Source organism: Cervus elaphus, chromosome 5 (genome assembly GCF_910594005.1).
Source record: "Cervus elaphus chromosome 5, mCerEla1.1, whole genome shotgun sequence".
NCBI classification, from domain to species: Eukaryota; Metazoa; Chordata; class Mammalia; order Artiodactyla; family Cervidae; genus Cervus; species Cervus elaphus.
In genome coordinates this window covers 4,508,796-4,564,783 of record NC_057819.1, presented here as the reverse complement: position 1 = coordinate 4,564,783, position 55,988 = coordinate 4,508,796, and the positions used below count along the sequence as shown (strand labels likewise).

General features: G+C 53.5%; 1 protein-coding gene and 1 non-coding gene across 7 annotated transcripts; both read right to left on the bottom strand.

Annotated features, from left to right (window-relative positions):
- Positions 1–4,732: 4,732 nt before the first annotated feature.
- On the bottom strand, positions 4,733–49,757 carry AP1B1 (adaptor related protein complex 1 subunit beta 1). 6 transcript variants are annotated; one of them, XM_043901413.1, is made up of 23 exons: positions 49,600–49,757; positions 35,118–35,180; positions 32,049–32,154; positions 29,324–29,459; positions 28,106–28,351; positions 26,500–26,690; positions 25,654–25,875; positions 23,363–23,483; positions 22,914–23,009; positions 21,845–21,960; positions 21,405–21,570; positions 16,756–16,854; positions 16,092–16,351; positions 15,362–15,563; positions 14,641–14,661; positions 13,973–14,116; positions 10,014–10,159; positions 8,055–8,184; positions 7,682–7,766; positions 7,050–7,136; positions 6,799–6,953; positions 6,274–6,282; positions 4,733–5,586 (listed from the first exon to the last, which is right to left on the bottom strand). In XM_043901413.1, exons 2-23 carry the CDS (start codon positions 35,152–35,154, stop codon positions 5,512–5,514), a joined length of 2,850 nt encoding a protein of 949 aa, XP_043757348.1. In that variant the 5' UTR covers positions 35,155–35,180; positions 49,600–49,757; the 3' UTR covers positions 4,733–5,511. The 6 variants fall into 6 exon arrangements, with proteins under 6 accessions (XP_043757348.1, XP_043757349.1, XP_043757350.1 ...); XM_043901414.1 differs by having other exon boundaries at positions 49,537–49,745; XM_043901415.1 differs by lacking the exon at positions 49,600–49,757 and adding an exon at positions 40,014–40,064.
- LOC122695943 lies at positions 9,490–9,586 on the bottom strand. The gene has a single exon (XR_006341669.1). It is a non-coding gene; the product is annotated as a small nucleolar RNA SNORD125 (small nucleolar RNA).
- Positions 49,758–55,988: the final 6,231 nt, after the last annotated feature.

Here is a 55,988-nt window from a genome sequence, read left to right as displayed (position 1 = left end):
GTGTGCACACAGCTAAGTGTGTAGACAGGGGTTTCCTAGTTCTGTCTGCTCTGAGGGCCTCAGAGTGCAACCCTACAAGCCACAGGCACACCCAGCACCCAGATCTTGGCTTCTGATTCTGTTCTCCAGGCTCCCTGGAGAAATGGCTGGTGCCAGGGTTGGAGCAAGACAAATAGAAGATGAGCCTGGAGCATCTCATAATATCAGAGAGGAAGGAAGTGCTCAAAAGAAACCAAAGGATGGAATTCCCTGGCAGTCTAGTGGTTAGGACTCTGAGCTTCCACTGCAGAGGGCATGAGTTTGATCCCTGGTCAGGGAACTAAGATCCCAGAATCTAAAAAAAGAAAGAAAGAAAGAAATCGAGGGATGGGGGTGTCAAAGGGACACAGAGCCTACTTGAAAGAGCTCCCAATGGCCACAGCTTAAAAAACTTAAGAAAATAAATAATGCACTTTTGGATTAAACCCAAATTATAAAATAAATATCCATGAATCCAAACTGGTATAAATGACTGACTGAATACATAAACCCAGGAGAAGAAACACATTTTCCTACAGAAGAATTCCAAGTATTTTCTGTAGCTGCCCCCTGCCCCCATGCAGTGTAGGCTGTGCTTCGTGACTCGCTTCCCAAAAGAGTGTGGAAAGGGGAGGAAGCGGCTTTGTGGAGGAGCCCGCTGTGAACACCGCCTCGGCCAAGTGACGCAGGCTGACGTGTGGCGCTAAGCCGTGGTGACCGCGCGCCCCTGACATGGTGTGATCAGAAGGGCACCTCCCTGGTCTCTGTCCAGAAAACCTAGAACCCCAGGCTAACCACGGGGAAACGTCAGACAAACCCAAGTTGAGGGACAGTCGACAAAATACGTGACCCGCACTCCTCGGGACGGTTAAAGTCACGACACAGAAAAAGTCTGAGGAGCTCTCGCAGACCCAGGGAGACTGAGGAAACGTGACAACCACATGGAATGTGTGATCCGGGGACAGAACAAGAACATGAGTAGGAAAACTAGAGAAATCTGAATAAAGTCTGGGCTTAGTTTTTAAAGTATATGTTCCATAATTTGTAATTTACAGTATAAATACTCCTATTCTTGTGTTTTATGTATTAACAAATATATATTTACATCATAAACATACATATGGAAAAGATCCCATTCACAAAAGGAACCAAAAAATAGAAAATACTCATGAATCTATGCAAGGATAATGTACATGCAAGAACTTTTTTTTTTTGGCATGCGGTGCAGTTTGCAGGATCTTAGTTCCCCAGCCAGGGATCAGACCTGGGCTCTGGCAGTGAAAGTGGTAAGTCCCCAACCACTGGACCAGCATGGAATTTCCCATGCAAGAACATTTAAATGAAGAAAACTTAAGATGTTATAGAGACGTAAAAGAAAGTATGAACCAATGGAAAGGCATCTACTCCTAAATTCAGATATAAAGATTAATATTATTATTGACATCATTAAAGATGTCAGTTCTCCGTAAGTTAATATAAATAAACATTTGATATCCAAATAAAAATAATACCATCATTAAAAAAAGATTAGTTCTAAAGTTCACATGGGACCCAAAGGGTGAATAAGAAGGTGCTATAAATTATAAAAATATAAAGGAACAATATATCAAAAAAAAAACACAATGGCGAGAGTTCCTTGGTGGCCAAGTGGTTAGGATTCTGGGCTTTCATTGCCATGGCCTGGGTTCAATCCCTGGTTGGGGACGATCCCGCAAGCCATACAGCGTGGCCCCAAAAACCCCAAAACAAACACACACACAGTGGCCAACATATAGACAAATTCTCTGGTATGGAACAGGGCCCAGAAAAGCACTCATATACATGTGGAAATTTAGTGTATGACAGAAATGACATTTCAGATCTGTGTGGAAAAGACGAATTGCTCAGGAAATGGTGCGGCAACAACTAGGTAACCATCTGGGAAAAGAGAAAGTTGGATCCCGACCTCGTTCCTCACATAAAGCCCGGATGGAGCAGGCTTGGAATGCAGACACTAAGACGAGACAGGCACTGGGAAGAAAGCTGCCAGGAGGATGACGCCCCCAACGCGATTTCAGCATGGAAAAGTAAAGACGGCAGCAAAGACAGAAACCAAATGGGGAGAAATAATGGCAAACCAGGAAGAAAAACACCAATAACCGGCACCAATAACCGGATCAAAAAAGGGCAAAAAGATATGAAACAGCTCACAGAGAAGGACATACAGAGGCTCAAAAACACAGGAATGGAGGCCTGTTTAAAAGGCAGTAAGATACCATTTCTCACCCGACACCTAAACACACTGCACTATGCCAAGTGTGTGAGGGTGTGGGGGAACGGCAGCTCCTTCCTGGTTGGTGGGGGTGTGAACTAGAGAGCTTTTAGCAATAGCTAACAAAATGATGCAACACACCTACCTTCAGCCCAGCAATTTCTGTCTGAGGATTGTACTGACATGAAAAGTGAATGCTCTTTGCAGTTATCACTTGCACCAACACCACCAAAGACGCAACTCAGACGACTTCACAGCAAGGACTGGTTCATCACGGTGCCTCCGTGCCATGCAAAACCACACAGCTGCTAGAAAAAGGCGTGAAGCTGCTCTCTATAATGGAACTGACAATGGAGAAGTCCGCAGGATACAAGTGTGCTGTGGGTCGGGTATATGTACTCCATGCTACTCTTCACATACAAAAAAGGGAAAAATCACATTATATGTCCCTGAGTCTCTCTGGAGGGCAACACTAGTCCCTTCAGGGAGGGGCATGAGGAATATTTCACTTGTGTCTGTCTGCCTTTTGCATTTTGAACCATATGAATACCTTTTCAAAACAAGAACTAAAACTTAAGATGTGAAATGTTTATACCCTCTGGTCTAGCCATTCTGGGGCTAGATCCAACAGCTGTGCTTGGGTCTAGGGGCAAGGATGTCTGTAGGAAGAGATTCACTGCGCCTTTGCTTGGACTCGCAGATGGAAGCAGCCAGAGTGTCCATCTGCAGACACCAGCCCCTCTGCACAAGGAATTCCAAGGTGGCTCTGTTTGTACTGATAGGTAAATAGAGCCAAGTGCTGGTAGCGTCCAGGGTGTGCTGCTATTTACTTAGTCAATACCTCCCTGAATTTGCTTTATAAAATCACAGAGTTATTCCTGGAAGAAGACCAAAATGTAGCAATGAACTTTGTCTCTAGGGAGGAAAATAAGAACAGAGGAAGTGTGGAAGGGAGAACTTTATCCTCCATGTGACTGAACTTACCTTGGTCCAGAATCACTCTCCATGAAACAAAACACTTGTGAAGATTAAAAAAAAAAAAAAAAATGTACAATGAGGTCACGTTGGAGGCCTGGGCGGGCTGTCGGGCACTCAGAGAACCTGTCAGCCCCCGGGGTGCTTGCTAGACCCTCCTGAATAACTGGCTGCTCTGTTGAATCCCCCAGCTGGTCACAAAGGCTCAGCACCCTGGAGAGTCTTCTGTGAGATGCCATTCCCCCCTCCCTCGCCCCCGAGGAACAGCGAGACCTGCGAATACAGAGGCCTGAGCACATGTGGGCCAGGGGTGCATGTGAGGGGTGTTGCTGGGGTGACGGAGGGACAGGGAAGTGGGAGAGGTCAAGATCACGGCGAGTTCCCTCCCATAACCGCCTGAGGCCTGAGCACACGAACCTCAGGGGTCCGATGACGGTCCACGGGCCTCTGGCCAGGCCAGCCAGAAGGTCCGGCAGCACTTCCCCTTACCTCAGGGGCTGGGTCCTGGGCCTCGTCTTCGCCCACCCCGGGGACAGCGGTGTGCGCCCAAGCTTGGTGGGAGCTGGGCCTCAGCGGGTCAGGGGTGGGGGATGACAGGGCAGGCTGGGGTGCATCCACGGCCACGTTTGTGTGTGTGGCGCCTTCTGAGCCGTGGACTTTTGGCTAGGGTGAGAACTGGGGTTGTCCAGTCAAGGGTCTTGGCTGGTTCTAGACTCTGGGGTCTCAGGGCATTGTGGTGACACCCAGGGGTCAGAGGTGGGGCAGTGGAGGGCCAGGCACCCCTGCTGATGCCTCGGCAGCTGGGACAGCAGTGTGTCTGGCGCGGGCAGGAAGCTGCTGAGGGCCGAAGGCCCAGCAGCCACACACACTGAGACCCCACTGGGAGCTCTGCCTGGGCAGTCCTACCCGGGGTCCCCACCGACACCCTCGGTAGCCAGGCCACTGCCAGGATGGGGGACACGTGGGGCATCCCTGGTGGTGGCTGGGGCAGCCGCTGCAGCTGGCCTGGACAGGCCTGGTGCTGGGCCTTCCTGCCGACCCTGGGAGACAAGGAAAACCAAAACAGACTCAGCCCTTGAGCATCCAAAGGCGAGATGCTGTGGGCTAGGGTGGGGCTGGAGTCAAGGGTGGCAGAGGCGCTGGGAGACCAGCAGGCGGGTCAAAGGACAGGAGAGGGACAGGGAGAGGGGCTGTCCACAGGGCTGGGGGGCTGACAGCTTGAGCCCTGGGCCCTGGACCCAGGAGACCCAGGAGACCCAGGACCCTGCCCAGAGCAGCCTTGGGGCCTGACACACTGGCCAGGGACACGCTTGATGTCATCATTTTTATTCACTTTCTGTTTCTGAAAATAAGAGTAAACATACAATATATAATTTCTATTTATATATACTAGGCATCCTTACTGCAGGGCTCAAGAAAACCACCCTCGACCACTTGGAGGCGGTTTTTAATTCTGACACTCGGTGGAGGGGAAAGAAGTGTCCGTGATTGCCAAAAGCAGAATCTTTCTTTATTATTAAACAGCAGTAACAGGAAAACCTAATGCTCTGTGAGACACAACTGACCCTGGGAGGCCAGGAGGGGGCAGCTAAGGAGAACCCCAGAGAGGAAGCACCCCGCTCGCCCAGGCGCCCCACCCCTCAGCCCCGTTCACTCCAGGAGCCCCGGGCACACACAGGCAGTGACTGTCCTCGCGGGCAGGGTGTGGGAGGCACCTCTGCCAGGGGTCTGCCGGGCGCCCGGAGCTGCGAGGGGCTTGGGAGCTTCTGCCTGGTCTTCCCTGAGCAGCTCAGCGCCTGGGAGGGGGGCAGGCCCCGGGAGCCCCGGCCCTGACAGAGCAGCTCTCCTGGCACCCAGGGGACCCTCCACGCACACCAGGATGCCTGCCAGGGCCTGTCCTGGGAGGGGCAGTGGGCAGAGCCTCGCCACCGGCCGAGGCAGACAGGGCAGAGGACCCCGGGCTGGGAGCCTGAGGAGGGCGCGGCGGGCGCGCCCTCAGGTGCCGGGAAGAGCGGAGCAGCCCTGGCCTCCCCATGCAGCTCCTGCTGCCACTCTGGCTCCTCTGGTGCCCTCCTCACCTGACCCCAAGCGTCAGCACGATGGAAATAGGGGAGTCCTGGGCACAGGAGCGCCCTGAGGCCCCGAGCGGGCCCTGCAGTCAGGCCTGGGAAGCCGGGGGGTGCCAGGAGCCTCGCTGGCCCCTCGCAGGGGAGGTGCTGCCACCTCGCAGGGGGCCCCGAGGAGGCTGGGGTGGGTGCTGGACGGCCTCAGTTCTTCAGGATGGTCTCGTAGGCCTGGTACACGTGCTGGGACACCTCTGGCGCTCGGCACTTCAGGGACAGCTGTAGGGGGACAAGGGTGGGAGGCAGGGGCCCCTTATTCCCGGGGCTCCTCTCCAGGCCAGGGGGGTGGGGAGGAGCAGATGGCAGAGGGTGGGGCACACGTGGGGCCCGGCGGGGAGGCAGCAGCGGCTGGAGCAGCTGTGCAGTGCCGGCGAGGGGGCGGCCCCGCAGCCAGTCGGGCGGGGACTGAACAGACTGAAGCCCACAGACCTGCTGTCCTGGCCCCCGCAGCCGCCGCAGCGTGAGTCAGAGCCCGAGGTGGCCAGCCCCACCGCGGAGGCTGGGGGTCCCTGAGAACGTCTGGGGGCCAGGAGGGAGGCTGTGGGAGCACTGGGGGTGGGGGATCTTTCTGGTTTCCTGCACAGGGGGCAGCTGTGTCAGATCTGGCTCGGCTCTAACCACGAGGAGAGCTGGCAAGCGCAGTAGCAGAAACAGGCTCGCCGGCCCTCCTGCCGACACTGCTGCTCTGAGGGGGCCCCCGGTGTCCTCCAAGGGCTCCGCGCTCACTGCCTGTGGGGAGTGGCTGCTGAGCACAGGGCGTGGCAGGGGGCAGTCCGGCCCCCAGCCTGCAGCCTGCATGCGTCTGCCCGGTTTGGGGAGTGGGGGGGCGAGGCCAGGCCAGGGGGTGGGGTGGCCAGGCGTGCCTGGGAGGACGGGGGAAGAGGAAGAGAAAAGCAGCCCGCTAACCTCCAGGTCCTGCACCGCCGGACCGGCAGGGAAGGTGGACATGCAGCGACCGGACGCAGGGAGACAGAAATTACCACCACCAGCCGCGGCGCCCACGCCGCTGGGGGCCGGGGAGCAGCGTCGGGGGTCACGCCTGCCCGCTCGAGTGCAGGGAGAAGCAAGCCTGGGCTCTCGGGGGCCGAGCAGTGGTGCGCCTCTGGGAAGCCTCGTCCCTCTCGGGGAACGGGGAGCCCAGGGGCCAGGGCTCCCTGGACCCAGCGGAACCCCAGCCCGGGACCAGGTGGGCCTCACAGGACCCGATTCTAGTCCACTTCACTGTTCGGAGACCCAGTTTGGTGCCTTATCTGGGACACTTGATGGGACTGAGCTGAAGCTTTCTAAGGTCAGAATCCTGGTGCTTCTTCACACCAGGCTCAGCCGGGCTGGATGCCCCACCCCACCCCACGAGGGCCAACCCCAGCCCAGGCGGGCATGGGGGCAGGAAGGGAGAGGCCCCAGGGCTGCAGGTGGGAGCGGGCGCCTCACCATGAAGCTGGGGTTGCCGGGCTGGATGCGCAGCTCGGCCAGCACCCAGATGCCGTTGGTCAGCTTGAGAGACTGGTAGAGCATGTCCTGGCCCTCCACATTCCTCCTGGCCACGGTGAAGATGTTGCTGCTCTGCAGCCGGCTGCTCACGGCCTCTGGGGGTCACAAGGTCAGAAATGGGGGATCTGGCGCTCAAGGCTGGGGTCAGGGCACAGGACAGCATGGACAGGTGCAGGGCTCGGAAGTCCTACCCGCGTTGAGGGGGCAGTCTCTGATCTGGAACTGGGCCTCGTTCTCATTGGGAATGTCCTTCCACGTGGCCAGGAACATCTGCCGGTCTGCAGGGGCACAGGTCGGACCCCGCTCAGCACCCTCATCGGGAAGCAGGGACAGTTAGACCCTGCACCCGAGACCAGGGTGGCTCCGTCACAGCCCCTCCTGCTTCCCTCAGCAAACCCTGAGCTCATGTTCTGAGAGGGTCACCTGTGCTGCTCCCCAAAAACCCCGGGCTCCACACCTCCCCACGCCTGCCCACGTCCGGCCTCTGTCCCTGGCACCTAGCAGCCCACTCATTGGTCCCAGTGACGTCACAGGCTCCTGTGGTGACAGCTGAGAGGGGCCCACACCCTCTGGGCATGAGATGAGCCTTCCCGCAGGTTCTAGCTGGGGATCAGGGGTGGGCATCAGGTGTGACGCGTGGCCCAGGCCCCCTGCCTGGATGACTGTCTAGAGGCTGCAGGTCAGGCTGAGGGCAGAGCTGGCCAGACAAGACCCTCGGGGCCCCGGGAAGGTGTGACCCTCCCCCCAGGCTCTGCAGGGGAGCCAGTGACTCACGGACTCCATCCATCCGTTCTAGGGACCCCTGGGTGCCCTCAGGACTCACCCATCTTCCCGTCCTCCACAAAGAGGATGTGAAGCGGGTACAAGGTGCTGAAGTAGAAGACGTCTATGTTGTTCTTTACGGCCACCTGGGAACAAGGGGGCCCAGGTCGTCCCTGATGCCTGATGCCCATGGAGGCCCCAAGCAGCATCTGCTCCCTGTGAGCACAGCTGAGCAGGTCCCCGCTCACCGCTTCCCTGGAAGCCATGTCTGTCCCCTCACCGCCCGCAGCCTTCCCATCCCCACCAGTCTGTGTCCAAGAACAAGACTCCACAGACACAGCCCTGTGGCAGAGCCAGCCAGGCCCCGAGGGCTTCCCCGCCCTCCCCGGGGCATGTGGGAAGGACCGGGGTGCCTGGTCCCCCTGGGGACGCACCTGCAGATTGTTCAGCGGCTCTGTCTTCATGACCGAGCCCGCCGTGCTGAGAGGCAGGGAGATCTCCACAGTCTGGGTGGGGCTGAGCGGCGCGTGGACCTGGAGTGGGGCGGCGGGGGCCAGGCCAAAGCTGGGGAGAGAGAAGCCCCACAGGGATGGTGGGGAGCAGGCGCTGACACAGGGCAGGTGGGCTCCTGGGGCCCCGGAGCCTGGCAACAGCGGGGCAGAAGGCTCTCCAGCGAGCTGGCTTCACCCCAGGCCAGACCCAGGCCGGAGGGACAAGCTCCCAACCCCCACTCCCAGCCCTCAACGGCCCCACGGACAGGAAGAGAACCTGGGTTAGCCGAAGGCCACCTCTGCTCCCCTTTCTCCTCTGGGTGAGGCGCTGGGCAGGCCCAGGTCAGTGCATCCTGCCCTGCCCTCCAGGAGCCTCCTGTCATACCAGGGGCCTAAAAGCTTCTTCTAACCTGAAAACTCTGTGACTGCCCACGTCTCAGTGACCAACCTCCCACCTCCCCGGAGGGATGTGACCATCCCAGGGGAGACATTGGCTTTACTGTCTGGGCCAGAACTGGCGGATCACATGACAGCCACGGAGCTTCAGGAAAGCCCTGCCTCTTGGTAAAGTGGCATGTGGGCAAATCAGAGGGCACCCAGAACATGAGAGATGCCCGGCCACGGGCTCTGGGAAGGTAAGCCACCACGGTACCGACTGGGACCACGGACTCACTCCCTGTGCCCAGGCGGGGCATCTGAAGCCCTGTCCTCGTAAACACAGTGACAGGCACACAACCTCCCGTCTTCCAGGACACGGAGACTCAGGGAGGGGCGGGCCCAGACCTGGGTGAGCAGCACTGCTGAGACCCAGAGCTTAAGCTGCCTGACCTCAGCCTGTGCTCTGCCCATGGTGGTCTCAGACCCACCCAGGACGCAGCAGGAGATGACGTGGGGATGCCAAGGCCATCATGGTGTCTCAGCACTCCAGGCTCTCCCGGAGCTTGACCTCTGCCAACTGTGACTTTGGGTGAGGCATTCACCCTCTCTGAGCTCAGGTATCATTACCTACTTTGGTGGTTTAGTCACTAAGTCATGTCCGACTTTTGCAACCCCATGGACTGTAGCCTGCCAAGCTCCTCTGTCCATGGGATTCTCCAGGCAAGAATACTGGAGTGGGTTGCCATTTCCTTTTCTACTAAACTGGGCTTAATGGCATCAACCTCACTGGGCCATGAGGGGGCTCAAGAGAGACCAAGACTCCTAAAGTTCTCGACACGAGGCTTGGTACCCAGGGAGTTTTCCACACGCAGTTAAGTTCACTATGAGCGATAATCAGGAGCACTCCTGGGGGCCTGCAGGGTTCCCTGAGGGAAAGGAGCAGTGTCCACCTCCCCAGTCTGACAGACAGCCGGGAAACGCTGGCGCACAGGCTCTCTTGGAGGAAGCAGCCCCTTCAGTCAACTTCTTAGAGGCTCAGTTTGCTCATCACCAGAGCCGCTCAGGAAGAAGGATCATCAGGAGAGGCTGCCTGAGTTCCCCAGAGAGCCCTGGCCTAGCCGGCTGGGTCCAAGGAGACCTTGCCCACCAGACCCCCAGTGCAGGGGACCCTGGGGGCGAGGCGCTGGGAGCAGACGACGCTCCAGAGGCCCTGTCCACTCCCTGTCTGACTTCTTTGCGACAGGTCCTGAGAGGGGAGCCGCTCAGGTCTGGAGATCTTGTCAGTTAAACAACCCCCTGGGCGGTGGGGAGATAAAACTAAAGGGAGGTGCCTTACCGCCCCAACTCCCCGCCACTGACTTCAGACTTTGGTGCCCACAAAGAGAGGTCACAGTGAGGAAAAGCACTGCCTCAGAGAGAGCTGGCCCGAGCTGCAGTTGTGAGGAAGACCCTCCTCCACCAGAAAGCGGGGCTGGGCTGCAGGCCCCAGCACAGGCCCTCGGCAGGCCAGCCTCGGGGGCTCACCTGTTGCGGTTGAACTGGATTGCAAAGTCGGTCATGACCTGCAGGGCCTTGTTGGTCAGCTGCAGGTCCATGGAGATGGAGCCTGCCTGGCGGGTGAAAGTGCCCGAGATCTCCAACCCTTTGGCCTTCATGGCCGGGAGCCAGACCTGCAGGGAAGATGATGGGGAGGGGGCTGCCACATCCCCCACGCCACAGCCCACCTGAGGGTCCGTCCCCTGCCTCCTTCTCTCACACGTGAAGGGGCCTCTCAGATGGACCACACCTGCCTGGACTGCCAGGGGATGACCGTGTGGGCCTCGGGATGAGAGGGACACCGCACAGCCTGCCTGGGGCCCCCGCCGCGGGGTGGCTGCCTGCTGGAGCAGCGCGGCACGTGGAGGCGCTCGGCGTGCCCAGAGCCTGACCCGAGTCTCCGGAGGCCAGAGCAAGAACAGAGCAGGGCTGAGGAAGGTGGAGAGGCCAGCGGGCCCACCAGCCTCCAGAGGAGCCCAGGAGGGAAAGCCCACAGGCACCTGGGGCCTGGCCAGAGCCAGAGGACCCCGGGCCATCATAGCCCGTCCTCCTCGCAGGCAGCAGGGCTGGCCTTTAACTGCACCAACAGGCCTGAGCAGGGACAGGACCCAGGAGGACCTCTCGCCTGGCAGGCTCTCCCTGCCTGTTTGGCTGCCCTTGTCCGTGGCCGCTCAGCTCCAGAGCCACCTCCTCCAGGAAACCCATCCCCATGGTCCCTGTCCGGGCTCTGCGGCAATGACGTTCTTGCATATAAACCGTCTCCGCTGTGCCCGGACAGCGCTTCGAGGGGGAGGACTCTGCTGTTCTGTCTTGCATCCCTGGCTCGGAGCCTGGTGTGAGATTGGTATTCGGGGAACATTTGCTGAGTGAACGGCATGGACCAAAGCCCTGCCCAGGAGGGACACCCACGGATGCCATCCTGTGGACGCGCAGATGCCTCTCTGGCTGCCACTCTTACCAGGACGACTCAGCCCCGCCCGAGGCCAGCCTCTCCAGCGGCCCTCTGTCAGTGAACATGGCCACGGTCACCCAGCCCAGGTCCCATCAAGGCCCCCTCCTCCCCTGACACCACATCCTCCGCTCTCCCCTATCCATAGGCACCACCCGCGGCTAAGCCACCGTCAGAGTCCCCAGGTAAGAGGGCAGCCACCTGGGTAGCTGCCCAAGTCTTTTTTCTTTTTTTAATTAATTTATTTTTTAAATTGAAGGATAATTTTTACAGAATTTTGTTTTCTGTCAAACATCAACATGAATCAGTCATAGATGTATGTATGTCTGCCCAAGTCTTCTCTCCCCAATCTCCAGAGCAGCCAAAGCCATCTTCAGAAAGGCAAATCTCGTCACGGCACCCTGGAACCCCCTCAGTGGTGCGGTGCTTCCACTGCCCATGGCCTCCGTGGCCAGGTGCCCTCCCTGGGTCAGTGTGCAAGGCTCCTCGGGCCTCACACACACACACACACACACACACACACACTCTGTCTCTTCTGCTTGGACGGCACTCCCCACCCCCATCCTACTTGCTAACCTGCTCATCCTTTGCTCCCCTAGACAAATCCGCGGGCAGAACCTCGGGATTCTAGTTGTGAGCTGTGACTGGGAGCATAGCGAGCACTCAGGGTGCTCTCTGCGAGCACCCCAGGGTGACTGCTCTGCCCCACCCTGCCACCGGGCTTCCTTCCCAGGTTCTTCAGAACTGGCACTACCACCGTCCTGACTGTTGGGGTGGGATATCGTGTCTTCTGGTCACTGTTGGCTCATGGAGTCTAGAACTGTCAGCTCCTTCTGGCTACAATATTTGAGGAACTTCAACTTCTTGTACATATGATAGCCTCACCCTCCTTGACCAGGAGGGGCTGGGACTGCAGGCAGGACAAACAATTTGAGGTGGTCACAGTGCTGTGAGAAAAAGGTAACCTACACAGTCACTACTTCTGGAGGGAGAGCACACCCACATCCCTGGGACTAAAGTGGCAGGGGAAAGCCCTGCTCGTGTTGAAAAGGACTCCTCCTCCAGGCAGCCTGCCCTGATTACTCCTATCCTGCTGATCCCTTCACCTCTCCTTCCAGCTGATACACTCACCTGGTCCTCCACTAAGACAAAGCAGTGATAATACACATTAAAACAAATCCACACGCAGAGGGCAAGCTGATTCTGACAACTGTGGCACTGAAGTAGGTACACGGAGGTTCTCAAACACTTTAGGATCACCTAAGGGTCGCGGGCAGGGGCTTTGGTGCCGCAGACCTATATTCAGTTCCAGACTGTTGTCACTTATCAGCTACAGGACCTTAAAGTAATCAGATTTCTCAACCAGAAAACAGGAACACCAGCGCCGCATGGCTGCCAGGAGAACTCTGTGGGCTGCGGGCTGTGCCGTGCGCGTGCACCCCTGCACAGAAGTGGGAGGCCGCTGGTGCTAGGTTTGCTGCCAACTGGGGGCCCCTCAGGCCCAGATCCTGCAAAAAAGCGTGGCTGGTGGCTCTGGCCACCACCACGGTAGTTTGGCAGGCACACCCAGGAAGGCTGGGGCAGGGCAGGTACTGGCTGGCAGCTCCCCTCATCATAAGGGACATGTCCCTGGGCCTCTGAAGCCCTGCTGGGTCCTGCTTGGGGAGGGGACCTTGGAAGAGAGAGGGGCGCTGGCTGAGTGTTGCGAGGCTCAGGCCATGTCCGTCCCCTCTCACAGCTTCCTTGAGGCCAAGGGCCCAGCCCACACCATGCTGTCCCCAGCTCTCCTTCCCTCGCCCGCCCTCACCACTGCCAGCCGGAACCCTTCTCCCCGCCGCCCCCACATCCTGCCAGGCCTCCTTCCAGCCCTACAAAGCCTTCCTGTCCGGCCACCATCAGCAGTCCACAACTCCTCACTGGCTCCTGGCTTCTGCTCTAGCCCTTAAGTTTGGCCTCCACACAGTGGCCAAAGTGACTGCTCTTTAAGCTTGGTTTCTGCTTAAAGCCCACTGTGGCCAGGATGGCGAGCAAAACCTCAGAGCTGGGGCCGTGACCTTGCCAGCCCCTGCCTCCTCAGTGCTAGTCCAGCCAGGAGTCCGGGGTGGGGTGGGACCACCTGGGTGGCGCAGGGGGCATCTGGGGCACCTCCAGGCTGATAATGGGGACCGCTTTAGCTGACTGGGGTCAGGGATGCAGCCGTGGGAATGGCGGGCTTCGCCGTGAGCCACTGTACTGCAGACCCTGAGTATTTTCTATTTTTTGACCCTGAGTATTTTCTGCAGGGTTTCAGCACGCCTGGAAATTCCCAGGAACTTGATGGTGAAAATCAATGGAAGCCTGTTCTTTGTTTCGTCTGGAACTTTACCGGGAGTCAGTCACCACATCAGAAATGGAAAGCAGCTCCGGCCCATCACTCACGGCAGCTGAGCTGTGGTGCCACAGCCACTCTGCTCTGCTGCCAACCCCTGGCAACGCCATCCGATCTGTCGGGGCGGGCGTGCCCAAGCCTTCACCACACTGAAATCAAGCTTTCTGTTCTCTTCCTTTCAAGTCTCCTCATGCGATGACAGCATCTTACCATTTCGGAAATTTTACAAGTAGGTAGATCTCATTCATTAGAAAAGGAGGGGGCGCTATGAAGTGCCTGTCATCAATCTGGGGCACTGGGTCAAGCAGCACTGAGAACCACTGACCAGTCACTAGACGGGGCTTCTGCTGTTCTCTGGAAGGTAAGCACTCCCCCTCAGCTCCCCATTTTCGCCTTGCTAATTCTGACTTGATCCGCAGGACTGAGCTCCAGTGACACCTCCTCTGGGAAGCCCTCCCCAGGCCCCCACACCAGACTCAGCACCTCTTCCCGGTGCTCCTGCTGCTCTCCGCATCGCTTGATCAACTGCTGCTCCGGGCAACCCGGCTGGCCTGAGCCAGCCCCACCCAGCCGGCCACTGAGGGAGCCCACACGCCTGCCTCCCGCTTCCCACGGATCCACGGCACTTACTGCTTTGGGAGCCACATAGGATCCCGACAAGGTGCCCACACCACTGGTCAGGTCAAAGAGGTCACTCAGGCCACTGCCCATGGGTGCTCCTAGGTTGGCTGGTACTGCTGCTGCTGGGGGTGCCACAAAGTTGGGGGCCCCGATCTAGAGGAAAGGGAAAGGGGTCAGAGGCAGGCACGCCAGAGGAAGTACGGCCGCCTGGCCCTTTAGAAGACGGGGGCAGGGCTGCCTTCAGGTCAACTCTAAGTTGCAGAAACAAGACAGAGTGAGGTGGGTGGAGAGGAGAGGCCAAGCCCTCCCGTGCCCTACAAGCCCCAAGGGAAAGAGCTGGGCATGCTTGCAAACTGACAGGCCACGGATAAAAGGGGCACTCGACACAGTGCTGTGAGGGGGCAGTGCTCAGAGACTGGAGCACACCTCAGGATGTCAGACAGGGCTCGTGGGGGCCTCCGGATGACAAGGCAACTTCACTGGAGGGTAATGAGGGTGGGCTGAGGACCTAATGGATGCGGGCACCAGGCAGTCAACACAGAAGCTGCCAGGGTGCTGGACAGAGGCCAGGGTTAGCAGGGAAGGGCCAACGGCTCTGACACCCCCGCCCCGGGACGCCGGGCGGGTGATCAAGGAGCAGCAGGACGAAGGCTTGGTGGTACAGGGTTGAACCATACCCCTTCAGGCTCATCCCCCATCTCCCAGCAGAAGCAGGCAGGGTGAAGAGAACAGGCAGTCACATGCAGAGAGAAAGCCAGGAAAGAAGACACAGAGAGACAAGACAGGGAGGAAAGAGGCAGAAGATTAGTCACGGCTGTTCCACCCGACCCCACGGGGCCTGTGCAAGGCTGCAGCAGCCTAGGAGGGGCCCAGGTCTCTACAACGGGCAGCCCCCCACCCCGCACCCCCAGCCCCACTCGACCACCCTCGTCCTACTGACTGTTCCCTGTGCTGTGGCCTTGGGGACCTGGTTCTCCGGCTGCCTGAAGAATCCCGAGACAGCAGGCCATCCCGCTACTGCCTTCCCGGGGGAGGTGCTGTCCTGCCTTCTCTCAGGCCTGCTGGGCGGCTACCCCTGGTCGGCGCCGCATGTGAGGGAGTGGGCGCAGGGGTGGCTCCCCAGCCTTACAGAGCCAAGGTGCCTGCGGGCCAGACTCAGAGGGTAAGGGAGAACAGCCCCCAGGACTCTTGGGGTTCAGCAGCCCAGCAAGGGGCCAAATCCCGTGTCTGCCACTTAGCAGCTGTGTGCGCTAGGCAGGACATCACCTGACCTCTTTACGCCTCAGCTTCTCACCGATACAGGAGCTACATGATCCCTGGGTGGCGTCTGGCAGAGAAGGTGTTCCTGATCCCTCCCTGAAGACCACCCTTAACCACGTCCAGGGGCCTAGGACATACCAGGCTGTCGAGGCCGCCACCAAGCAGGTCCACGGCGCCCATCTGCACCGTGGAGGTGGCCAGGGGCGGGCCGCTGACCGGAGGCCCGAGGTCCAGGTTGAGGAGGTCGCCCAGCAGGTCGCCCTGCGTAGGGACAACGTCCAGCTGCTCTCCGGGGGGCGCTCCAGCAGGGGCTGTCTCCGGGCTCTCTGTGCTCTCGCTCCTGCTGGGACGTGGGGAGACGCTCAGCAGGGCGGGGAGCAGTGCCGTCTCTAGGAGGCCAGACCCCGTCTCTGGGATCCGCCCCCTCACTGTCCCGGAAGCCTGTCTACACCCCACATCCTCCCCTTCCCACGCCTGATCCATCTTGCTCCGGGCTGAGGGGAGTGCGGGCCGTCTGTATTCCCCAACTCAGTCCACTTTAAGGTCCCCAGAGGACAGGACAGCCAGGCCCGAAAGCCACGGGAGCCTCGGGAGAGGGACCTGAGCACACTGGGGCCCCGGAGGCGGGCAGAGTTGGGTCTGAGCCCAGCCTTATGGCCTGTGCTCTTCGCCAGGCTCTCAAGCGCTCCCTGCCTCTGGTCCCTCTCTTCAGGGAGGACGCCTCTCAGAGCTGTTGTCACCTAGCCCACACCTGGTGTGTAGGGCGCATTCACTAGGGCCGCTAGAATCCTAATTCTGCTCAGACTCAGGCCCGAGCACTGTGCTACTGAACCAGGGAGGCGGGCCGGCGACTGGCCCCCGGACTCACGAGGCGGTGCGGGGCGGCAGGCTCTTGTGCACGACGCCCCGGCCCCCCTCCACGAAGGCGCTGGGCGGCTTGTGGTAGACGGAGGCCAGCGTGCCGATGTAGCAGATGAGCTCGTCCAGCAGCGTGGGCTCGATGAGGTCCGTCTCCTCCGAGATGAGCGGCTTCTCGGCCAGCACCACCTCCTTGGCAGCCACGGGGTCTGTGGAGAGCAGGCGCCAGTAGATGTAGCCGCGGTCCCGCAGGTCCGGGTTGTCTGAGTCCTGGGAGGTGACGAGAAGGGCGTGAAACGCCAAGCACATGGGTGATGGGGAGGGGGAGCCCCACAACAGGGGGTCACAGGGTTGCTAACTTGACTGCCGGAGTGCTGGTAGGAGCCTGCCCCTTTAGGCGCAGAGCAGACGTAGCCCAGCCCCCTGGCTCCCCTCAGGCCAGCCTGCCCCTGCCTCTGCTCCCTGCCCCCTGCACGGCCTGCCCTCCCAGTTCTCAGGGACTTCCCTCTGCTCTGGGTTTACAGGCTGGCTCCGCATCGCCCCCACCCCCGCCCTCCCTATCTGTCTGACTGAGCTCCCTGAGCTGGGGATTAGGGGCGGGACTCCCGGTCTGGCTCCCTGGGTGGAGGGGTGGAGCCAGGGCCGGCCGGGCACCGCAGGGAGGCCGCACCCACCTGCGTGGCCAAGCTGAGGACCTGTTGCACCAGCTCCTGGGTCTCTGTCGGCTTCTTCAGAAAGAGCTTCACGATAGCCGTCAGCAGCTGCAGCTGCACCTGAGGACGGAGAGGAGGCAAGGGGGGAGGGTGAGCTCTGGACCTCAGAGACCGAAAGGGCGTTCAAAGGCCGAAAGCGGCTCTCCTGGGTCTGGGCTGGCCACGCAAACAGGCCAGGCCAGCAGCGGGGTGGCCGGGCCGAGTAGTCTGGACCTTGGCCCGAATGGTCAGGAGGAGCTGGCTGCGGAGCTGTGTGGCGCCCCAGGCCGGCTGGGGACTGCTGCCCAGCGCTAGGGCCCCAGAAACCCATCAGGGCTCTGGGCCCACAACCGTCAGGAGCTCAGCTCATGGGGGCAACACATGTGCCTGGTGGGCTTACCGGAGACCACCCACCAACAAGGAGCGAGTGCCAGGGATGCCGGGCAGACAGGGCAACTGGGCCTGCAGAGCCTTCCTCCCGAGGTGGAACGATGCCCGCCCGGCCCCCAGCAGCCCCACCTCCTGCCCGCCCTGTCTGCACTTGAGCATGCCTCCCATGTCCCCTCCCCACTTCTGCAGCTCCAGCCCCCCTTCACTGGCGCCGCCCTACAGTCCTGGCAACGGTTTCCAGCCACCTGGCCGCCCTGCAGACAGCCCCTGAGGGTGGGGTTCGAGTCTGCCCCTGCTGCATCCCTGTCTATCATTCACTCCAAAGCCTGGCGTGAAATAGGCACTTAAGAGAAACTTGCCAGGAAAAAAAAAACACTCGCTGACTAAAAACACACCTCTGAAAGAACAGTTCTCCGCACGCAGCCCTTCCGTAGCCCCATCTCATTTTGTCAGCCCTGGCACAGGAAGACAACCAGAGGCTCCCCAGATGGTGTCAGGGACGGGACTGCAGCAGAAGGGCGGTGGCGGGACTGGCAGCAGCTTCTGGGCCCGTCCGAAAGATGGCACTTATGAAAACAAGCAGCGGAGCTGCCTGGTGCACAGGGCGGGCTGATGCTGGGAGGCAGGAGCATCCAAAGTCCCTGCGCTCTGGGGACACAGAGGCCAATGGTGGAGGAGCAGGCTGGCTGTCTCCAAGAGGCGGCTGGGGACTGGCTTCCAGACCTGGCTCAAGTCCCTGGCCGGGTAGCCGGGAGAAGGCCGCTCACCCTCAGCTGGTGAGGGAGAGGCGCAGCCTACTTCAGGGGTTCTTGGGAGCCCTGAAGACACAAGCCATGGCGGCTGCGAGCCAGAGCTAGACAGCACTTCCTCTGAATGCTGATTTCATCACTTCCCAGCTGGTGACCCTGGACGAGTCATTTAACTGCTGAGTCTGCTTCCTCCTCTCTAAAACGGATGAAATGCCTCACAGGGTGGAGACAACAAATGGAAAGAACCGTGTCCTCTGCCCGAGGCACAACAGCGGTCATGGCTGCTGTCAACACCACCACAACCACCACACAGGGACTGTTCACCAAGTTCTCCCCAGCCCCGGGCTGCTGGCTGCTGGCACTCATTCACCCCTGTCCGTCTGCTGTGCTGCCTGGAACCAAGGCTGAGTCCCTGCCTAGCTTCCCCTCCCCCCAAAACACACACTGAGGCCCGAGTCAGCCTGCAGCTCAGGGCTTGTTGTTGTTCAGCTGCTAAGTCGTGTCTGACTCTCTGCGACCCCATGGACTGCAGCATACCAGGCTCCTCCATCCTTCACTATCTCCTGGAGTTTGCTCAAATTACTATCCATTGAGTCAGTGATGCTATCTACCCATCTCATCCTCTGTTGTCCCCTTCTTTTGCCCTCAATCTTTCCCAGCATCAGGGTCTTTTCCAATGAGTCGATTCTTTGCATCAGGTAGCCAAAGTACTGGGGCTTCAGCATCAGTCTTTCCAATGAATATTCAGGGCTGATTTCCTTTAGGATTTACTAGTTTGATCTCCTTGCTACCCAAGGGACTCTTCTCCAGCACCACAGTTCAAAAACATCAATTCCTTGGCATTCAGTCTTCTTGATGGTCCAACTCTCACATCGGTATGTGACTACTGGAAAAAACCATAGCTTTGACTATACGAACCTTTGTTGGCAAAGTAGTATCTCTGCTTTTTAATATGCTATCTAGGTTTGTCATAGCTTTTCTTCCAAGGAGCAAGTGTCTTTGAATTTCATGGCTACAGTCACCATCTGCAGTGATTTTGGAGCCCAAGAAAATAAAATCTGTCACTGTTTCCACTTTTCCCCCTTCTATTTGCCATGAAGTGATGGGACTGGATGCCATGATCTTAGTTTTTTGAATGCTGAGTTTCAAGGCAGCTTTTTCACTCTCCTTTTTCACCCTCATCAAGAGGCTCTTTAAAAAAAAAAAAAAAAAAAGAGGTTCTTTAGCTCCTCTTCACTTTCTGCCATTAGGGTGGTATTATCTGCATATCTGAGGTTGTTGGTTATTTCTCCTGGCAGTCTTGATTCCAGCTTGTGATTCATCTAGACTAGCCATTTCACATGATGTACTCTGCATAGAAGTTAAATAAGCAGGGTGGCAGTACACAGCCTTGTCATGCTCCTTTCCCAATTTTGAACCAGTCAGTTGTTCCACATCTAGTTCTACAGGTTTCTCAGGAGACAGCCAAGAGTCTGGTGTTCCCGTCTCTTTAAGAATTTTCCACAGTTTGCTGTGATCCACACAAAGGCTTTAGTGTAGTCAATGAAGTAGAATTAGATGTTTTTCTGGAAGTCCCTTGTTTTCTCCATGATCCAACAGATTTTGACAGTTTGATCTCTGCCCCTCCCCTGCCCACAGCTGGAGAAGCTTACAAGCCAGGACGAGGGGGCTCAAAAAGAATCTAAAGTAAGTTCCCAAATCGCAAAGCACTAAGTATTCTTATAAAAGTTCTTGCCTCCCACGAGGCACAGGAAGCGGGCAGTTTACACACACCGAGTCTGAGGACGCTCTGGGCTGGCCAGGAGACAAGGAGAGGGTCCCCCGCCCCTACGATGGGAGTGTAGACCAGAACCGCCTCTATGCCACGGCAGTCTGGACACAGCAACCTGGACCGGCAACATGCGGGCCCTCCTCCCAGCACCACGCTCCTAAGAACCCGTCCTCCAGCTGCGCCTGCAGACGCGCTTCCCACAGCTCGCTCCCAGCAGAGCTGTTTAAAAGAGCAGAAGGTTGGACACCTACATACCAGTCAGGGACCCTGCTTAAACAGGGTCCTTCTGCATAAAGCTAGGAAGCTGTAAAAAGCTCTCACAACGTCAGGGCTTTCAGACGTATTTTTAAGGGAAAAACACAACCTGCTGATCAGTTTGAATTTGCATGGTTTACTACAAGTAATATTTAAAAATAAGTGAGAAGGAAATATATAAACAGTTGGTCCTCATGATTCACACAGGACATACCTGCAAATCTGTCTGCTTGCTAACATTTACTCATGACCCAGAAACCCATGCTTATGGCACCTTCACAGTCATTCACAGACGTGCAGAGCAGTGAATGTGTGCTTTGCCTGACGTATAAGCTCCTGGCTGAGACCAAGTGAGGTGGTGCTCACTTCTCATGGTAAACGTGCCAGGTTGTTCACAGCTTGGGGCCTTTTGTTGGTGATTTTGCTGTTTACAAGGGGCCCACCCCACCCCATTGTAGAGCTGGAGAGCTCTCTGGGGCTCCTGAGGGCAGGAAGACTGAGATATGCCTTTGGAGAAAATACATGTGTCAGATGAGCTTTGCTCAGGCCTGAGTTACAGCTGCTGGCCACGAGTTCAATGCTAACGAATCAACGGAATGTATTAAGCAAGGTGTCTTTAAACAGAAACACACGTAATGACGTTTATCTTGACCAGCAGATAAACACGCGGTGACTGAAGGTGTGTAGAAACACGACTCTATTTCTCCTGGGAGCAAGGGTTTAGCGTACTAAATCAGAATTTGACTTTATGGAACGTTAAGTATCACAAGTGATGAAAATTGACTATTTTTTGTCTCTGTGGAGGAACTGGCTGGTGTGCTCCTAAACTCGCTCTCTCTGGAAGTAAGCCCACCCACCCTCCCCCCAGAAACCAACAAGTAACATGGTGCTTTCCGGGAGGAGAACTCAAGGCCAGGAGAGTGGCAGGAAACAGAATTTTCACTATATATCCTTTTGTGTCTTTTAGGTTTTGAACTAAGTCAATGTAGTACCTATCCAACCATAAATACAAAATTAAAACAAAATCAGGACTTCCCTGGTGCCAACGCAGGAGACACAGGTTTGATCCCTGCTCCAGGAAGATCCTGCAGGCTCCGGGCAACCAAGCCCACGCACGCAGCTACTGAGCTCGTGCGCCTGGAGCCCGAGCCCACAACGAGAGAAGCCAGCACAGCGGGAGCCCGCGCACCGCAGCTAGAGAGTAGCCCCCGACTACTGCACTAGAGTCCCGCATGCAGTCACGAAGATCCAGCAGAGGCAAAAATAAATTAAAAACAACAACGAAACCGGAAACATCTGCAGCCTTCAGAGTCCTCCACCACAGACTGTCCTCAGAGCCCCCTTAGGCACCACAGTGAGGGACGAAAGGGACCATGCCTGTCACCCGTTCACCTCTCACAGGAACGTCCCCACGGCGCCGGTGGTAGTGGAGGGGCAGGGCCCTGAGGCCCGCAGATGCGCCTCACCTGGGTGCTCTCGTCGTGGAAGCCCTCCAGGAAGCTCTCCAGCAGCTCGTCCGCATTGTCGATCCGCTCGGCGTACTCGCCCACGATCCAGATCATGGCGGCGCGCGCCTCGGGCTCGTCCAGGGAGTCTAGGTTCTCACACAGCGTGGCGATCACGCTCTCGTACCTGGAGACCAGGGCACGGCCTGCGTGTGAGCAGCGAGGGCACCCAGGCTGCCCGTGAGGGGACCAGAGACATGGGCAGCTACTCTACAAGAGCCCGAGAGGCTGGTGGGGAACAGGACATGAGCTTTATCCTTCCGTTTGTTTCCTGTTTAGGCCTGGGGAGCAGAGCAGCAGGGATATAAAGAAGAGCAAGCGCTCCCCGTGCTCCTCTTCCCTCCATCCCCGGCCCCCCAGAACTACAGCGTCCTCACGGGCAGGGAGCAGTGACCACGCACTTGTTGGGGTACTTGCGGAAGATGTCCTTGATGACCACGATGGCTTCCTGCACCACGTAGTTGACCTTGGTCTGGATGAGATCGAGCAGTGTGCTCACGCAGCGCTCGGCAGATTGCTGTGTGGGAAGAGGAGAGCGTGGGCCAGGCCTCGCGGCCACTTCCAGCACAACCTCTGCCCGCCCGCCTCGGTCAAGGGCCCAGTCACACCCTGCCCACGGCAGCAAGTAGGTAACAGGTGAGAGGATGCGTGCAGCATGGTGGCTGGGGGACGGCAGGGGCACTGGGAGGCAGAACGAGGCTGAGGGGAGGCCGACAGAACCTGAGAGCAGGGAGGGCTCTGGAGCTCTCCCAGGCCAAGCCCTGAGGTCAGGGCTTCACTTCTGCTTGTTCCACAGAACGGGCTCCAGTGGCCAAAAGCACTTAGGAAGCCTCTGCTGGGACCAGGCCTCCCCACACCCCCTAACTCCAACACACTCTGTCAGACTGTGGGAGCGACTCCTCACTGCCATCAGAGGTGTCAAAGGGGAAATGTCTTGAGAGGCAGGGCTCAAGGGACCCCCTGGCCTCCAGGGACCCATTTAAGGAGCGTCGGGTCAGTGGCCCAAGAACATTTCCAGAGGCAGAGAATATGAGGGATGAAGGGCCAGGACACAGGGGTCTGAGTGACCCTTGACAATTTGGAAAAAAGGACACACAGACAGTTGAATCGTGAAACTTGCTAAAACATTCAGCAGGCAGAGCCCCCTGCCCCAAAGTCCATGAAGTGAAAGCGAAGTCTACTGGGGCCACTATCAGCTTGGGCTGCCCCACCGCCTGCACTAAGGCTGCAGGAGATCCCATGATGATGACGGGCTGATTTCACCTGCAGCAACTCAGAGGCCCAAGGGAGATTACAGATGAGGAGGAGCCAAATCTGTAGCACGGGGGCCCGTGGGGCTCCAGCCGTGACCCTCAGACCCTGCTGGGTCGTGAGCAGCTGACAGATTCTGTTTGAATCAGGCTGGTCTCCTGCCTTCGGACTCCTTGCCCTTCCTCCTTTCTCCCACCCAGGACAGTCTCAGAGGCTCACCTCCACCTTGATGGCACAACGGCCGATGGCTCGCACAGCCTTCCGTACAAAGTCCACATCCACCTCGGTCGCGTACTCTTTCAGCTCCGCCAACACCTGTGGCCCAGAGGAGATGGAGTTGAGGGGATCTGGCAGGGCACCCTCCCACAGTCTGACCTCTGGGCTGGGGGTGAGCACAGACACAAGCCCAATGGGATTCTGCCTCCCATTCAAGGTGCGAGTCCTGAGGGAGGGAGGGAGCTCTTGGTGCCCTAGAGGAAACCAGGAAGGACGACTTGTCAGGGCTGGACAAGCCTTGTTTCGGGTGATCTAGCAAACGCATCCACTTTGATGGACGGACGATTAAGTGATAACAGAAAGAACAGGCTCCTTAATCACAAAAATACCCAATAACATTTGTGGAGAGCTTGCTTATGGAGCCCAGGGCCCGGACACCACCCTCTGCTGACCTGGGCAATGTTGGCCTGGGAGGCCAGGCGGATCATGATGTCTAGCTTCTCCAGCTTCACGTAGATGGGGTCGTTGTACTTCACAAAAAACACCTTCATCTCGTGCTTCAGGATTTCAGGCCTGGGGGTGGGCAAGGGTGCCCGAAGAGCAAAGGGCAGGTCAGGGGCCTCTCAACTGCTGGGGCATTTCTGGGGTCGGACGTGGAGCCTGATATCCGTGGAGGCAGTGACTCCCACGGCCGCAGGCTCCTGGGCAGGGGACCTGTGACCAGGGTTCTGACCAGCTCCTGCGTGTCCAACTACATCCCAGGAAAGGAAACAAGAAACACTTCATATTCAGGAGGTCACAGGCATCAGGGAACGGGCTTGGAAATCAGGCCTCAGTTTCAATTCTAACTGGTGACCTCAGGCCATCTTCTCACTCATGAGACGCGAAGCAATCTGTCAGAAACGTTACCATCGCAGGCCTGCGCTGCTAGTCCTAGAAAGGCCTGGCATCTGGGAACCTGGCTCTCGAGAGTGTGCCCACTGTTCCCGAGTAGGACACAGGGGGCTGACTGTGCCTCGACTGACAGGGGAGGGAGCTCAGGAGGCTGGCGCGAGGGCTCCTCCGACGCCACCTGGCTTTCTCCCTACGATCCAGCTGTACAGCCTAACCAGACCAGTGAACCTCAGCCATGGGGACGATACGCTGTCTCCTGTGAGTCCTTCTAGTGAATCTCTGGATGCGTGTGTGGGGGTCCTGGGGACCCCAACACGGACACCTACATGAGAGGCAGATACAAAGCACGTGGCATGATGCATGCCTGCCTCAGAGAAGGCACTCCCTGTCAGAAGTGTCCGTGCTCCTCCCTCAATCGGCACCTCCTGCCTCCTTTTCCCAGCTGCGGAAACCTGAGGGGGAGCGGCCTGCCCTGCGTCACACATCTAGTGCTAACTGGGGCGGGAGTGAGATGAGAGTCACCACCCCTACCTGGCTCCTACTCCCACGGCCTGTCCACAACAGAGAGGAGGAACAGAACAGTGATGAGGGGAGAAGACACAGCGGGAGGAAGGAGGGGCCCTGAGCCCCTAGTGCTGCTGAGCAGGCTTCGGTGGGGTGGGAGGACTCCTGGCGATGCAGGAGCCTCGGCCGTTCTGGGTGGGGGCGGTGGGGTCCCTCACTGGATGGCTGGAGAGGTGGTTTCCGCCATCAGGACTCAGCACTAGCGGCCCCACGCACGTGGGGCCCAGGCCTGGCGGGGCCTCAGCATCAGGCTCAGCCACTTGGGAGGCTGGCTGGTTAAATAAACCCCACACAGGGAGCCCCTCCTGCTGATCCGGCTGCACGGGCCATGACACCTCACTCGTCCCACACTGCAACTACGACTCCCGTCTCATCCTCTGCTTAGATACTCACACAGCTTTCCCGAATTTACCTCCCAAACCTCTACAAACGTCCCAACTCCCCTGACGCTTCTGGGACCCCAGGCACATGCTCAGAACCAGACCAAGGCTCCAAGGACAGGGAGCCTCTGCAGTCTTCCGAGAAAGAACGAGGACGAGAAGTGCTTGTCTGCCTCTGAATTAGCTGCTGATGGAGCTGTTTGACCAGAGAGGCTGGAAGCTGAACTGCAGAGTCTGCCCTGCCTCACTCCCAGCACGGAGCTGCCTGGCCCCTCCCGGGATGGTTCACGGCTTGTTTGCCCCACCCACCCCGGTGCCTTCCCTTAGGAGCAGTGGCTCCCTGCTGTGGTCATCCCTGCGGGGTAGACAGAAACGGGTGCTCTGCACTCTGAGTGGCCCTAGGGCTGATGCAGAGTCCATGTTGCCCTCCAGCCTCCAGAGCTTGGACTCCTTCCCCAGGAAGAAGGCCTGCGCACACACCACCTTACACCCTGCTTCAGAAGGGCCATGGGGGCTCGGACCAGCCACTGTCTGTGGTTAGGAAGCGCGTGCTAGCCTCTAGCTGCCCAGGCTGAGCCACGGCTTCTCAGCCTCTCACCGCTGGCATCCTGGGGGTGTGGGTGGGGGGTCGCTCCTGTGCACCACAGGCTGTGGATCAGCCTCCCCACTCCCACCCCCAGATGCCAGCAGCAGCAGCCCCCATGACGATAACCAAGAGTGTCTCCAGATGCTGCCAAACGTCCCCTGTGGGACAAAGGTACCAGCGGCTAGGAATCCCTGGTGTAAGCCGCTGAGATACCCTGTCCAGTGACAGGCCAGTTTCCCTTCGGAGGCCCCGTTCTCAGCAGAGACCGCCCCCTCCCAAGCCCGGGGCACACAGTGCCCACATGCAGCAGTCCCGCTACCTTTTCTGCACGATGAGGTTGATGTTTCGCAGGGCCACGTACTGCAGCTCAGGCTCGGCCGACAGCAGCGTGACCAGGGGCGGCGCCAGCTTCTTGAGCAGCGTGCCGTAGTAGTCTAGGTCCTTGGACAGCATCTCCATGAACTTCATCAGCACCTTCACGGCTGACAGCACCACGGCAGAGTTGGCGTGGGACAGCCTGGGGGTGACCCGCTCACAGATGCTGCGGTCCGTTCCAAGGGGGGCAAACAGGAGAGACAAACGGGGGAACCACCCTGTTTTTAATTATCAGATAGCATGTCTCCTGTAGGAGGGAGATCTAGGTCCCAGTTCTCTTTCCTGCAGGTCAAAACCACTTGGAGCCTGAGTTTCCTCATCTAAAACATGGGAGCAGAAGATGCCAACTGCACATGGTTGCTGGGAGCTTAACTGAGACAGTGCGTGTCCAGCACTGAGCACAGTGCCTGGCAGTCGGTAATTACTGGACAAATGTCAGCTCCCTGCCTTCTGTCGTGAGGGCACTCAGAGCGGGCAGGGCCCCATGCTGGTTAGCACCAAGGGTCAGGGGAGACCTGTGACCTCCTCCACCTCCCTGTGAGCCAGAGACAATAATGAAGCTGCTCTAAAGAGGACCACACGCGGGGGAAGCGCCCACAGAACCCCAGGCACCCAGTGGGATTCAGTGAATGGTGGCTCTCATGCTGTCCACCTCCCGCCTGAGTCTGCAGTGACCGACGTCTCTCGTCAGCTGCCTGAGCAGGCCCTGGGTTCAGCGCGCAGAGGGCTGACTGCCTGGCTCCGGGTCTGAGGACGCTCCGTGGGGCGAGGCCCTGGGCAGAGGGCTCACCTCTGGGCCTCCCGGTCGTCCTTGGGCGTGTAGCTGGCCAGGCAGTCCAGGATGAAGATCTGGCCCCACTCGGTGCACTCGTTCAGGGCCGTGAGCAGCTTGTTGATGGACTGCGGGTTCAGGTCGAGTAGGTTGCTGCTGGGGTGAGACTCGGCGATCTCCGAGAGGGCGGCCACCGCGTTCGCCACCACCTGTGGGGAGGGTGCAGGAGGCAGAGGCTGGGGCGCTGCTCACAGGCCAGGGCAGCAGGCAGCTCGTGACAGTGGCCGGTCAGAGCGCAAGCATCCTGAAAGGGGTGTGACCCGAAGGGCAAGGTCTGGAGCACCGAGAGCCACTGCAGGCACCTGCTCACTGACTCCCCCGTGAGCCGAAGCTGAGCATGCCCGCCATCAGAGAAAACCACAACGAGAGAGAGCTCCTCAGGGTTCCCGGCGAGAGAGCGCGACCTCACACACAGTCACACTCTGCCAGCTACAGCAGCTCGCTGCGGGCTTGACCACCGTGCCTCTCAGAGCCAGAAGCGTCCTGCGGAGCCCCTCGGGGCGGTGGGCACAGTGGGGGGCTGGAGCACAGAGGGCTCCAGGTGAAGCTCTGGCCCGCAACCATTTCCTCCACAAGAGCCGCTATTCCCACAGGGGTGCTGCGTGGTTTTCAACTCTCCCCTAACCAAGCAGCGTTCCACGGCATCCCTGTACTGGCCACTGGGCGCCCACCTGCAATGGGTGTCTCAGAGGGACACAGAATGAGATCTCTGGGGGGGCGGGTTGTACGTTTCATTTTAAACATGGCCCCACTGTTCTCCAACGGAGAAGGCAATGGCAAGCCACTGCAGTACTCTTGCCTGGAGAATCCCATGGATGGAGGAGCCTGGTGGGCTTGCAGTCCATGGGGTCGCTACGAGTCAGACACAACTGAGCGACTTCACTTTCATGCATTGGAGAAGGAAATGGCAACTCACTCCAGTGTTCTTGCCTGGAGAATCCCAGGGATGGGGGAGCCTGCTGGGCTGCTGTCTATGGGGTCGCACAGACTCGGACACAACTGAAGTGACTTAGAAGTAGCAGCAACTGTTCTCCAAACTGCGGCCACCGCCACCATGAGGAGCCAGCTCCCCTCCCAGACATGCACTGAGCCCGGTGCGTCAGGCTACACTACTCCCAGGGTGAGCCTCTACGGCCCGGCAAGAAGTGGGGAGGGGAGCCCCTCCCGGTCAGAGCTCTCTGATGGTCTTGGTGAGAGGACAATGATGACGATGGTGACTGGAAGGGGGAGGAGGGCACAGCCGCTGTGCACCAGGCTATGCCAGGCACACCACGTTCAACACTCCCGACAGCCGCGCAGAAGTAGATCCAGCTTACTGAGAAAGAAAGGACGGCTCGGGAAGGTCAGGCAGCTTGCCCGTGGCCACACAGCTCCTTAGAGAGGCTGCGCAGAGACGCTCACTCCAAAGATGGCGCCCAAACCCCTGCGGGCAGGAGAGCAGCTAGCCCACCCGCAGGGCTCTGCCTGCCCAGAACCGGGGCTGCCTGGAGGAGGCCCAAAGCCCAGGGCTTCCCAAGCAACCCTGAGGGTGGTGGAGGTGGCAGAGCGGGCAGGAGAGACTCACCATGGGGTTAGAGTCAGAGATGAGGTCTTTGAGGGTGTCCAAGAAGCCCTGGTCCTCTACCAGCTGGGCATTGATGTCGTGGAGCTTGGCCACGCACACGGCCGCCGTCTTGCGCACATAGGGGTCCTCGTCCTTCAGGCACTTCCGGAGTGGCTCGCATAGGTACTCTGTGATCTTGTCAACGCGGATGCAGCCCATGGTCCGTACCGCCAGGGCCCGGATGAGGGGGTTGGGGTCCTCACAGTCCTGAGGGGAACCAGCCATTGGTCAGGGGCAGGGGCAGGTTGAGCAACACCAGACGGCTGCCGTGGGGTCTCCCCCCGACTGCGGCCAACAGCATCAAAACGAAGGGCACGTGTGGGCACCTGGGCCTCCCTGGCGGCTGAGGTAAAGAACCCACCTGACACTGCAGGACACACAAGAGATGCCAGTTCAATCCCCAGGTCAGCAAGATCCCCTGGAGAAGGAAGTGGCAACCCACTCCAGCATTCTTGCCTGGGAAACCCCACGGACAGAGGAGGCTGGCGGGCTACCGTCTATGGGGTCACAAAGAGTTGGACATGACTGAAGCGACCGAACACACCCACACACAGAGGCACCTAGCATCTGCCAGACAGCAGGCTTTGCACGGTTCCCTCTGATACTCAGAGCAGACAGGCAGTGCTGTTCCCACTTCACACGTGAGGGAGCTCAGGCTCTCAGGAGGGTCGGGAGCCCAGCCGGTCACAGAGCAGAGCCACAATCTGAGCTGCATCCACCCAGCACTACAACCCTCAATTTTCCTACTGGGATACAGAATCCCCATTCACCCACGTGTGGGTGCAGACAGGGTTGGGAAGCTAAGGTTTTAAAGGTGTGCAGAGGTAACAATGCAAGTCCCTGCTTATCCTCCACTTGGAGGACAGAACATGCAGAAGGGGGCGAGGTCCAGCAGGGCAGCAAGAGGCCTTAAGACACAGGCTGCGTTCTGGGACTGCAAAAGATACAGGGCCATGGGGACTCACGGGCCTGGGGCGACCTCGTGGGCAATGAGTCAGCAGGCTCTGTGGCATCTCATTTTCTGGAGACAGTGGGAGCCCTCCACTGGGGGAAGAGCCCCCAAGTGGGGAGTCAGACGGGCGGAAAGGAGCCTCCGTGTTTCTACCCTGGGCTGTGGCGCCGCACCCAGGCAGACTGAGCGGTGAGCAGCCCTCCCAGCCCCGCCCAGCTCCTCCGCACCTTCACAAAGGTGTTGACAGCCATGATGGCCATGTCGGGCTGACTCTTGGCGTAGTTCATCAAGTACAGGTACACCAGCTTCTTCAGCTCCAGGTTGTCCGTCTGCATACAGTTCACCACGTCAGGGAAGAGGGCACTGGAAGGTCAGAGCCATGTCAGTGTGGGGAAGCCCAAAGAAAAAAAGAGGAGGACTCTTCGGGCAGCTGATGGGGGCTGGGGAGGAGGGGGTGTGGAAAGGGGGCAGGAAACGTAACAGGACTTCCCAGTAAAGGCAGGGCGCCAGCTCCGTCACCCTGAGCATCTGTTGGTAGAAATGGAATTCCAAAGGTTGATTTTAAAAGCTAAAATGTCCTCTGGTCTTTTCACAAGTTTCATACATGAGCTCTGGAGTCTATCAGACCTGGCTCAAAGCCAGCTCTGCCTCGTGCTGGCTGTATCAAGCTGGGAAAATTTCTGTATCCCCCATTTCGATTTTCTCATTTGCAAGAAAGAGAAATAACAAATTCCGTTTCACAGGGCCCTTGTTATAACTAAAGAGACAACAAACTTAAGGGTATCTAGTCCTTGACACTTAGGAGGTGCTACAGAAATGAAAATGATTGTTTTTCCTTCTCTGATATACTTGACGTGGCCACTTGTATCAGGCTGCTGGTTGCAGAGGGCTCAGGGGAGCAGGGCTGGGCTGGACCGTGGACACCAGAAGGCACTCACCGAAAACCAGCCCACGGGCACAGGGCACACACCACAAGCCAGGCTTGGTGCTAAGGGCTTTTCGTGTGATCTCGTTTAAGAGCCCGGAGAACCCTGTAGATTATCCCCAATTTACACAAGACAAAGCTGAGGCTCACAGATGACAAGTAACTGCCTGAGGTGCCAGGTCTGAGTGCAAAGCCTGTGCTCATGAGTGCTGATATACTGGGCAGAACCCTTCCCAACATGGTAACCACAGTCCTGGGGTCACAGGCTCCTTGAGATGTGAAATATAATTAGTGGTCGGTTTTCTGTCTCTGAAATTATCACCTTCTCTTCTCAATTTTCGTGACTTTATGGGCAAAGACATGGGAACAGAGATTTAAGAGGGGGAAAGTGAGTTTCCTAAGCCCGGAGAGGCAGGCAGGTCCAGTTGCTGAAGCTGCCGCATCACCCTGGAAGACGCCAGGCCAGGAAGGGGGGAGCTGAGAGCCCGCCTCGCTCTCCTGGTCTGTCACATCAGCAGAAGCTCATCAGACAAAGAACAAAGGTGCCTCCTCTGTGACAGGCAGGGGTTCTAACTGAAGGAGAGCAACGTGGTCCTGGGAGGAAGGTGTCTTGGAAGGAGGCCCGGTTTTCCAGCAGACGCCGGATCCCTCTGCCGCTCTGTCTTCCACAGGTTTCTCTGCAGAACTGCCTCTCCTGTGACGCTGTGAGGAGGTCCCTTGCTGAGCGTGGCGAGGGGACAGGGCAATCCCCGGAGAAGCCTGGAGCAGTAGGGTCCTGCTGAAGGATCCAGATGGGGAGCCGCTCCCTGTTAGCACCCAGGCCTACCAGGCATGGGCTGGAGACCACAAGGGCACAGCAGAGAGGAAATGCAGGAAAGCACCCTGGGCCTGGATTTTAGAAGGGCTGGGCGTGAGTCTGCTTTCACAATCACCCAGGCTGCCCACGTGGCCCCTGGGCAGTCATTGCTTCTGGTTTCTTTGGCAGGAGAGCCTCCCTTACCTACAGGATACAAGGGACTGCAAGGAAAACACCTAAACATGTTCTCCGACTCTCACTCTGCCAGTGTTAGGTGTCATAAAACCTATCCCTGTCCCTGGGGACCTGGCAGTGTGGTGGGAAGGGAAGCACAAGCTCATGTAAGACGAGGACAGTCTAGGGAATTCCACCACGGTCCAGTCGTCAGGACTCGGTGCTCTCACGGCCAGGGACCTGGGTTCAATCCCTGGTGAGGGAACTAAGATCCCTGAAACCAGGCAGTGAGGCCAAAGAAACAGTAACAAAAATAAGAAGAAGAACATCTAGAACTTAGGATTAGCAATGGGAACACAGCAAGTGCTGCGTATTCAGGGCGTGATGAGGGCGGTGGCAGGGTAAATGGAAAACAGGAAGGGACATTCCAGGCTGGGAAGAAGCGTGAACAGAGGCGTGGCCACAAGTCTACATGTGACCTGCTCTGGCAACAGACGCACACCAGAGGGCGAACCTGAACAAGCCCGACCTGCAGGCGGGCTTTGCCTGCACAGTGTTTATTTCTTCAGTGCAGGACCTGAGGTCCCCGGCCAAGGATGGAAACCGGGCTCGTGGCAGTGAGAGCACTGAGTCTTAACCATGGGGCTGCCAGGGAATTTCCTCATCTGGCAATCTAAAACAGGGAGATTTAAAATGAAAAATCCAGATTCCCCGTTCTTTTTAAAAACCAAAAGACCTGGCTACACTGGGGTCATTTCCCCAGCAGCAATGTCCTCTGGAGTTCCTGACGGGGCACGCACCACATTCACTTTGCTGTCCGCTGCCTTCTCAACCCAGCCCACTTCACTTGCTCCATGACTGCCTGACCCCGTCAGCATCTGAGCACATGACCCCTCTGCAAACAAAACCTGTTGTCTGGAAAGGGGGTTTGTGAAGGGAATGACACGCGGGCAGACACGGGTCCTCAGGGATGCCTAAAGGGGGATCTGAACTGGACCCAAGCTCGAAAGCCCCCTCTTCAGGCGCCCCCAGCCGCAGCCGGCCCGCCCCTGCACACCTGACATCTTTTCCCACAGTCATGGACGCGATCACTTTCTTCACCGCCTCCTTCTTCTTCTCCTTCTTGTCACTGTTCAGCTCCGCCTTCAGCTCAAAGATCTCCCCTAAAAAAGGAGGCAGTGTGAATGATCTGTCTCCACCTGCCAGGGGGCGATGCCCAGTCCCCAACCTCCCAAAGAACGGGAAGGAGGCAGGGAAGACACTCTGCTGCCCGCTGAGGGCAGTTTGTGGTCCTGGGCTCGGTGGGGCAGGCAGCAGCGGATGGAAGTCTGGAGGTCATGCTGAACTGAGGGGAGAGGAACCATGGAAGCTGTGGAGACAAGAACAGTGCGGACAGGTCCTGTTCAGCTAGACAGCTAAAAAACATACAGAGCAGTGTAGGTTCTCCTCAGCCACCGCACCCAGCGCGGGATGGAACCTGGGGACGCGAGGTTTGAGGGGGGAGAGCAGGATCTGCTCAATTCCCACACATGGCTTTTCCTGTTTTCCTAGAGCCTCAAGTTAAAAGAGCTCACTCAGGGTTTCACTTCCTGAGCCACAAGTGGTGGCTCAGATCTGAAAATGGGAATTCAGCTGGCCCACATGGGCTCCGGGGCTTGATAAACCGTTCGTAAGAACTTGAGGATGGGAAAAAAGCAGGTGAGGAAGCAGGCCTGTTCCAGGCACTGCTTGACAGCCCCAGTGACAGGTCAAGGGGCAGACGGCGGCGTGAGACAGGCCGCCTGCCCTCAACACAGCTGCAGCCTGCCTTCTTGAGCCGCCTTCTGACCCCAGGCGCCTCCGTAACTTCTTCCCAGGCCTCTTCTCATTCCACCCTCACAGCAGCTCCATACTTTCCCCCATTTTGCAGATGAACAAACGGAGAATAGAAGAGGTTCAGGAACTAGACAAGGGACACAGCCATGAGAAGGAAGGCCAAGATTCAAAACCAGGTCTGCCAGCTCCAGAGCCTGCGTGCTCTGGCCAACCCAGGACATTCGCTCTGCTTCTCTGAACGCACTTCCCCGTCTGCACCCTGGGCCTCACCTGGGCCCTTGAAGTTTCTCCTGTAACAGTGGCGAAACGCTCAGCTCAGTGCCTGGTGCTCAGTGGCCAGCATGAAAGGTGGCCGTGATTATTACTAACTTGCCACATGACTCTCTTTGTCTGGGCTCCCTTTTTTGTAGGAGCGTCCCAGACTACCTTCTCAGGTTCCTCGGGGTGGGGGTGAAGCAGAAACTATCAAGGGCGGGGGAAGTGCTAGAGGAAGTTCTGGATGGATTTACAAGGAAAAAAAAAAGTTTTTTTTCCGTTGTTCTTTTTCTTTTTAATGACTGAACAATATGGTGCTCAGCAAAGTACTTGTGATGGGAGGCAGTAAACAGGTTAACTGAGAACAATCAGGCAGTGCAGCTGGGAAAGGCCACACTGAGGAAATTGCTCAGCAGAGCCGGGAGAAATCTGCAGAGTTTGCAGTTCAAATCCAAGGCTCCGGAGCGCTGAGGGGACATATGCCCTTCTCCTCCAGGAGACCGGGGACTGTATGTCCCTGATGTGGGATCCAACAGACCCCGTGACCCACCCTGAGTCCTGCTGCCCAGATGCCCCTGCTTTGTTTGAGATGTTTAACCAGCTTCAGTACAACTGGGAGTCAACTGATGGATCGAGGCCCAGGTCTCCTCGGCCCCAAGAAGGCTAGTGCAGTGAACCCGGAATCTGCCTGCTTCTGAAACGTCTCCTTCCTGTGATGGGCCCGAATCCAGTCAGTCACCAAGCCCTCCTCCTCAGTCACACACCAGGCACCCGTTCCCCCCCAGCAGCACCCCGGCCTTCCTCCCCAGCTCAGGCAACACCATCTCCCATGCGAGCTGCGGTTCTGCCTCCCCCAGCCTCACCTACTTTGATCCTTAATTAGAATCTGACCCTGATCTCTTTTTGCCTAAAACCATCACTGGTGTCAAGTTTGGTCCCAGACATTTCCTTAGACTTTCTCCTCAAAAGAAAACCCACGAAACCCCCATACTGACACCCCAATACTCTCAGCACTGTTTCCCCCCCTCTCCCCATGTGGCCTGGTTCACCAGGCCCTGTATACCTCTCCACCTCTCCTTCCATCCCAATCTTCAGTAACTTGGGCCAGGCTTCCCTTTCCTTGGATGGACCCTGGGCCCAGCACCTTCCCCTCCCCTCCCCCTCTTTACCTGGCTAGCTCCACACTGGCCCCTCCCATATCAAAGCACCCATAGCCATTTAGAGTGATTACTACTTAATAAACTGTCCTCTCTGCCCAACAGCAAGCAAAGCCAGGCCAGACTCCATGTGTCTCCTCCACTGCACACGGCAGAGACTCAGGGAAAGTGGCTGGCTGGAGAAACGAACGCCTGATGCGCAGGTCCTGGCTCCGCTGACCCAAGGACAGACTCTCCTCATCTGTTCAGGAGGCGAGCGCTAATCTCACTTGGACAGAAGGAAGGAGGAAGGAAGGGCCAGACAGAAAGATGCTTACAGGGGTAAAGCACACTTGTCAGCCACTACAGCAAACTCCACTTCCTGAAAAGCAGAAACAACTCCAACACCCAACAACACAAGGCTAGCTTAGCAAATTTCAAGGCAGCAACTCAACAGACTTGAGTCTTCAGAACTGTGGGGAAATGATTATGATGCTGTCAGACGAAAAACAGGATATAAACTCTGACTTCAACCACGTAAAATACAGGCTCAAGGGCATGGACCAGAGAAGCACAGTCATCACTGCGGAACTGCTGACAGGACTGTGGGCTTTCTTTCCTCTGGAGGCAGGAAAAAAATCCCTCCTTGTAGACAACTCAAAGCCATGGGGGACAAAAGGGACCTTTTTCCCTCTGTACTTGGAGTTAATGCCTTTTCCTTCTGGAATTCTGAAGGAAGTGGTCAACCTCTTACACCATCAGCAGTTCAAATTTCTGGATCCACAAGGTTAAAAATGCTCTGTGTGATTCTTGCCACTCATTTCCAGGTCTCCACCCACCCTCACCCCCAACTCCTGCAGGGAGCAAGCAGAAATATAAGGCAGAGAGAGGAGAAGATCCCATGATGAAACAAACAGTACCTTTCTTAGTCGTGGTGAAATACTTGGAGTCCGTCATTTTGGTCCCTTATCTGTGGCCAGACTCTGCAAGACAGAAGAAAAGGTGACTTGCCCTGTATTCCATTCCATTTTGATTTCACAAGAGGGGAGGATGATCCAGTGCAGGCATAGCAAGGGAAGAGAGCTTCTCATGGCTTTACTGGGCAACATGAGCTGTTGGATAATAGCTAACTGGATTCTGGAAGGTAACTCTGAAGGATCTATCACATTTTTTAATGTGCATATCCTTTGGCCCAGCAATTTTACTCCTAGGAATCTCTCCCATGGAGATACCTGCACAGGAAATGAGGGTCTTACACTCTACAGTACTGTCTGTAACAATGTGCCACTGGAAATAAATGCCCACGAATAAGGGAATGGCTCAATACTTTGTAAGAGTCCAGGGATGAAAAAGCACGTAACGATCATGGTTACAGCAACTCCTACGTGGCGCTCACTCTGTCTAGCACTGTGTTAAGTGCTCTGCACATGTGAGCTCATCACAGCCTCAGGAAGGTACTATCATTGCCTACAGAGTCAAAAGTGCTTGGAAAACACCGAGTTTAAAAAGCTAGGGGGGGACTTCTCTCCCCAGGTGTTTTCAGGCTTCTCTAACAGTGACAGGCATTAAACTTCTCTAGAGAGAGTGGGAATCAGCACACTGCAAGCTCCACAGCACTCTCCAAACCTAACTGGCTAGTTTTCTCAAAGCATCTCTCAGGACACCTCCTAACATAAAACTCATGGTGTGAAGTGCTGGTCTAAGGCAACAAGGCAAAGAGAGCACCACGGTCCTCTCGTTCATTCATTTACTGACCACCGACCACGTGGAACCTTGATAGTTCTTCTTGGTCAACATATGAGAGACAAAAGAAGCCACAAAGGAGCCAAGTACCCCAGGTACATGGCAGAGGCTTCTGGGGTTGTTCTAACACTTATTAAGAAGCTATCACTGGCGACTTCCGGTGGTCCAGTAGTTAAGGCTCTGCAAATCCAAGCAGGGGGCATGAGTCTGATCCCTGGTTGGGGGACTAACATCCCATAAGATGTGTTATGCAACAAAAAATAAAAAGCTATCATTTACTGAACTCCTATTAAAGCCAGGGGCTTTATACCCATTATCTCATTTAACCCTACCAATAAGGTAACTGCTTTTATAGATGAGGAAGCCAAGGCTCAGGGATGTCAGGTAACTTGCCCAAGGTCACGTGGCTTGTAAGTGACTGGACTGGGAGGCGTTTCAGGTCCCTCTGAGCTCAGCACCTGTGCTCTATGGATGCAGAATTCTCCTTCCCCCAGGTGGGAGCAAGGACAGACCCTGACAGTGGCTTAGGTACTTGGTCCAAAAATCCATCAGAGTTTCAACTTCCAGTCCAACCTACAGTTTCACGTGGTACAGATCACCACACAACCCCAAAAACAGACATGTGAATGGAGAAAACTCACTCAGTGGGTCCCTTCTATTGCTCAAACATGTAAACCGTGAACACCTTCTTTCAATTCATCACTCCATGCGGGTGAGATGAAGGTTACTGTCAGGATGGCTGTGAGGGTCAGGGGTCATTTCAGAGCCAGCGATGGCTCCCCTCCAGCCCAACTGTACTTTTCCAGTTTAAGCTTCTACTTATGGCAGGATGGCCATGGGCTGATCCCCAACTGAAACGCCCAAGGTTTTGTTTCAGTAACCGACAGGGAACCGATACATGCTGTGTCTCAGGGCTGCCTTAGAGCCTTTGTGGATCCTATTAGGATAAAGGAATAAAGGCTTTGCTGACAAAAGTATAAAGAAAAAGACTGAATCCCACATTCCTTTTGCTTTGTCAGGTTGAAAGGGATGACGGCACTTTTCTGAGGGAGCTGCGGGAAAGAGCAGACGGCACGGCCGGTGCCTGCGGTCCCGTCAGCAGGAGCCAGGGCTGCAGACAGACCCACGCAAGCAGGACCCTAGTTGGCCTGGAACACGGCCGCATCCGTCCTCCACACAAGCGTGGCCAGTGCCCGGTTGATTGTTGTTGAAAGAAATGAAAAGTGGTCTTTCAGTGCAATAGCCCAGAAAGAGCAGTCTTTCAGCCTGCTCTCCGACAGCTCTTAGGTAACTGTTTAAGCGTCCGTTTCCTACAGGAGTTGACGTATGTTAAAAATAATTCCCTTCTGAGCCTACAGAGAGCCATTTTATCAGAGAGACCTCCCCAACCTATAGGCTCTTTCTGGAGCTCTAAGAATGTGCAGGTAACAGAGACAATGGCGTGTCTGTCACCCAAGAAAAGGGTGCCTGGCTTCAGAAGTCACAGGTGATGAGAGCATTAGCAGAAGCATCCAGAATAGGAGCCCACCTTGTTTCCCAAGGTTCAATTCAGTCTAAGAAGAGGGAATAATGAAGGCAAGAGGAGCTAAAAATCACAGGCCAGGAGAATCACAGAAAGCAATGCAGAAAACCCTCCAATGTTAAATCTAGAAGGAAGTCAAAGTGAACAAAGCAAAAACTACCTGAGATGTCTCACTTCGGTATAGCCAAGAAACTTCCTTCTCGGGTAGAGGGGGCTGTCGGGGCTGGCCCCTAATCTGCAGGCACCACACAACATCCGGGGGCCCTGGCATCCCTGCAGGTCTGTGGTGGACGCAACCACGTAGGTGGAGGACAGGGTGGGAGAGCTTCTCTTCGGGGGAATTAAAGCAGGCTGCAGGGTTAGCCAGTGAAGCGGTCGATGACACACGTCCTCTCACAGGTGCTAAGCAGCTCCTTGCAAACTTAAACTGCCACCCTGCACGCCGGCTGGCGCTGGCGGCCTCTTTGCTCCACAGTATCTATTTCGCCTATCCCTCTGCAGAGGGCCCGGTGGGACTGGGGATGCAGAAACCGTATCCCTCTGAAGTCATTCCACATCCAGGAAATTAAAGTGGAGGAGGAAGGGGAAGACGGGGAGAAATGAAAATGCCGTTGCAAAGCCATCCCAGAGCTCTGATTAAAAACCCTCCCCTCACCGGGTAAGACCCCCTGCACCCTCTGCGTGGGTCTACTGAGGGTGGCGACCTGCTGTGTCCTCTCACTGCAGGTGCCTCTAGGATGTTGGCGCAAGAGAGATTTTTCATCCTCTCTGCAGGAGTGGAAAAAAACCCCACCGTTCAGTCAGACTCTGAGCTCAGGGAAGGCTGGTGCTTTTCTTGGCCCTGCTCAGCTGTCGCCAGGCACTGCGTCCCTAACGAATCCAGGCCACAGGGGCCAAGGCTCTGACCATGTACATGACTGAAAGCAAGCAGCCAATTTAGGCAAGAAAATGCTGAGGGTTTGGATTCCATCTTTGGAAGTGGCAAGGCACCTTAGAACAAGCAGCAACTGGAGGGACTTTCTGTTTCAGACCCTGCTACAGCCAGTGTGGTGAGTCACTTCTGCTAAGGATGCGGGTTCTAGGCCGGGATGCCCCTCAATCTCAGCATTTACAAGCCAAGGGATGCCTCGAGGGGACGGCGTGGTCCAAATTCAAAGCAGGGCAGGCCTGGAAGGACTGGTTTGTCCCCGAGGAGCCGCTGCTGCCCTCCCCACCTTTGTCCTCCCTCCCCACACCCATTCTCAGAAGATGACTTTGATGCCACAATCCCAGGGCCAGGTCCTGCTAATTTCACTTCTTTTTTTTTTTTAATTCTATTGACAGCTGCTTCTCCTGCCACTAGGCTTAAAGAAAGGAACTGAGTAAGAAAGCCTGAAACACAGTAGTTTTCTCTTACATTTTCTAGAACTATAAAGAAGTTCTTGGTGAGAATCACTAACACGCTGGCCAGGAACAAAGACGTAATTTAATTTAAGAGGGGAAAAGGGAAAGAGTAGCTAAAGACTTTGAATTTTAGCCACTGGAGTTAGGACTGGGTTTAAGAAAAAAAGTCCTCAAAACCTTTGAAATTTTTGAGTCATCATCACAAATCTAAATGTAATTTTATAAACAGGAGATTAAAAATATCTTTCCGTGTTTTAAGCTAATACATTAAGGGACTTCCCTGGTGGTCCAGCCATTAAGACTTCAAGTTCCCAGTGCAGCGGGCATGGATTCAATCCCTGGACAGGGAACTGAGATCCCACCACTACGGCCAAAACAATTTCTTGAGAAATGTTGACTGTATTTTGACTTTTCTCCAAGGTCTCAAATTTACTAAGAGTAATTAACTGGGCTGAGGTTAACTTTAGTTGAAAGTGGCTAATTTAAAAAATTACAACACTGGGTACAGAATTGGGGAATACTGTGCAATCATGAAAAAGAATGAGGCAGTGCTACACACACCTGTATGCAATACTCTCTAAGCTATTAAGTGAAAAAGAGCAAGATGCAAAACTATATGTAGTGTACTACAATTTCTATTAAAAATTAAAATATTAATAAAACAGAAACACACAAGTGTTTGCAGATGCATGGGCAATCCTTGAGGGTAAATAAGAAAAGCTGAGGGCTTCCCTGGTGGCTTGGTGGTGAAGAATCCATCTGCAAATGCAGGGGACACAGGTTGGATCCCTGCTCCAGGAAGACCCCATATGCTGAGAAGCAATTCAGTCTATGTGCCCCAACTATTGAGCCTGCGCCCCAGGGCCCACGAGCTGCAACCACTGAGCCCCAGTGTCTCCACTACTGAAGCCTCAGCGCTCCAGAACCAGTGCTCCACAACAAGAGCAGACACCGCGGTGAGAAGTTCGTGCGTCACAGCTAGAGAGCAGCCCCTGCTCGCCGTAACTAGAGAAAAGCCTGCACAGCCATGAGGACCCAGGACAGCCAAAATAATACATAAATAAAGGGTTTAAGTGACTGTGACCAGCAATTAAAAAAAAAAAAAGTTGACAGAGGTTTCCTCGGGAAAGAAAGCTGGATGAGCAAGAGACTGACTTTCATTACTTACCTTTGTCTGCCTTGGGAGTTTTATATCCTGTGCACGGATCGCCTCTTTTCAGTACAATGCAGTTCAGAAAACTATGGCACGTCTAATCCAGAGCACTACCCCCCCACGCAGCTGCCCCTGCAGTCTGCCCCAGACGAGCCCCTCCAGAGCCAGACGGGCAGGAGCCTGCTCGGCAGCTCACAGATCACCGTCTGCACTTCTCCACAGCCCTCCTCATGGCTCTATTCAGGATCTGTCCTGTCTAATGCTGCCAACCCAGGGACTGGCACGACGTCTGGCACATTCCAGGAGTTCACCAAATGTCTGCAGGCAAAATGAAAAGACAGGTTCCCAGAGCAGCTAGAAAACCAAGGGCCCATAACAGATCAAAACAAGACTCCTTGACGAGTGCCAGACAGTGACGACGGGGCGAACCGGGAACATAAGGCTTTGCAGTTAACTTTCTGCAAACATGGCAAGACTGATCCAAAGCCAAGACGGCTGGCCAGGAGCTCTAGCCTTGTACCAGCAGCTGAGTGACACTGGGCAGGCTCCCCCACCTCTGGGCCTTACTTTCTCCAGTTGTCAAGGGAGAATTCAACCAGATCCTTGGCCTTTCAAGCTGCATCCTGCCCCCCCACCATCCCAACTTTAAATTGTTTAAAATAAAAGTGGACCCGCTCTGGCTGAAGGGAGGGTGAGGGCCCAGAGCCTGGCTCGTTCCCCTATGCCCACTTCCCTCCCTCCTCACCAGGGGCCCTTCAGACACCCCACCGTTCCACAGAAAAACTTGAAAACAAAGTTTAAATGACCAAGTCCCTCTGGCATCTCGTGTTCTAGGATCCTTTACTAGAGGAGAAACCCACTTCCTCACCAGTCTTCCTGGGTATCAAACAATAGAAATGGAGCACGATCACTCACAGAGCATGACAGAAAACATTTCCAAGGGGACAAAAAAGAAAACAACTTCAGAAGGCAGCAGGGCCGGCAGGCCTCACTAGGTCTTCAGTAGGAGGGAGAACACTAACAGGCCAAGCAGTTCCCCAAACGGCCGGCCAATGGCCGGGGGGAGGACTTTCCTAGTCTCAGGGCAATGATTCATGTCTGGGCAACCCCCACTCTGCAGTCGGCCGAGAAGCGTGAAGCTGGCAGTGCCGGCGCGGCACACCATCAGCCAGGGACGGAGCCGGGAGAGTCAGAGTCTGTCAGTGGCCAGAGCCAGAGCAGTTCAGGAGAGGAGATGGGGAAGGAGCATCTGACAAGGTCTGAGCCGGCTCCCAAGACCCACCTCTGAGTTCAAGGATATCCGGGCAGGGAAAACCGATCCCTAGAAGTCTGTGTCGCTGGCTTCCAGCTTCAGTGCTGAGACTGTCACTGTTAACCTTGCCTGAGGAATGGCTTTCAGAAGCCTGCTCTGAGGCAAGTGTCGGCTCAAGGACAGTCAAGACTCAGCTAGGGAAGTGGACAAAAGGGGCTAGGGGAGTGCCACCGTCTCTTTGAACACAAAAGCCAAACTTTAACCAAACCACGTTTTGCTGTTTCAGTTCTATCTCAAGGGCAAAAGTTGATTATTTCACGATATCCCCCCACTCCTGCCAAGCCACATCAAATTTGGACACAAACAACAAAGGTTTGTGTCCATTACCCCATTTAATACAAACGATGTTTAACAGAGACAACGACTCTACTCGCCTCCCAGTAATTCTGTTCATCGCTCCTTACCTGTCTGACAGTCCCCTTTGCAGAAGGAAAAGATCCTCACTGGTGAGTACTAAAGTTCACATTACTGACAGGGAAGCAGGTAAGGCCACCTTGAAGATTAAAAGGTGAGTCAGCGGTAGAGAAACCAGATTTCAGGCTTTCTCTCTGAGACGATGGGGTCACCAAGCTCAGATTGGCTCTTTCGAGCCGGCTCAGTTGCTACGAGAAAGTAAGCTGTACTCTCCTTTGGATTTGGAACAAGATTTGAAACACAGGTGGCAGTGGCTGCAGTAATGACAGCCATCTGTCACGCGCTGTGGGCCAGAAGCTACATAGAGTCTTACACGGAATCCTCACAGTCATCTGTGGAGAAGGCACTGACAATGTCCCAAGTTTACAGACGGGGAAACTACAGCCCAGAGAGGTCAAGGCATCTGTCTGGAGTCACACAGCTGGAAAATGGTAGCGTCGACACTCTCCACCCGAGCCCCACAATGAGGTCACACGTGTCCCACCATATCCAGAGAGGCGACTCCTCTGACGAAGCCCTGGCAGAAACACACACATTCCAGGCTAAATGGTACGTGAAGTATGTTGCCACACATCCCTGCCGAGTCCCTCGAAGGTTGAATTACAGGTTGTTTTAGGGCCAGCCCATCCAGCTGGCCCTAAACGTCAAGTTTGGTAACGCGCCCAGCAAAAGCCCGTCTGGGTGAGCTCACTGAGTTACAGGCCTCCTGGGACCTGGATGAAAACTGGTTCGTCAAAGTCAATCTGCTGAGACCCACCAGCAACTGAAGTCTCAAAGTGAAAGGAACCACAGGCAGGCAAACGGCACACGCAGAGCTTCTATCAGCACTGAGTCTCCAGGGCTGAACTCTAGCATCAAGGGCTGGTTCTCAACTAACCTCCAAGCAAGCAGCAATGGATGGAAAGACCTGCTGCCAAGTAAAAGAAAAGTTCCTTAAATACAAAATAATAGAGGTTTCTTCCAAACAATCTTTAAATTCATGAAGATGAGAAGAATGGGGCCAGAGACTACAGAACTAGGCTTCTAAGACCTTGGTTTTCCCACCTATATATTGGGAACACTTGCCAAAAATCTGTCTTATTTTGTATATAGCCTGGTACTGTGCCCCACACAGGAGCGCACGTGCACACACACACACACACACACACACACACACACACACACACACACACACACACACACACACACACACACACACACACACACACACACACACACACACACACACACACACACACACACACACACACACACAGCAGACAGAGCAGTCTTTCCCTGCTGGCTCTTTCAGGTTCCAAGGGCAGGGAACAGACATCATGGGAACAGCCAAGAAATCATGCCCTCCAGATAACACCCACCAAAGCTCAGAGGAGACTCTGAAAGGGGTGGGGCCTCAAAGGAAGCCCTCTTGGATTAACAGGGGCTTGGTGGGGTGTGAAAAGATGTATCAGATTTGGAAAGGGAGGGGTGAAGGTGATATGGAGAAGACCCACAAGATGCCAGCAATACAAAGAGTGAATTGAGAATCACTAAACCAACACAAACATTGGGTGGGACGTGGGCTCTATGCTAATTTATGGCCCCTGTCATTTAATTCTCCAGTAACCCATTTAAACATGAGGATTAGAGACGCTGACAGAGGAGTGACATATCCAGGGCCAAAACAAGTGCACATGCTTAAGAGTCTGAAGGTAAGGTCTTGGCAGGGAAAGGAGCAGATGAGGCCGGGCAGGAAAGGATGAGATTCAAAGATAGCCCTGGATGCCAGGGTGAGCTGGACCTGCCAGCAGATGTGGTAATCTTATCAAATGCCAAGTCGCATGCTAACAAGTACTGGGCACCACTGATCACACCCTTCTTCATGAAACACTCTCTTCTCTGGGTTCAAGGATGCCATGCTCTCTGCTCTCCCTCCTACCCCACAGTCTATTTTTTTTTTATTATTATTTTTTTTCCAGTGGGTTTTGTCATACATTGATATGAATCAGCCATGGATTTACATGTATTCCCAATCCCGATCCCCCCTCCCACCTCCCTCTCCACCCGATTCCTCTGGGTGCCCACAGTCTATTATTATATTATTTGTTTTTCCCCCTCCATAATGAAATTCCCTAAGGACAAGGATTTTGTCCATTCTGTTCCCTGCTATGTTCCTAGCTCCTAGACTGGTATGGGGCAAGTAAGAGGTGCTCAGTCAATATGCAAATGACTAGGGCTCACTTCTCTCGGGGAAATTTCATGTAAGCCAACTTCAGCTAAAGTGCAGCCTCCCAATGTTCATTTCATGGGGTGTGCCAGGGTCGGAGCTCCCTCTGTTCTGGTTGTCAAGCTATTTTGACAAAATTGCAATTGAGACTGCCAAACACCCTGGTTCATTTTCAGCCACTAAATGGAAGGTAAATAAATACACGACAAGAGAGAGGAGAAAGGGCAAAGGGTAGAAGATCAAGTCGCAGCATCTCCACCGGGAGAAATGTTCAGGCCACTTCCCTCAGATCACCATCCCCTACCCTGGGCACCAGCTCAGAGCACGACCAGTGCTGCAGGAAGCGGGGGTACGAACGCGAGGGAAGGTGGGCAGAGGGGCCAGACACAGGCTATGATGCAAGCTCGGGGAGGCCCTCCCCTCCGCCTGTTACCCTCCCGGCCCACAGGCCTTCTTCCCGGGTACTCCAGTTACCAAGCTCTTCACCGCCGTCTACCTGCTGATCCTTCTGCCTGGATTAGACTCATCCTTCAAATCTCAGCTTAGGTGACGTCACTTCAAAGACGCCACCCCTGCACGCACTAAGTAGGTAATTTTCAGTCCTCGTAGCCCACTGCTCCTATTCACACATTCACTGAGTCATACATAGGTCTATATGCTGGGGATGAAGCAGTGAATTAAACAGACAAAAACCCTTCCCCTCATAGAGATTACATTCCAACGGCAGGCTGGAACGATAAGCAAGGTAAATGAGTAATATACATATAGTATCTCAGACAGTGAAAAATACTGTGGAGAAAAGAAAAACAGGGACAGGGGGTGTGGGGGAGGCAGAGTGCGAGGTTGAAATTTAAGAAGGGTGGCCACAAAAGGCCTCCTCGAGAAGGTGACAGGTGACATTGCCCGGGCAAGAGCCTTCCAGGCACAAAAAATAATGCAAAGATGGGAGTGTGCCCAGCCTGTTTGAGGAATAGCAGGGAGGCATTAGGGCCTGAACAGAGTAAGCCATGAGGGGGCAGCGGGTCACAAGGTCAGAGGAGGATGGAGGGGGCCTTACATGTCAAGGTCAGGACTCTGGCTTTTACTCCGAACAAGCTGAGTCCCTGGAGGGTTTTAAACAAGAGTCCTGAGATCTGGCTTACGCTTTAACCAGAGCAAGCAGCTGTGCCTCGTTTCCCTCATGACTTACCCGTTTTTTAAATTATTACATTTGTTCTCTATTTCTTCTTGGTCTCTCCCCCATTGCAATGTGGTAAGCAACCCAAGGACAGAAACTGTGTGGCTTGTCTACCTGTCATCACACTTCGCCCAGTGCCAAGCACACAGCAGGGCTCAATAAACACCGAATGAATGAGTGAAAGTTAAGACGTACAAAGGCTCTGACCTCAGTGTCGCAACACCCAGACACCCAGCCCTTCGAGATCAGAGAGTGAAGACCATAGAGACAGACTCCTCTTATACCTGGCTATAACGAAATTTTGTCTTTCTACTCTAAATAAGTTTAGGACCCTAAAAGGAATTAGGGTGTGATAAAAAGTATGTGCCACCCAAGTCAAGTACCCTACAGAGCTCAGCTGTAACAGATGTCTTCAGTGCTGAAAACCAACAATGAAGGCTTCGTTTTAAAGCTTTTGAGACCTGACTTCCAAATCTACCAGCTTGCGGCTCAAGTCCACAGAGGAGACGGAGGATCAGTGACTAAGACATCCTGGCTGATGAACTCTGGGCACTCTGTAGTTAACCAGCCATACTGTAACTCTAACTAGAGAAGGCCTCCCAACTTCAGGGAGACCCTCTTAGTAGAGGTCAGAAGTCAAGCCCAAGGCTAAAGAACCCAAAAAGCATGAGGCTTGGGAGAAGAACCACAGCCAAGCCCTCTCTCAGCTCTATTAAAAACAGGAAACAATTGAAAAACAAGGGGTTGGGAAAGGAAAGGCGGCCCCAGCAGGTACAACCCAGGTACTTGAGGGATCTGCATAGCCTAACAGGCACAACCATACCACAGCTCACAAGAATTACCATGTCACGTACTTAAGAGGTAAGTGAGGCTAAGGCAAGTGAATACATACAAAGCCCTCAACAGTGTCCAGCCCACCAAGAGCTTGATAAACGTTAGCCATTTTTATTCCTACACAGGGAGAGCTGTTACCACTGGCTCCTCCCTGCTACTTCCCAACCCCCAGGTCTCTGGAGGCCCTGGAGCACTCTAGTAGCAGGAGCAGTTAGAGACTAGTTAATCCCACCACAGGGCGGATTCTCCCGACCCTCCTAGGGTAATACGAGGAAGGATGGGAAATCATCTGGGAAGTGCTTTGAGTTTCCCAGGTGTCAGGGAATCCTAAAAGTTCAGTGCAATATCCACTTACTCATTCATTTACTGAGCACCTACTATGTGCCAGATATTTCACTAGGTGCTGGAGACACAGACAGTTCAGACAAGTCCTCTCCAAGGATTAAGAGCTGCTTACTTAGAAGACAGCCAAGTACACAGACAATGACAACACACTGTGATCAATGCCTCAAGACATCCAGTTCAGGCTTGCAGGTGGTTGGGGCGGGGAGGGGAGATGATCCAAGCAGTGGTCTAGAAAAAAGGGGCGTGTGTGACAGGAACCTGTGTTCAGGAGGCGGAACCAGGACAAAGCAAAGACACACAGGTAAACAACTGGGCTGGCAGAAGTCCAAAGCTGCTGAGTTTGACTGGAACTCAGGAAGAGGCTGGAAGTGAGGAGTTGGAGAGATGAGGCAGGAGAACCCAGCAGGGGTTAGAGCTCAAAAGGCCTAAGGCCAGGCCAAGAAATGTGAATTTCAGCTAAGGAATGTGAGTTTCAGCCGACAGAAAGGAGGGTCCACAGATGGTTATTCAAGTAGAATTGTTTAAAAAATATATATTTATTCAGTTGTACTGGGTCTTAGCTGCAGCACGTGGGATCTTTTGTTGGGACCCATGGACTCTCTAGTTGTGGAGTGTGGGCTTAGTTGCTCTGTGGCATGTGGGATCTTAGTTCCCTGACCAGGGATCGAACCCGAGTCCCCTGCATTGCAAGGCAAATTCTTAACCACTAGGCCACCAGGGAAGTCCCCTCAAGTAGAATTATTTTAAAAAGACTCCCCACTTGCTTAATTAATATTTTCTCTCTGGAGCTGTTCATTCCTCTCTGTGTGAAGAGAAAAAGAACACAAAAATCATTCCTGGGCTGTGAAAATTTATCAGATATATCTCAGGCAAAAAGACCCGTTCAGAAAAAGAAATACCTACAAGTAACAGAAGCCCCTTTGGCTTTTGGAAATACATTGGAGCAGAAAACTCATAACCAAGCCATGCTGGCTCACCATTAGCACATCACGCTTTGGTGCCAAGCATGGGGGTTTTCGGGAAGTGAGCAAGCAAGTCATGCAACAGCTTCGAGGATAACTAGAAAAAGATGAAAGTCCAAGCCCAGAGCTAGCAGGACCAACAGACTGAACTTGTTCTGAAACACTTTAAGGAAGTGAAACAAGAAGGATGGGAGAAGTCCTGTGTACACAAAGGTCTCTGCAGAGAGAAGTAATACCCCCGAAACCAGGCCCCCAGGAAACATCAACTGACTAGGGTCAAGGCACTCGCCACAACAGACTGCACAAACATCCTTGTCCAGCTCCCACATGAGCCAGTGCTGAGGGGGAGGGGAAGGCAGTGGGATTATTGTAGAGCTGAGGTAAAGGCGGCTCTGGGTCAGACTACCAAGAAGCTGCCGAACTGGGAGAAGAATCCACGGCTGACAGACGAGGGGACAAGGAAGGCTCTTTCCACCACACTGCTGAGCTCTTCAAGTCGCTCAGGTGAAGACTCTATTCAAACCACACTCAACAGTTAAACTTTATACAACGTCTGAGGGATCTGAGTCTTTGAACACTAGTGAAGCCACTCTTCATGACGCTGCCCTGAGGGGTTGAAGGAGCCTGGTGGGCTCAACTCAGGACAGGGAGTCAGACACTCTGAGCACTGCTCATGTCCCTACCATCTGTGACGAGTCACTTCATCTCAAATCCTCCCTTGGAAGGATGGGGTCAGGTGACAATATTAAGTTTCTGTGAATTCAATGGAACTAGGGAAACAGACAGTGGAGTTTAAAAACAGGCACTGCACAGTAATATTTATACCCCAGCTTTCTTTAGAAGTGTGTGGAAACCCTCATGGGTTCATTAAGGCTTGTAAAACCCAGGAGTGGGTAGGAAGTCAGCAGGTCTGTGCTGCTATCAGGGAAACTGAGGCAGAACTGCAGCAAGTGAATGTCGACAACTGAGTAAGGCTCAGACTCACAAGACCTAATCCTCTGGCCATGAAACCACCTCACCGTCTCCCAGGCAACGTGTGCGTTCCCCAGCCAAGAAGCCATGGGACCTGCACTTTTCTCAGAGACTCAGGCCCTTACCTTGGGAATGCTCTTTAAGAACCTAGGGCCAAAAGATACCCTAGGGGTCATATGGTTCCTCCCCTTACTTGAAAAAGAATGCAGCTCCACCACTCTTAAGAGAGGTTCAACATATTAAAGTCATTGCATGGCTAGCCTGTTTTATGTCTCGCAGTTCTCAACAGTTGGGAAAAACATCCTTTCTTGTTCTGAACAGTAATCAGTTATAGCAACGGCCTGCAAGACCATTTCATCCTAAATTCAGGGAATAAATGCTCCTCAGGAAGGTTAGATGAGAAGCAAGAAAGCTACATCTGTATATGTTGTTGTTCAGTCGCTCAGTTGTGTCCGACTCTGCGACCCCATGGACTGTAGCCCACCAGGCTCCTCTGTCCATGGGATTCTCCAGGCAAGAATACTGGAGTGGGTTGCCATTTCTTTCTCCAAGGAAATGTATCTTTATATAGATGCAAATAAATTTAATGGTGGCTAAAGACATTAGACAGCCCCAAACGCCCAACTTGCCTCAGTCTCAGCACGCTGCAGGGCCCAGCGAGCCCTGACTCTCATCCATACTACCTGATTGACCTTACAGGTGTGATATAACTTTTCTGCGCCTCAGTTTCCTCGTGGATAAAATGGGGATAATAATAGTAGCTATCTCACAAAGCTTGCTAGGAAGCTTAAATGCGGCATTATAAGCACGGTGCCTGCACACAGGGGCAGCTCAATAACCAGCAGCTAGCATTCCCATCAGTAGTTCTGGCATTACCACAGGGGTCCCCAGTTACCTCGTCTGTGAGGCGCCTATGGACAGACCCAACCTCTATCCAACCCCACCCTAGAGGCGGTGGCGCCAGGCCGTTTCATATTTTTTTTTCTTTTTTTGAACCTTGGCAAAGAGATAAGGCCCTTAACGACGAGGAGGCCTCAGGGCAGCCACGGCGGTGAGTGTGCAGGGGGAACCAAGACCCGAAGAGAAGTTCCCTGTCAGGCCGGGCGCAAGCTCCCCTGGGCCTAAGTCTAGGAGTCTCAACGGGAGGGCGCCCCGGCAAAGACTGCGGACCTGGGACGGCTGGGGTGCACGCCGGCGGCCAAGGGGGCGCGAATGAATGAACCCGCAGCCCTTCTGCCTCGTCCGGCCTGGAAAGCCACCCTAGACCCTCCAGTGCCCCGTCCTCTCCGTGACCTTTGACCCCAGAAACCCCTCACCTCAGACTCCCGACTCCCCGCCCCACTTCTTCTCTGGCCTCGCCGGGCTCCCCGCTTCCTCACCCGCAGGTCCGAACGGCTCCTGACGCCACGGCGCGGCTCGACGCGGCAGGAAAATGTCCGCGGCCTTGTCCTCGCGCTCTCGGTGCGCCCGCGCCGCCGGACGCTCGGAGCCCCGCGGCTGTCACCTGCCAGGCGGAAGTGAGCTGCCCGCGCGCGGGCACTTCCGGTGGACGCACAGGCTTGGGGCGGGGTCAAGGGTACAACCCAGGTGGGGGCGGAGACAGCGAGGCGAGGCGAAGGGGTGGGGCGTCTGAGTTAACTCCGCCCCCGACACGTAGCTTCTCCGCCGAGCAAAAAAACCGCGAGACGGTTAGATGGCATCACCGACTCAATGGACAGGAGTTTGAGTAAATTCTGGGAGTTGGTGATGGACAGGGAGGCCTGCCGTGCTGCAGTCCATGGGGTCGCAAAGAGTCGGACAGGACCGAGTGACTGAACTGAGCTGAACTGAGCCTATATAACGTGATGGAGATGGAGAAGATCGTCGAGACTCTGAGGTCTATTTTTCTTCTTTGTTTGGAGGTTGGCTTCCCTTCTGTGTTACAAACAGGGAAACTCAGTCTCTGAGAGGGGCCGGAGTTGCTCAAGATCACTTACCTGTGAAGAGAAGAGTTAAACTAGAGCTGTAAGTCTAACCTACAGCTTGAAGCAGCCCTTCGTGGAATTCCGCGTCATCGGGAAAACCTCACACCCTCTAAGGAGAACTTCATGATGTTCCATTTCCCATTTCGCAGGGTCGGCCAGGCCAGGGTTGCTATAGGTATCTCACTCCCAACTCTGGTACTATTAACTTTCTCCTCCTCCTAGGTAATTTCTGATCATCCTCTTAAAAACATTTAAAATAATATTTGATTATGGAAATATACAAGTAAGCAAAAGGAGATTTAAAAAATCCTGCAAACCTGCCACCCTGAGACAATAATTTTTAACATTTTGGTGAATATCCTTCCAGACTCGATATATCCATTCAGTATTTTTAATTCAGCAAGATATTGGTAAAAGTTTCCCAAAACAATAAATACATTTCTATTTGGTGTTTTCCAATATCTGTTCTCCGAAACAGCCCCTACAGTTGTGCACTTTACCACTAGTCTTTTAATATTATAAAATGCATAATGTTAGATTACATTTTATATATTTATGTATATATAAATATATTTATTTATATATTATATATAATTATAAAATATATAATATATATTTTATTTATAACGTTATATATTATGTATAATATAATATATATTATTAATATATTATACGTGTAAATATATAATATATAATATATGTGAATATATATAAATATATTATATGTAAATGTATAATATATTAATACAGATAATATTATTTATTATATAATTATATTATGCATTATATAATTACATTATTATATAATTATAAATTATAAATTTATATATTAGCATATATATTTATACATATATAATATTTATATATTATATAGTAATATTATATCATTAATATTTTATATTTATTATATATTATATTATATATAATTAATACTATATCATATATATGATAAATAACATAATAGAATATATTTACAATATATATAAATATATATTACATATGTACATAGGTATGTATATGTATGTATATATGTATATATGACATATATATGTATGTATAATGTATATGTTATAATTATATAAATAATAATTATGTGTATATTATATACATATATGTATAATATATTAATATATAGTTATATTATGTATAATATATGATATATAATATCTAATGTATAATATTTATATTTATATATTTGTATATTACATATTATATATTATATATTATAATAATATAATATATGATATGTAATATATATGATATATAATATATAATATAATATATGATATATAATATATAATATTGTATATATAATATGATAATATATAATATATGCTATATATATTATATATGTATATGTATGTATATATTATATATGTATATAGTATATATTATAATTATATATAATATATATCATATAAATATATATATTATGTATACACTATATATTTATATAATTATAATATATGTACATATTATATATATTTATATATAATATAGTATATATTATATAGTATATATATTATACATTATGTATAAGTATAATAAAATATTATAAAATAAGCACACACATCCCAGTCTGTGTCCCATATAATCCAGATATTATTATTTTCATATTTAACATAGTTTTATATGTTTAATCAGCCTCAAATACTTTTATAAAATGTTATTTTTAAAGTAATTATAAACTTTCAGGTAATTGCAAAAATAGTACATGAAGTGTATCATATGCCCTTCACCTAGCTTCCCTCCATGGTGACATTTTTTTTTTTCATGGTGACATTTTATACCTTGGTATTACAATATCAAAACCAGGAAATTGGGGGCTTCCCTAATGGTCCAGTGGTTAAGATTTTGCCTTCCCATGCAGGGGATGCAGTTTCCATCCTTGGTCAGAAAGCAAAGATCCCACATGTCCTGGAGCAACTATACATGCCACAGTGAAAGATCCCACATGCCAAACCAAATAAATAAATAAATATTTTTTAAAACCCAGGAAATCGGCATTGAAATAATACCATTAACTACATTACAGAGCTTATTCCATTTTTAAATAATTTTCTGAAGAAGACAGGAAACAAATAGAATTATACATGTATGTGCCATATTCTGTGTACTATGCACGACTGTCTGGAGGAACCATCAGACCTTTCCCCAATGATAAATGTTGGCAAATGCCATCAGTCTCGTTGGAAAGCAAAATTTCACTGGGTATGTGCCATCGAAAGAGAAGAAGTAGCCAACAACACAAACCGAGAAACTTCCCGGTACCAAGATGGACAGCTTATGTGAAAGTGACACGTTCTCAGTAGAAGCAGTCAGAGCTTGAAGATTTCCAAGGAGACGGCAGTCACAGGGTCAGTTTGCTCAGGAAAGCCATCCCAGGGGAAGGTGACATTTATGCTAGGTTTTGCCCAATAAGAACACAGTTGCACAGGCAGAGACAGAAGGAAAAGATAATTCAGGGACAGCAGTGCAGAAGCAGGATGGCAAAGTTGCCCGACGTCTGAGTCCTCGGGAAGCACTTCGCAAGCCTCTGCTCTGAAGCACGCCCTGGGCTGGATGTGGGACCGTCACGGCTGAGGCAAAGACTGTGCTCTTGCTATCTCTCCAGCTTTTCGGGCGCGGGTGACAGAGCAGCAGACGCGAGCGTGACGGGTGCTGCGCTGGGCGCTGGGCTGGGGCTGTGGGGAGCTGGAGCAGAACGTGCCAGAGCAGCAGTGAACGTTTATGCGGCGCCTGCGCTGGGCCAGGAGGTGTGCAGGGGGTCTCACTTCCTCCTTACACCAGCCCCGCTCTATCGGGGAGGTGGGTTGTTGCAGCTCCAAGAGCTCAAGTCAGTGTGTGAGCGGCAGCGCTGAGGGAGCGGCCTCAGAGCCCCAGGGTAGGTGTCCTCACAAGTCCCACTCTTTCACGTAAAATAAATTTGACACAAAGCCAGCCATACTGGGGCTACAACAGTGAGCAAGAGGCAGCACGATCCCTTCCTGGGGCTGTGGTGGAGCATGGGAGAGACACAAAGAGACAATTACAACACCAGGATGGCTTCCTGGGGGAGGTGATGTCCAGCCTGAACCGCGAAGGATGATATTCCTGCTACTGACAGTTACATGGACCAGTCACTGTGCTAGGCTTTTTCACATATTAACCCACTGAACTCTCCTAACAGTTCAATCCCAAGACTGCTCCCAAGGAAAGATGAGAAAACCAGACCACTGGACAGAGTGGATTTCTTCCCACCCTCCTGGAGCCCTAGGCCTTCTCTCCTGCAGCGAAGCCTGGCAGGAGAGCTCAAAATATGCTACTGATAAGAGGAGGCGGGGCTTCCCTGGTGGCTCAGTGATAAAGAATCCACCTGCCAATGCAGGAGACAGGAGTTCAACCCCTGGGTTGGGAAGATCCCCTGCAGAAGGAAGTGGCAACCCACTCCAGTATTCTTGCCTGGGAAATCCTATGGACGGAGGAGCCTGGCGGGCTACAGCCCATAGGGTCGCAAAGAGTCGGATATGACTGAAGTGACTTAGTACACACACATACACGCTCTCAAGAGGTGGGCATTATGGTAACCCCCACTTTACAGACGGGCGCTCCGAGTCCTGAGAGGCTGAGGAAAACTTTCCCAACTTCCCAAGGCAACAGTGCGCTAAGCTGGGGGTCCAGACCTAATCATGGCATCCACCAGCACCATAAAAAGGCTCCTTTTTTCCTAAGCTCACTGTAGCTTTTCTTGTGTGTAGATACTTTGATAATGGCCTTTTTGATTTCTCGAAGGTAATATCTTGTTATACTTGTGATTTTCACATCTCTAATAAATGTCCGTATTGAGTGACTTTTCTTGTGCTTTTTAAAATACATTATGAATTGTATTTACCTGTTGATATCTTATTCTTAGTAGCTCACACTGTTTTTTCAGTATTTTTTTTTATTAGTTTTTGTTGTTGTTGTTCAGTCGCCAACTCATGTCCGACTCTTTGCGTCCCCGTGGACTGCAGCACACCAGGCTTCCCTGTCCTTTACTATCTCCCGAAGCTTGCTCAAACTCATGTCCATTGAGTAGGTGATGCCATCCAACCATCTCATCCCCTGTCGTCCCATTCTCCTCCCTGCCTTCAATCTTTCCCAGCATCGGGGTCTTTTCCAATGAGTTGGCTGTTTGCATCAGGTGGCCAAAGCATTCGAGCTGTATTAGTTGCCCATGGAAATTTTTTGAGAGCAAGTATAATTTAGAACTTGGCAATTTTTGTCAATATTAAGCGCCCATAAGCTATAGTTTTCAGGTTGCTATTGAGGGGAATGGCCACAAGGTGGCAGGATTTCCTTGTGTCCAACTGTGGCTACTCTGGCAAAGTGAAAAGTGAAAGTGCAAAGTCGCTCAGTTGTGTCCGACTCTTTGCGACCCCACGGACTATACAGTCCATGGAATTCTCCAGAGCAGCATACTGGCGTGGGTAGTCGTTCCCTTCTCCAGAGGTTCTTCCCAACCCAGAGACTGAACCCAGGTCTCCTGCTTTGCAGGCAGATTCTTCACCAGCTGAGCCATCAGGGAAGCCCTACTCTGGCAACTGGAATCTAATTGGAAATCCTGTTTTGGAGTTGTAAATTAGAGTGGAATGTGCCAGAACAAACATCTAAAAGCTTCTGTCTTATTCCCTTCTTTTACTGAATTAACATTAAATTTTTATTGTAGTAACAAGAATATAAAATATTGTGTATATTGTAGGTGTACAGAATCTTTTTTCAGTTATACATATACAAGCATGTATTCTTTGGATTTTTGCCCCATATAGGATATCGCAGAGTGTTGATAGACCTTCCTTGGTATACGTAGGTCTCTGTTCCTTATCCATTTAACATGGAATAGTTTGTATTTGCTTATTCCGACCTCTTTGTTTCTCTTTTGTCCCCTTCTTTATTCACTGGTAACCAGAAGTTTGTTTTTCAAGTCTCTGATTATGTTTTCTGAATTAATTCACTGGTCCTGATAATGCTTGAGTGCTCAGACATGTCTGACTCTTTGCAACCCCATGGACTGCATGCAGCCTGCCAGGCTTCTCTGTCCATGGGATTTCCCAGCAAGAATACTGGAATGGGTTTCCATTTGCATCTCCAGGGGAACTTCCGCACCCAGGAATCGGACCTGAGTCTTCTGCCTCTTATACCTGTTACCAATTACATCCCACCAGCACCATGAAAGGGTTCCTTTTCTTAAGCCCACTCTAGTTTTTCTTGTGTGTAGATATTTTGACAATGGCATTTTTTACTGCTTGAAAGTGATATCTCACTATACTTTTGATTTTCACATCTCTAATAATTGTCTATATTGAGCAACTTTGTATGTGCTTTTAAAAAACATTATGAATTGTATTTACCTATGATATCTTATTCTTATACCTATGGATATTCTTATTCTTGTGCTGATTTTCAGTATTTTATTTTTTATTACTTAACCCTAGAAATTGTTTGAAGGAGGTGTAGTTTGGAGCCCAGCAGTTTTTGTGAATATTCAGTTCAGTTCAGTCGCTCAGTCGTGTCCGACTCTTTGAGACCCCATGGACTGCGGCACGCCAGGCTTCCCTGTCCATCACCAACACCCTGAGCTTGCTCAAACTCCCATTCAGTCCATGATGGCATCCAACCATCTCATCCTCTGTGGCCCCCTTCTCCTCCTGCCTTCAATCTTTCTCAGCCTCAGGGTCTTTTGAGTCAGTTCTTCGCATCAGGTGGCCAAAGTATTGGAGTTTCAGCTTCAGGATCAGTCCTTCCAATGAATATTCAGGACTGATTTCCTTTAGGATGGACTGGTT

Excerpts from the sequence above, each read along its gene's own strand:
- AP1B1 (XM_043901413.1), bottom strand. The coding sequence starts at position 35,154 with ATGACGGACTCCAAGTATTTCACCACGACTAAGAAAG. Across the intron at positions 23,010-23,362 it reads CCCAGGCCAACATTGCCCAG|GTGTTGGCGGAGCTGAAAGA; the intron begins GTCAGCAGAGGG and ends TCTGGGCCACAG. Across the intron at positions 15,564-16,091 it reads CTGCCGCCCCGCACCGCCTC|GAGCGAGAGCACAGAGAGCC; the intron begins GTGAGTCCGGGG and ends ACGTCCCAGCAG.